Source organism: Leptosomus discolor, chromosome 1 (genome assembly GCF_034619465.1).
Source record: "Leptosomus discolor isolate bLepDis1 chromosome 1, bLepDis1.hap2, whole genome shotgun sequence".
Taxonomy (NCBI): domain Eukaryota; kingdom Metazoa; phylum Chordata; class Aves; order Leptosomiformes; family Leptosomidae; genus Leptosomus; species Leptosomus discolor.
This window is the reverse complement of record NC_141391.1, coordinates 163,210,269-163,281,027: the sequence shown is the minus strand read 5'-3', so window position 1 is coordinate 163,281,027 and position 70,759 is coordinate 163,210,269. Positions and strand designations below refer to the sequence as shown.

The following is a 70,759-nucleotide window of genomic DNA, read 5'->3' as shown; positions in this document are numbered from 1 at the left end:
AAAAACATAGTTTTGACTCAATTTATAGCACACAGAAGTCCTTGTTATTCCTCAAGACACCACATATTTTTTTAAATGGAACAGCTGAGATATTTTTTAAAAACATCTTGGATGTCCAAAGCAATTCTTTATCATGAGTTCAGAAGCTTACTAGAAAGCAGTGGCACATTCTTCTCACATACCTCCCAGACCCAATGTCTCCTTCCAACTTCAGAAACAAGGTAACTCCCATAGTCCCCTTTTTTGTGTAACAAATGAAAACATCTGCATTTCTATTCAAGATCCAGAGGCAAGGATGCAGCTCACATCCTCAATTCTGATGGAAAGGACAGTGCCCTGGAGAAAGGCCAATCCAGATGCCATTTTGTTAAGAGGAATTTCCATTAGTGAAGCAGTTCTTCTAGTAATCACCCCCCAAAGCAGCTGGGGTCAAAAACTAAAATCATCTCTAATGACCCCCTTGGCTGACTCCTGAACAATCTCCTCTGCAAAAAGGTTACCAGGCAATGACCTACCAGCAAGACTGTTTGAAATTTGAAAGTACTACCAAATTAATCTTTCAAAGACAAGGAATATCTCTGTCCCATGCTACCTCAGGGGAAGGGTTGGCTACAAATTTCCATGGCAATTTCAGAAAACGGATTCAGAATGAGGACTTTAAGTTAAGCTATGCAGAAAAACATAGTGCCTTTTTATTCCTCCCCACAAAAAAACATAAACAGTTCTTTTGTAAATTCACGGACTACGTGGGCTTGTCTTCAATATTCAAAGCAATCCAAAATCTACATTTACTACATAAGTAGTCCAGATACTTTGTTTCCCTCCATTTTTTCATATTTGATTGTATTGACCGTACTACAATAAATCTTCCCTGTTCCATTTACGTCTCAATGTTTCCATTGCTTCCCCTCAGTTCAGGATTCTGGAGGAGGAAAGCAGACTGCCAAATATTGATAAGCACTTCAATTTTTCAATAGTACTGGTATAAAAAGTCACCACAATACTACCAGATCTTTTAGGAAATGGGTTGGTAGCAATCTCATTTTTTCTCACCATCTTCCAACTTCAAGCCTAGCCAGCCTTCTGGACGAGGTACTCATCTCACAAGGACTTCATCCACACTTCAAGGCAATTAGGATAAAACTTCCCAGCACTTTACCTCTCCTACACTCTCAGGTACTTAATCTCTTGTCCCACCATAAGCTACTCTTACAACCCATGGACCTGTACTGAGCCACACATGCAACAAATGCGCCTTTGTACCTTGCTGGGGAGAAGGAATGCCAGTGACACATAAAAGATGCCGCCTCCTTCTCCTCTCACGTGCTATTATATCTGTCCCTGTTTCCAAAGAACAAGCAATCACGTCATCCAAACACCTTCTTCTGCACAGACCTGCAGCCTTGTCCAGAGCTAGGGGTTTCCATCATCACTGATAACAGCTGCATTTCAAACAAACAACACCTACAAGCAAGAACCACTGGAAATGTTTGCCGATATTCAGTCCGGGGATCATTTTTCCTCAAATTCTACCTTAGTACAAGCCCCCACAGCCTCCCTACTTCCGCTGCACCCTCCTGTAACAGGCTCGGACTATTGCCACCATCCAGCTGGCAGACAAACTGGCGGCACTGGACAGAAAAGCAATAGTACGGCTGGTTTGGGGAAGCAGACAAAGCCAGGGTGACAGGAGAGCATTTCCTGATTACACACACGTTGTTACGGCTTGATTTAAAGAAAACGAAAAAAAATCATTGACCAGCCACACAAATTTGCGCAAAGCGTCTTACGCAGCACACGGGGCAGCTCGGGCGGCTGGGCCAGGGCGGCCGGGGCCGAGAAGGAGGCGGCACTCCACCCCCGCTCCTCGGCCCCAGCTGCCCAGAGGCTCCGCGCAGCGGGGCCCGGCCGGGGAGGGCATGGAGCTACCGAGGCCGGGCACGGCGGGCAGCACCCGAAAGGGGCGGGTAGCGGAGCCCCCCAACAGGGGCAGCCCCCTCACGCCTCCCTCCTCCCGCTCGCGAGGCCTACGCCAGCTGCGCCCGCTGATTGGTCAGCCTCCGCTCCACGTGCGGCGGCCCGCCTCATCCATTGGCCCGGACGCATGCCAAGACTGCCCGCAGGTACCGCCCCGCCCCTCCCGCCCCGCCGGTGCGGAACCGGGCGCCCGGCTCCGTGAGGGGAGCGGGAACTCGCCCTCTCCCCGGCCCCGATCCCCGCCACCAGGCCAGCCTCCCCCTCCCTCTAGGGCCAGTTGGAGTAGCGCGCCGGCGGGCCTCACTTTCTTCACTTCGAAGCGCTTCTTGCCGGCGCCGCTGTTGGTGCCGCTAGGGGCGTCCACATCCATCGCGGCCGCCATTTTGGATGCGTGAATCGCCAGTCCTGCTCCGCGCGCATGCGCGGCGGGGAAGGGCGTGGGGACGGCGAGAGGAAGGGGTGGGCGGGTCTCCCTCCGGGTCCCGCCCCCTCTCTCGCCCCGCCCCGTCGCCAACAGGTGCGGGGAGGGCCGAGGGCGCGTCGCGGGGGGAGGCCGGGAGTGCGGTCACGTGGCGCGGGCTCTTCAAGGCGCCGGCCAGGGCGGGGCCGCGCGGCGTTACCTCATTCCCCTCCCCCCTCCCCCGCGGGGTTGCACAATCCGGGGCGGGGCGCGCGAGGAGCGGGTGGGGGAGGTGCGTTTAAAGGGGCACGCACCAGAAGCGGTGGGGCTGGCCGGGCCTTGTCGTCCGTCAGGTGAAGCGGTGGGAGGCGCCGCCGCCGCCATCATCGGTTCCGTGGCTCCCTCAGGCTCGGCGGCGAGCGCCGCTGTCGCTTCCCCACGGCCAGGGAGCAAGTGCTGCGGGCGGGCGGGCTGGCTGTACTGTACCGCACCGGGAGGGCTCGCCGGGCCGCTGCTGCCCGGCCTTCACCTCGCCTCGGGCAGCTGCAGGGGCCGAGCAGAGGCGGGAGGAAGGCGGGGAGCGGTGCGGGGCCGTGGCGGCAGAGGGGAACGGGGCGCGGCGGGGCTCGGGCGGCAGGGAAGGAGGGGACGTGGGGCAGGTGAGGGGCGCTGGGGGGGGGGAAACGGCCCCGCCTCACCGTTGTTCCTGCGTGGGAGCTTCCTCTCCCCGTCGGTACAGCTCAAAATACTTCTCCAAGAAGGTCAGTAGTAGTATTCCCCAAGGTACGGGATCTGAGGGGAAGATACTCCCCAGGGGGACAACAGCAGGTCTTGAAATGCCACCCAGCTTTGGCAGGTAGACGTGCTGTCTCTCTGCAGAGTCAACCCTTTTAAATCAATTTGTGCACCGTGTTGCTGCATGGATGCAGGAAGGAGGAGGTAGTGGAAGCACAGGAAGGGTATTCTTCTATAGGCATACAGGCAAGCAATATCGATACTGTACCCATCACAAACATTTGGGCCAAACAGCCTATTCCAGTCTGTCTCCATCTTGCTGTATGCAACCAGCTTTCACCTGAGATCCAGTGCCCACTGGGATGGGATGTCTACAAGTCTTCAAATAAACTGAAGTAGGGTCCTGCGGTAAGAACAAGATGGTGCTGCCAGTGGATGTTTTGGAATAATTTTCAATGGGATTTGTACTTGAAAGACATGTAACACTTGTGCCTTGAGTTAAGCACATACCTAAATGTTCATAGGGTCGGGCTGAACCTGAAAGTTAAACACACACAGAGTAAAGGTAAGTTTGAAGAAAAATGCCCCCTCTCATTTATACACCCTTTAACACCTCTAGTTATCTACACAGAAAGCTTCCGTTTCACTTAACTGCCCCTTTCCCCAGATGCTGCTCAGTTATGGTGCGTCTCTTATTGCTAAAAATAAAATGAAGCTGCACGGATTCAGGTTTTTGTCCTCTTGCTCCTTATTCAGGACTGTAGCGTGAAGGCTGCTGCAAAGCAGTGTTTTGAAAATGGGAGGTGAGTGCTTGAGAAAATTGATTTTTCACCTTCAAGAAAATAGCTCTTTTCCAAGCAGAATTTGCAATATTTTCTTTTTAATAGAAACATTCCTTTTAACCCTAAATCTGTATGGTAATGTCCCCAGTAGTCATTGCTCAGCAGGAGACCAGGACGTTGAGCAAACATGTACACCAGGGCACATGCATACCAGAGAAATGTTAACATTCATTTTCACTTTAAATGAGTACTGCAATATAAAATTATAGTCTTCCCACCTCAGCTGATGTCACCATGGGGAGATGGTTGCCAATGGGTAAAAGCCATGCAGCCAGCAATCATACGGTCTGGGTTTATCTTTCTGTATCTGGCAGCAAAAAGAATATAGCAATGCAGATCTTCAGTTAAGTCTTGCTAAAAAAGTGGTGGTGTTTTCAGAAAAAAGATAACAAACATGGTGCAGAGTAGAACATATATCTGCATGCTTATTTAAATAATACGTAACTGATGCATGTATGCAGATACATAATGACAACAATGCGAAGTGCATCGAGAGATCTCCAGCGTGCTTCGCAAAGTGAAATTAGCAATAGTATTCCCTAATAGTTCAGCACTTCATAAAAAGGTCTGAGCTACCCTCTTTACTGTATGTGAAATAGTCTGTTTCCTGTTGATTTTAGAGCCATCTCTAATTTCTTTCCTCCTAGGAAAAGTGCAGCCCCTCAGACCTGTTCTCCCCCTCCTAGGGCTATATGTTATAGGGAGGTGTCAGTAGCTGCTGCAGAAGAAACGGCACAGCTTTGAAAAGCATCAGCCTTGAAATACAACACTGTGGTCCAAATTACCAGGGATGCTTTGAAGAATGGATCATTTTTCAAATCACCAGGACATGTTGGGGGAAAAGGCAAGACTGGAAGCTGAAAAGGCAGGGAGACAGACAGACTAGGTGGCGTATGACAACTGCTCTGAACGTGGTTAGTCCCAATTAAAAAGAGAGACCCCCCCCCCCTCAGTTGTCAAAAACTGTTCCAACAGGCAAGGTACCAACAACCTGGTGGCTCCAGTGCAATTACTTTCCAAAACCAGTGTCTTTCATTTTGGTCATTGCCCTTCTTTACATTCATTCTGTTGGTGTGTTTTGTTTGGGGTTTTTTTTGTTGGTTTTTTTTTTTTCCTGCAGCAATGAACATTTTCATATGCGGGATTTATCCCCCAAATTATTCCCCCTCCGCCCCTGCCCCCCATACCTGCACCCTTTGAACGTGTGTGCCTGGCTGTGCTGCTGTGGAACTGCTAGTGGAGGGGCAGCAGCTTGCAGTCCTGGCTCTCCACAACTGCACCCACACAGGAACCGGGCAGAAGGCCTGGTAGTTGTGGTACTGACCAAACTTGTCCCTCCAAGGCAGCAGAACAGAGGGATCCACGCAGCAGCAGGAGGATCCCCCGGAACTGAGTCAGAAGGAAAATGCACACAGGAAAGGTCGCTTTGCTTTCCAGCCCTCGCTGCCTGAGCCTTTTGCATTCCGCTTCCCAGCCCCACAGACAAGACGAGCGGCACATCCTCTGTTACCACGACTCATCCTCAGCGTGCACACCAGGGCCGCAGGATCTCTCTGGGGCACTCGGGTCATTCTCAGGAACAAAACTGTTCTGAAAGAGAGGAGAGAATTGTAACACTTTCAAACACCCATCAGAGCAACAACTCTCCTTCGCTCTACAGTCGTGAGAGTAGGGACAGGCCTTCCAAGACTGCCAGGAGCAAAGCCCCTTTCTATGTGCATACAAACCTCCAGTTTTTTCTGTTGCCTTTCTGTGCTTCATCCTCTCAGCTCTGCCTGCTTAAGGTGTGGTTTCAGTGGTGCCCTAAGCAGTGTCAAGCAGGAATTACCTGGTATGTGAGACTAGTTCTCATTAGATGGTTGCAAACCAAGGAGTAAAAATCAGGTGCATTTTATTACTTTTTAAAGAACTGTAGGGCTGGCTGGCTGCCCTCCAGTTGCTGATGGTACTAAAACCATCTGAATCGACTGAGCTGATATTTCTAGCACCCTTTGCTTTTGGATGCCGAAACCCACAAACAACTTTCACAACTGACCACTGGGGCAAAAGTGAACCTACTGTCTTTCTGTGTTGCCACAAAACTTCTCGAAGTTCACAAAGCAAGCAAACAACTTCCCATCAAGACTCTGTATCATCCCCAGCTGATTCAGTGTGCTTGGCATAGAAAAGCTGAATTCACAGAGCTGCCGGAAGGGTAGATTAAGCAATATATCCCATAGATTTTTGGACCAGACTGTGCTTGGTTTCTGCAGAAACCTAAACCCCCTGCCTCTGTGCATGTTTTCCAGATGATGGTCACATTATACCCCAGTACCCCTGGATTTGCAGTCCATTACTAAAACCTCAGGAGAGAAATGGAGCCTTCAGCCACCAATAACCTAGCTAAAAAGAACATACGAGATTCTGAGAGAGGAGCAAGTTGTAGTATTTAATGGGATGGTGACTAATTGTTGCTCTTCTTTTCTCATGGCATTTAACCTAAAGCTTCTTGATAACTTGCAGATAAAATAACATACAACTATCATGGCAGCCTGCAGGTAAGTAAGTAGGCGCTTGCAAAAACCGCGATACATAATGACTGTGCCCAATCTCCTGCAGACAGCCTTTCCCCACATGTGAAAAAAAAAGCAGCTGAGGGTGTGGCTCTAGGCTCAACAAGTGGCACTGTCCCCACAGTGGGCATCTCAGCCCCACACCACGCCTGACAATCAGCTGCAGCTGATACAGAGAAACGGGATCAGGATAGACGGACCCCAGTGCAGTACAGTGAGGATGTTGGGCTGATTCCGCTCCACTCCAAGAAAGAGTTTGACGCTATCCCTCCTATGCATCGACACCCCCATGCTCCCCGTCCTAATCCTTGCCCCCGACTAAGGACCTCCACCTCAGAAGGAATCCAACACCAACCCCACCTCCTCCCTGCCACCCCTTTGCAGTTCTGGGCGCCAAGCTGCAGATGCTGATCGAATCTGGCTGTGCTGCCACCTCCCGAGAGAAACCAGCATCCCAGCTTCTGCTCAGAGGAGAGGACATGTTTTACAGCCAGGCTCGCAGCCTGCGCCAGAGGTCCCCAGGGGAGCCAGGGCTCTCCATGCTGCCCGTAGCCTGGGCAGACAAGACATGGGCCCAAAAGCCACCACCATAACTCTAGGTCAGCTGCAGCCTGGTCGCCTCGTTTAGTCACAAGGCTGAAGAAGAGGTGGGAGGGTGAGACTGCCTACAGCAACCAAGATAAAAAATGCACACACAGGAAAGAGTGAGGGCTTGAGAGAGTGAGAGTCCTGCTTTGACCTGATCTGGGATCCTGAAGAGATGACAGAGACAGAGGCTGTAATTCAGAGACAGGGCAAGTCTTTCAGAGGGTAACAGGAAAGCGGTAGCAGGGGAGTGGTTGTTTTTAACCGGAACATCCCAGCAGAACTGCATGAGGTGACAAGAGGCTATGGCATAGTCCAAGTGCAGGAGACAGCACCACTAACCACACTAGAGACATCATTTGAGTACCGGGTTACAGTCTGGATCCCCTTCGTTGCTTAGACAGGAGTTTTCCAAGTGCCTTTTATCCTTTTAAGGAGGATCCAAAAAAACGAGAATGTTATGATAGCCCCATACAAGTAGTTATATTCATCTACTACTGCATGTAAGCAGCATTGGAAGATCTGCCAAGCTAATTAACAGTAGCCAGGAAAAACCACGAGAGTAACCAAAGTAGTAACACAGGCTTGCCTGCATATAAATCAATGAACTCCTACTGATTCGGGAAATCCATGAACCTTCAGTAACAAGAGGAGAGGCAGTTCCAGACTGCTGTGTGGGAGACACTAAAACACTGTTTACAGATATTCTTATCTACACCTTCTCCCTGACAGTCTTGAATGTGGGGAGAGAGTCACAGAGAGGGAATAAGCACTAAAATCAGAAAAAAACATTATCAGCAAAGGGAGGTCTGGAAGCTACCTCCACTGAGTCAAAAGTTTTGATGCTGTTTGAAAGGAGATGAGAGCCATCCAGGTACAGCTTTGCATTTACTTTCCCCCATTAATTCTTTGCCCTTTTTCCAAAAAAATACAGTATCCCAAAATTCCTCCAAAGATCTCTTCTAACTGAATCAAGTTCCTAAATGCAGGTCCTGCTCAACGAGACAGAATTCATCAGCCTTTGCCACCCTTCTTTGTCACAATACGAGAGATGTTGCTATCAGTAAAAACATTTTGTTGATGCCCCTATTAGTCATAGCAAAGGCACCATTTGGCAAGTGAAAACCGTAAAAATCCAAATCCAACCTTTTTTTTTTGGGGGGGGGGGGGGTGGTGGGACTTGAAGGTGGCGTTCAGATATGATTTCAGGGGAAAAAAAAATAGCTAATTTTATACCACTTCTTGAAAAGACACAAAGGAATGGGGCAATGGGAAAAACAAATTGGGTGGCCCACATACATGGCAATTACTGGTACAAAAACTATACAGATATTACAAAAGAAGCCAAGAGTGAGGGAGCCAGCAGTCCCCTGCCTCCTATACCAGCATAAGCAGGAACAACAAATTGTGGTACCTAACTCACATAGTTCTCAGAAGGCAGGATTTCAAGTGTTTCTGGCATTCAACCGCTCTCTGTCGTGAATGCCTAGATAAAGACAATATACTGAGTTTAGCCTTACTTTGGACTCCACTGGAAAGTTCATTACTGCATCTAGGTCAGCGAATCCCACAAGAGATCATCTGCCTGCCAGTTCTATACTGAACAATAAAATAAATTAATAAACTCTCATACTTCTTTGCAGGTTCATATACCTTGAACACATCTTGCTGTGTCAAACATCCTTTCCTTTAAGTTCAAAGGTCAGCACGACTGTATCTCCAGAACCCAAATGGAAAGAAGGGCCAATTGAAGCAGCAAGCTTTCACTGATCAGAAAGCACAAGGCTCCCCAAACCTGACAGCTTCAGCAAATGCAGAAAATAGGAGCGAGCAGAGAAACAAGTGTAAGGTGAAAGGCCTAGTGCTTTGGTAATTTTTGCTTGCAGTAATTTACCACTGCAAAGTGATATATTCCCTTCTTCTCCTCACTTCAGTCACTGTGGGTTTTTTTTTTTTTTATTTCTCCCTCTGCACACCACATTCATAAATTGTATTCTCGACCCAGTTTAAGGACTCACTGATTCCTATCTCTGCTAGGAGAAAGAGGAAAGAGCCATATCCAGCATTAGGAACACCCTTCCACCCACCTCCAGTGTCAAGACTTAAAAAAAAAGAACAGAACAAGATGCAACAGCTTCAGAGAGGTTTTAGCAAGACACATAGAAAGTTCTATATTGGGTGAGAGTTCACTAGAACTCCCAAGGAGTTAACTCCTTTACCTCGATATATAGAAATACTCATGAGTTTATCATGGAAGATCCTTAAGTTCAAGTTCACTCACATCCCGTAACCTTCTTTCATGAGTCTCCAATCATCGAAGACAACCAGTTGCACAGGTTTGAATCGGAATATTACAACTAATTTTGAGGAACTAGGAAAGCTGGAAAAAGAAAGAGGCCAGAGATCTGGCAATACCACACACATTCAAACCATCAGCCGTTACCAGACCCTTTTCATTCCCTGGAGCAGAAAAAACAAAGCCTCATTCTTTTACCTTCCTTTGAGTGACAAAGCACCTACCTTTGCATTTAGAAACATTTCTCCTGCTGGGGGTTGGACTGGTAAAGGCAGCTTCTGCAAATGCCCATCAAACAGCAGCCTTTGGTTAGAAAGGGGCCTGCAGGTGAGGAAGAGCTCTTAAAACTCTTCTTTCATACAGCAAAACTGTCAACGAATTAAAACATTTTGGAGAGGATAAGGAAAACTGTTCACGTTCTCTTTCTTCAGTTCTAGGACAGGGGAAAACGGAGCAGGTGACAATTTATCTGGGTAAGAGTGGGGTGGGGGAGGTTGAGGGACCAATAGCCCCCAGAAGCTCACATGAGTGCAGCTTGCATTCCCATGTTATCTGATTAATAATTAAGGTAGTTGCTTATGCTAAACCCGTTTTCCCTCAATTTACCTTACTATTTCTTTCTATTTACTCCTTTCACCCCTGCTCCTCTCACAGTGTACTCTGTTGATTGATTCTATGATTGTATGTTTTTATTTCACTGTATTTTCAAACTCAATCATTACAACCCGAGTTGCAGGTTTGTTGGTGTGTAGAAACGATCAGATAAGCTTTCCCTTCTATAAATACCCATTTCATTCCATCTTATTGGCATTACAAATCAATATGGAGTACGGTTCATTTTGCATCTCCCATTTCTTTGCTGCAAGAGCAAAATCTCTGAAATTCCCCTTAGACTTATGGGTTGTGAAGATAAAGGGGCTTCTCTGCAGTCCTGCAAAGGTCTTGGGTGAGGTTTCAGGAGAGAGGAATAATCTACTCTGTGAAAACACCAGAGCTGCTGTCAAGGCAAGCTAAAGGTTGGAAACCTTAGGTGTCCCAATCCCTAGCAAACACAAACTAGAGGGGATTTCCTTTAAACTCACTTTGGATCTTTTTAACCTGTGGGATATGGAGGAGGCCTCCTTCTGCCAGAGTCTGGTGAGCGGTGGTATTCCTGACGCCACCCGTCTTGGTCACTGCAGTTACAGCTGCCGAGAGAGAAGAGTAAAAAAACATCCGTCATTTGACAGCAAACAGGTTGGCAAATGCAGCTTTCAGCTGAACCTTGGATTTATGTTTGGAAGCTTCTTACCACGGTTTATAGTTACCCCCTCTTTCCTGACAGGGATGAGCAGATTTCACTCCATCACTGTATCTCCCTCGGGTTCTCTGTTCAAGCTAAAAAGTAAGTTCTCAAAGAACTTGGAGGGCACATTTGGGACTTGCGTACAACACAACAGTGGTTTGTTTGCAATGGCTTAATTGAAATTGGATTTCACATCAATTCGTTGAACAGCTGAGGAACCCCGTGTGGACACACTTATATGCCTTAAGAGTTGGCTTAAAATCAGTTCCTAATCAATTTAAGCTCCGCTGATCAGATTTAAATATATATTTAAAAGGTCAACACAACCTTTTGCATTGATTTAATAAAATGATATTGAAAGCAACGCTCGAGTAAACTGGTGCAGCTCTGTGTGAAAGCTGTTCAAATTAGTGTAATATGGATTGTCAAAAGACGGAGAAACATTTCTCCCCCTCGAAGCTTGCAAATTCAATCTCTTGATTGAATGCTAGCAAGATAGAGGCTGATGGATCTCTCCTCTGATGTAGCCATGTATTGATTTTATCATTAGATATACAAAACAAATGCCTGATTCTGTAATAGGCACATTTTATGCCTTCCCTTGATGGTGTTGATCTTAGCCCTACATATATCTATTTTAGCTCAAAATCACATATATTCCCTCTTCAATACGAAAGTTCAAAATTCAGGCCTGGGAATGTTTTTCAAATTATCATCTTTAAAAGATTATAATCTGGAAAGATAGAACTTTTTCAAAAATTTAGATAAATAACAGCATGAAAGGATCACTTATGTCAGGAGCCTATTTCACTGTTTAACAGGTGCAGATATTCACCATAAATTCAGTCTCATTTGTGCTGAGTGGTTGAATTGCTGAGGAATCACTTTATTGGTATGCGAAATATTTACTATGTATAGCTGGACAGCTTCCCAGGAATTCTGATGAAACACATTAATGCACAAGTAAGAACATCCTTTCTTCATAAGACTTGTGAAAACATAAGCTTTGCTCGTCTCAGTATCTTATACTGAGTTTTTAAAAACTATCTGAATTGTCCATACAAATTTATCTGGAATAACTATCAAGAAAGATCTTTTTAGGTGGAAAATGCTCTCTTCGTTGAGTAAAGCTGCTGTTATAAACATGAGTATCAAAAATAAAATACGCTTTTATTTAAATTAAATTTTTCTTCACCCTATTTAGAATTGCCTTTTTCTTATAGAAGGGTGAGAAACCACATGTTGCTTTAAACATTTTCAGATGCCTGAAAGAGAAGAGTGATATTGGGATCACTTCAAAAAGCACACGAACTTAGAAGCCAATAACTAACATTTGGCTGGGAATTATTTGCATGTGTCCTTTGAATAAGAGGCATTATTTGCTAAGAATGATTTATTTACACAATTCAGCTATGGATTTCTATATCTGTGGAACAACCAAAATATGGTACAAAGGTAGGAGAGACTTCCAGTTACTACCTAAAAGTTCTGGGTTCCCACCTGTAATATGAGTTTGCTATGTAGAATAATTGATCTGCGTGACAAATACAGGCAAGTTTAGCTTTTAGAGAGTGCTAGAATATGCAAGAAAAAAGGACATCAATAGCAGGTTTACACAGACAAGAAAGGTCTCAGACAAGTGTAGGCCACATTCCTTGCAGCTGAGGATCCACATAAAAAAAACCCAACCTAAATTAAACAGCAATAAAAGCCCATATGAACTGTGTTATATTAAACAGCTAATACTAAGAGATATGAAAGCCCAAGAGTTTACATGAGCAGCCTATAAAACGCTAATGTAACTAACACCAGGGAATTCTGTAGAAACCATCCCTCTGCAAATCCAAAACTACATTAAAAAAAAAATTCCGACTATTTCCAGGACCAGGAATAACAGATGTATACAAATGTGCAAGATTAAAATTTATTCTCTGTTCCTGATTCACAGGTGTATGTCACCAAAATATACATATAATTTTCAAGGATACGTTTCCCTGAGATGAAAGGGAGTCCTCTGTCCCACCTGGTATAAACTGCCTCTGAGCTTAAGTTCAGGGAACCTGAACACAAGTAGCACAATTGCCTTTCCATCGTCTAAAAACTACGGCTATGCACTGCGCTGCTCATAATAGTCTGAAGAATTCCTTTAGGCTGGCTTTGAACAAGAGTATTTATATTATTTTTGCACAGATGCTTGTAACAGTATTTTGAATATTCATGATTTATTCAAATCGCATGGAAAAGACTAGGTGCACAAGGCAGCACATATATGTGTGTGTTGGCTCTGACTCTAGAGTGAGGACATTCCATTCTCTGAATGGACAGGGAAAGAGTGGGAAAAAGAGGTCACAAATTTTTATTTATTTACTACAATGCACAGAAAACTGCTGGAAAGCAGACAAGGGTCAAATCTTTCATGTCTCTTTTTCCCAAGAAGATACAAACTGCCCAAGCAATGAGTGGATGAAACGTTTCTCCATGAACAATGCGTACCTTAGGCTAAAACCACTGTGCTCCTTTATTTTGACTATAAAATTGCAGAGTAAGTGAAGAAACCATCTTTTTATTATAACATTGAGTATTTTAATTAAAAAGGGAATTGTGGCTTCTGTCATTAGTGCTACCACATTCATACAGATTTGCAACAAAGGACTTACTTTCTCACAGAATGGAAGTTTCTTTCTGGCCCCAAGTGCAAAAGCTTGTACAGCACTTGTAGTCCTGCTCTGTGCACCTGGTACTGCAGCAGTCACACGGAGAACGGTCCTTTGAGTAAAGGAGTGGCCAGATCAGGTGGGAGCCATGTTTTCCATCATTTGAATGCACCATTAATACTTAACATTTCAAATACTCGTTAGAGTATGTCAGAGAACATCGGTCACTGCCATAAAGACTGGAATTCATAGGAGCAAAAGTCCCATCCTAACTACTAAAACATTGCTGGGATAACATGGGAAACACTTGTTCCTGTTTCCACAGGCTCAGCAATACTTCAGCTGGCCTTTTTATGCAGATCAGCTGAGGGTATGATACAATAGCAGACCATACAGAAATCTTAATCCCAGTCAGAGACTGGAGTTCAAGAGCGGTCCAATATCGGCTATTTACTTAGGAGTTTCTACACCTGGGAGCAGTGAAAAGAATATTTTCAAATTTTTATATACTAAACAGTTACAAAATTTGTATTGCTAACTGTTCTAAATCAGTTCATCCTCTACTTAACATTTTCTTCCTTTTAGAAACGTATTTCTTGAATAAAAAAGCTAGAAATAAAGAATCAACTTCTATCTAGCCCAGATTTTTCTAACAAGAAAACGGTTTTAATCTTCTAATTTATGTAACGATTTCAAAGCTGGGGGAAGAAGATCTAACATCTGCAGCAAGCATAAATTTCAAGAATGCTTCTAGTTGCCATGGGGCAGTTAAATAATATCATTTTGAAAAAAATAATACACATAATAAAGGAGATAAAGCAAATTGTTGTTCCTTGACACTGGTGACCTCTAAAAAATTCCTGAAACAGATTAAATCTTATCATCAGTCCAGCCATCTCCAGATAAAATGAAACAATGATTGGTGTACAAGGAGCTAACAAGAGACTGAATGGAAGAGCCTGAGCAGAGCAAAAATCAAAATGGAGCAAGGCACACTGAGAGCAAAATACCGATACGAATGATCTGAAGTGACAGAGGAAATAATGAATCTAAATATAAGCAATAGAGACTGCCCATCACTGTGTGCTCAGTTTGCAACTGCTGCATGACATAGTCACTTCTCTTGGGTTAATTACTGAAGAGAGGAAAGCAGGTGTATATCTACTTCCCTCGATTTGAATTGAAAAGGAAGCATGCAGAAAAGCACATGGCTGGGTGTACACAGGCTTACACCCCTACTCCTCCAGGCGCGGAATAAAGCTCTTATGGAGACATCCTCCCAGTCAGTGCTTGGGGCTGGGGCAGGCTGCCTGGGCCAGTCTCCTCCAGACCTTCTCCAAACTTTTTTCAGGGCAAATCCAGGTTAAGGACCCTGTAAAAGGTCACCCCTCCTTGTAACTACACTCAATGGCATTCGGACCTTCCAGCATGCAATCTGGAGCAAGGTTTTCAAGGGAAACATTGTTCTGAAAACATCAGGTGACAGGATGGAAACATCTCCTGCCACAGTATGTTTGTTGCCTGTTAGACATATTATAGCTGGATCAATACAAGTTTACCAAGTGGGATGGAAAAAAATTGGAGGTACACAAAATTTGTATCACGCCTGTTAGATTTCAAATGGGAAGCAAGAACAACAAACAGGCATTGAAGATTTCAAGGGAAGACCTTTGCTGTTGAGGAGGTTAAAGTGATCAAATGTAACAGAACACAGGCAGTTTCAAGGACAGGCCTTTTCTAAAATTTATATGCCAAGTCCAGAATGTAACTAACAGGCAACATCGATTCACAGGATTACTCAGTTCTCTCCTTTGCACTTACTTCAGGATTTGGATTTTTTCTTTCACTTTGCAATGGCATGAGTAGTCTGAGATCTGCAAAGCCGGGTGATTCTGGGAACATATGTGAGACTTGGATAATGTCTGGACTATGCTCATGTCCTACACAATTGCTTATTTTATGGGAACACACATGACAGCAAAAAGAGGGGCGGGCCCCAGCGTAGTATGTATCCAAGTTCACAGGAGTCATTTTACAGGCCCTTTTGCAACTTTACTTTTAGTTTTTTTAACACACAATGCTTATGTAAAGTACTAGGGAAAAAAGAATAAAAAGGAGATGGCACTATTTACTGGAAGACTTGATTTTCTTTTGTGTGCATGTATGTGCCCAAGATCTTTTCTACCAGCTGGAGAGTCATGCAACATGTGTGTCTCTTCATTGCTTATTTTGTTCCTTTCCTCTCTGGTTCTTTGTCCTTCTGGGTTTCCTTTCCTTGCTAAACTGTGAACGGCCCTGTTATGCAGCTCTGGGGACTCTGAGAAACGCAACTGAAGGAGCACATGAAGTTCAGAGTCATAGACGTTTTTATACGTCTACATAGTCAAGGCTAAACTGAACCCAGAGCAGGTATCCAAGCTCTTCTTTAAACATCTAAAGTTGCTCCTTACCTCCCCTATAACACCTGTTGGGGGTGTAGGGGGCAGGCAAAAAAAGGTGCACAGCTTTTTAATGATGGGCTGGTTAACTGCTGGAGCAAATGACTGAAAGAAACAATTCTCCATCTCATCCTTCTCCCCGCCCCCCAGCCTTCAGATCAAGGCTTGATGCCTTCCTGAGGGATCTGCTGCTGTCACACCCGAGCTACCAGGCTTAGCACTAAATTGAGGAGGTGAAATGCAATGGCTGTAATAGGAAGGCGCTTGAACTACTTGATCAAAGGGTGCCTCCTACCCTTTCATTCATGACTCTATTAACCGAAGATAGCCAATATTCTAGAGGATTTTCAACAGTCCTCTGTTAGCTCGTGACTCATGAAACATGGAGTTCGTAAGAAAGGTAGCATTTGGTGTATTTCTTGTCTTAAATGAGCTTAGAGAAACAGCTTATCAGTTTTCTAATTTAACATTCACTAAAATGTCAGAGTTGCGCACTGGAGGATAATAGCTCTCATCTAATTGCTGAGATTAATTTGCAGTTATCACTATATTAGGAATTTAGGTTTACATACGATCCTCCTTTTCATTAATTGCTATACTTGTTCTACTTTATTTCTCTAAGAAACTAAGTTAGAATGATACATTTGGGTTCAAAATTCACATAGTTTAGTTTTGAATTGCAACAGTAATAATCACAACTTTCAGATAGCACATTCTCACCTTTTTTGAAAAGGCACTCCTCAGGTGAGAATTATAGAATGTAGTCTCCTCGAAAGCCTCATATTGCAGGGAAATTACATTATAAAACTGAAAAAAACCCAGAAGATGGAGGCAATGTAAGGCTACATGGCAGAGATTTACAGTAAAATATATTACAGAGATAATGCAATTATTCAAACCCCAAGAATTATAAACCCTGGAAATTCTATGGTAAAATTAAATTTAACAAGAAATCCAAATAAAGCATAAAGAAATTAGTCAAATATCAAAGCAATCTTAATTATGCTTGGAAAAAATCTCTTCTAAACCTCTAACTAGCTAGAATTCACAACATTTGTTTGCATAATATGTGTGTGTTTGTATACATATACTAATACACACATGCTTTTGAGGATTAATCATACCTTTCCACTTTATACTATGTAACTGAAAGTTCATTAGAAGCCCTTCTGTTCTGCAGGGAAAGACAAAAAGTACAGTATGCCTTTAAAAATCTCTTAATCATATCCAAGTCCACGAATGTAGAACGATCTCAATATGAACGATATGTTTTTGCCTGGTTACCACAGTAACACCCATGTAGCTGTTAAAAAGCTCATCTCCTGGAAAAAAAGAACAGGGTAAAGCATAAATTAGAAAGCAATATACATACCAGATATCTGCAATGCATCACAGGAACCTCAGCAGTACCTTATGGAATCTGACAACAAGTAACAGGTCAGTGCAATGAGCGCACCAGCTCTTTCAGCTGCAGACTGGTACTCTGCAAGCCTGGAGGGGGAACAGTTAGGACAGTTGGAGATTTAAGGCCTCCATGACAGGGAAAGCTGCGTGGGGATGTGAGGACTGGAGATTCCTGAGCCATCAGTAAGGCCGTGCCTCTCTGCCCCTCTGAGAAGGGGAAGACACACGCAACTGGGCTGAAGGAGCACATGCACGATGTGCGAGGAGTCAGCCAGACCCGGTTCCACAGCAGTTTCAGTCCTGTGATGGGAACTCTCCTAATCCCTACTGCCATATCAAAGCTTGCCTATCCAAGGAGCAACGTTAAAAATGTTTAGCGGTTACTAGATCAAAATGGGATCCTGATGGCACATTCGGACAACATCACAGGAATGCCAACATAAATGACAAGCTTCACAGAGGCCACTAACTAGAAATGATAGGTCTGCCAAAAGGAGGTAAGAAAGGGTGTTCACAGGCAGCGTCAGTTGTCTGGTTTTGCATCCTGGTAAGAGACCTGCACCAAGAAAGCTTAAACCCCCACCGCTTCTGTACCATTAACAGCTGCTCTTTCTGTGCATGCCTACAATGCTGGCTAACATGTCCACAACCGAGATGCGATACTATTAATTACAGAGGTATTGCTTGTAGCTCCCATAGGGAAAACTGATGTTATGTTTTGCCCTCTGTGTGCACATTTGACTAGAAAAACAAAGTATATTATTCCCAAACTTAAAGCACTACCTTTCTGAGTAAAAGATTCACATGATAAGAAGTTACCTGAGATCTGCTAACTATTTCCTGGTACAAGAGTCAGACTGCTTAATCGTAACTTGAATCACTGGCCAATCCCATTTTGCCTTAGTCTCTCAGAAGTGGACACAAAGGCAGAAGCCTTGTTCTGCCTAGGAATAAAAAGAAGCTGAGCCTCTCTCCCCTTCACACAACATTGTTCATATTGGCCCAATTTACTGACAAAAAAATGCAGCGAGACTATTTCCCTGGAAAGAATTGCATTTCAACCAGCTTTTGCTGGGCTGCCAACTTCTCCCAGTTGATCACTGAACCACAGGCTGAGCGTTCCCACCTTCTGCTGCCATGATATTCCTGCCCTAATCACAAAAAAAAAAAAAAAAAAAGAGATTCCTTTAAAAAGCCGCAGGCTCTTCATGCTCTTGAGAAAACCAACACAGAGCATCTACTGCTGTCAGTTCTGGGCCACCACAGCATGTCTGAGACCAGCATTCCCAAGAAGCTCCCAAACCAAGACTGCAGATCGCTCCTGCAGTGCTACTTGTTTCCCCAACATCCAAGGAGAAGGAACATACTGAACCCCACAGTAGCCATTCTCACTCCTGGGTCTACAACCAGCTTTCTTGTTAACCTTTTCTTTGCTCAAAGATTTGGTCATCAGGCTTACCCAGAGAGCAACTATTTTTTTCTTTGCCATTGTTAATGGATAACGCTGTCACGGTAGTTAAAAAGGCATACGTGGTATGAGTCAGCAAGAGAAGGTAACACGCATGGAGGTCCTGGAAATTCTTCCTTGTGTCTTTCTGTCCATCTTCTGAAGAGTCTGATTTTGGTTAGCCAAATATCAGCTGGTGCTTCAGAGAAACAACCAGGTGGGCTGAGGCATAACTTGGCCCAGAAGACAGGAGTGCATTGCTTTGCTTGCTGCTGGTGAGGAAGGCTCAGAGCTGGCAGCCAGTTAAGACAGCATGACAAACTCCAAGAAGGTGAAAAGGACCTGAGGGGAAAAATTGGGTGCCACCGTGCCTCACTACCCATTTTGATTATAAATTCTGCTTTAAAATGTAACTTATTGTTGCACGTCTGAAATATAATGAATTTTATAAGTCAGACCCACTCCTAGAGCCAGTGTTTTGAAAGTGTCCAAAGGATGATTTTTAACCAAGTAGAGGTTGAGCATGCATGTAGGGAGCACTTATAACAGAGATGCTGTAATGATTCAGTAAATGATAAACTTAAATGCAGTTTAGATCTGCATGGTAATGAAGAGAGACCTATACAGGCTTCTAGGCAAGAAATAAAAAAATGTCAATTTATTGCAGTGCAGAGTTTCATTATCCAATTACACAAAGTATTAAGTATCTCATCATAATTCAAGCATTTTTGTCATTTACCTCATGAAGATTTTTTCTGAGTTTAACCCTTTGCTTTATGGTAATTCTCCTGGGAGCAATTACTAAATTTCCACAGCAGTAATTTGCGTAGCGTAAGAGCATGTAAACTCCGCCTTGCTCACTCCTTCATAAAGATTTTGCCTAGAAACGTACTTTTCCCCCTTCACATTATTTAAGATATGACACACGATCAATAACATGAAACTGCAGAAAATTATATCATATGATCATTCTATTGATTTTTAAAAGAAATAATTAAACGAACTGTTAAGACCAAGTTCATCAATACAAACCGACTCCTTTGTCCCCCGCTCCCAAGCAGGACAAATCAATCAGGGTCTCCTGATTAGCAGAACCAGTTTCCTGGAGCTATTGCACCACTCTGACAATATACCGAACAGACATCTTATACCCTGCTGTTCTCTCCTTGCTCTCACACCCACCTGCACACATTCTCACCCTTCTCCTGAATGTCCTCTGTTGCATTGTACATTCCCAAACCCCTCCATCTCCATTCTCTTTTATGTGCTCCCTCAGTTTGCTTCCTCCTACACCATCAGGTTCCTTTGCAAAATAATGAATGCAGTTTTAGGAAAGACATATTCTATTTTTCACAGATAACAGAGATAGAATGCCAAATTGTGTTAAATGACAAATTTCTTTCCACTTTGATGACAGAAGCATATCTGCAAATTAGCACTTCTGCTCAGACTGTACTTTTAACAACAGGACTTAACTGCTAACTAGTTCTCTGCAAGGTCCCTGGTAGAAGGTGAAATGGGAAAGCCAAGAAAAGCCTCCTGGGCTTCCTCTGAAAGCAAAGGAGCTTCTCCACAGGGATGGCTGGCTCTCATTTGAAAATTTTCTCTCCTACTCTGATGCCCTTAAGTCCTGTGCCATAGTTGCAACAAAATCTCTCCCCAAGCGAACTTGCATGTACCTCCATTTCTCTTTCACTTCCAGTGATCCCACCAACGCCCTCATCAAGCAGCTGGCAACTTGTGCTGCCACCGAGGGCTGCTCCTGCACCCAAGTGGCTGCAGCGAGGAACCTCTTCTGTGGCAGAGACCGACCGTAAGTCTGGCAGTATGGGACAGGCCATTAGGGATCTACACCACGGGTATGTGCAGTTGGAGAAGGGATTCTTTAGAGTTTCTTGACGAAGGGGATGTAAAACGTTCATGGATTTGGTTGTATTCAAGGGACACCGCAGCATGTGTGTAGGTCCCAGATGATACTTTGATTATCCACCTCTGTAACAAGTGAGAAAAAGCCTTCAAAAATCTAGGTAGGTAGGACTCAGATTTAATACATCCTGCGAAATGCACTCTTCTTTACATGCAACAACAGATTCAAAACATTTGCAGCAGTTTATGCCGAAGAAACAGCTGAACGCTGTGCAAGAATTTACAGAATACGGAGCAATGCACAGCCTAAATCAGACACACTTAGCATGGTGGAGCACAGCAGCCCCAGCAGATCCATCACTGTCCACACTCAGCAGAGTCACAAACACTTCTTTACTGACAGAAACATTCATCTGCAACATTCTAAGATCTATTGGTGTTCGCAAGGTGCAGGGTTTTCCTGAGAGGAGTAGGAGTTAGTCTGTGCCTACATTTGGCAATGTTATTTCAAGTCCAAGACGGGTCACAGACAATTTATAAATCTCCCTGAAAAATAATGTTCTTTCTGGAGGTGCTTATACCTATTCAACAGTCACGTAACTCGACGGCCCGAGAAATGACTTTCCACAAATTGTTTTGTTTTAAAAATAACTTTTTTTAATATGTATTTCAAAGGCTTATTTACAGTAAGTACAACCATTAACTCTGTCAGGTACATGGGCAGATGTGCAGATCAGCACACACACACATGTAGCTCTCAGGTTAATGTTAAGCTGCTTACATAGTTTCAAAATCCAAGATTTGTCCCAGCTGACAAGGCTCTAACAGAGGTAACCGGAACAATTGTGTTACAGATTAGAACAACAAAAGTATTCATCAGTTCTGTGTCCACACTTAACAAGCCTTCCTCCTAACAACTTACACTGTACGTATCACTGTAACGCATGAGCATCTAACATAGGCTTCCACCAAAGATCAGCAGATTCTTGTCAAATAGGTGAAACTTGATTCACTGAACTCTGTAAAAGCATTTACTTTTCTCCATGTTTTAAAAAAAATAATCACGGCGTGTCTTGCCTGCCTTTCAAGTGCCAAACTCAAACCGCAGTGCATGCACTCAGCGCCCATTAAAAGCAACAGGAGATGCAAGACATTGTCCATTTGGCCTCCACTAAGTGAAATGAAACACAGAAAAGAAAAAAGGCAGGGAAAAAAAAAAAAAAGGCAGATTTCGCTAAAGGTTACACAGCAACAGAGCCAGAGGTTGAACTCGGTGAACTCTGACTACCTCCCCCACATGATTGTGACTATATCCACTGTGGGGAACTAGGGCAAACCGGAGAAGAGTGACATTGATTAGAAAGCAAAATGGATTAGGAAGCGGACACATTATAGTGGGTCAAAAATAGACAACATAGGAAGAGAAGAGGAAAAGAAAGAAAATTGAGAACAACAGATGAAAAATACTGAAAAGTACCATCAGAAAGGAAGTAAGATGATGTGATGCAACAGCAAGCCTAAATAAAAGGAGATGCACTGATGAGAGGCATTTTTCAGACATGTTACATAGCTGATTGTCAAAATATTTTCAGTAAATACACAGATGCCACGTTTGCCTCTAGTAGGTGTATTTACTATCCAATGGCCTGGGTGGCAGGTTGATGTTGAGGGAAGATAACTCTTCTCTTTACTCCTTATCCATCCTAGCCCCTAATCACATCTGCAGCTGCCTCAGAAACATTATCACAGAGCATTAGTTACTGACTGCACTTGGCAAAACCCAAAAGGCAGTTGTGATCATGCCCTCAAGAGTTTTGAAAAGGAGAATTACTTTCAATTCCTTACAAAAGACTTGAGACTCGCCATAGGGTAGACTCTTTAAAAATACACTGCTGAAGTTGCTGGTACTTAAAGCACAAACCAGAGCAGTGCTGTGACTGTCCTAGAATCAGACACCTCACATCTAGGTGACAATCAGCAGCTCACCAGTAGAGCACAGCCAACACAGTCCTGCTTCCCAGGGTAGAGGCAGGCTCAGAACAGTAGACTAGCATGGACATTTGGGACAAAAAGAAGGGAATGTGGAAGACAGCAAGAATGGGTATGTCCAACCTCCTGAGCCCTATCTGTCCTTTCTGAAATTGCCAAACACTCCATTAAGCTGAAAGACCAGACAAAATGTTTTTCCCTGCTGCTGGCCTATTTTGCATATGCCTGAACAAAGCTCAAACTCATTGTTATCCTTAAAATACTAAAAGCATTCTCCACAGGCTTCAGATAAAACTAACTCCCAACCAAACTCATCTTCCTGACTACCAAAACCCCTCCTTCCAGGGCTCTCTAAAAATCAAAGCTGTCTGACACACTGTTATTCCCCCAAAATAGCATTTATCAAAGCTTCATTTTTAAAGTTTGACTGGTGTGAAACTACTGCTAAACTGGAAAAAAACGGGGCCCTGGTCTCTGCAGTTGCACCTGTGCATCTGGAGTGGGAGTAGGCAGAAGCCCTGCTGGTGGCACTGACAAAATTCATCCCTCCAACGGCACCAGAACAGATGGATCCACACAGCACAGGGATGAACCCACCACCATGTCCTTCAACGGCTCAACATCAGCACTAATCAAATCAGAAGGAAAATGCATACAGAAAAGGTTGCTTTGCTTTTTCACCCCTCAGTACCCAAGCCTTTTGCATTCCACTTCCCAGCCCCAGTCCTGGAAACACCCATCAGCTGTCCACACCCTCCATCACTTGACAACTACAGCCAGCTACAGGCATCTGCATCCCTGGAGGGCTGTGTCTCCCGAGGAGGAAGAAAGAGGCAGAGAAGTGGCATCATGAGCTGCGGCCACAGATCTGCTCGATGTGGTAGATCTCCTTGGGACAGTCAGCAGACAAGATGAGAGGTGCATCCTCTGTTATCACAACATCATCCTCAATGCGCACACCAATGCCACGAAACCTCTCTGGGGCACTCATGTCATCCTCAGGGATATAAATGCCTGAAAGAAGAAAGGGAATTAAAAGACACAACACTCCCAGAACAACATCTTTCCCTTACTGCACCACCATGAGAGCAAGGTTGGATTTTCAGCCACATAAAACGAGTTTGATCCTGAAATTTTTTAATAAGAAAAGCTACTCTTTCCCCTTACTCATCACAGTTGGTGGGCAAAGAAAAGAAAGTGTCCCCCAAGTGCCTACAGACACTAGCACGTTAATAAAAACTTCCACAGCTACAGCTGCCCTTTCCGCACTTCTTCCTCTCAATGCTATGTTCACAATGATGATTTTAACAATGTTCTGAATAGAGAGAGAGAGAGGAGCCAAGCATTAAATATCAGTTTCCCGCTGACAGCTCCAAATCCAGTGACAAGCAGAAAGGAAGATTCATCGCGAAATGCCTAATTTGCAAAGCTAAGTTGTGAATGCCTGTAATTGCAGACTGCAATGCTTGAGACTTACGCTACCAGTGACTGGTAGTAGTTTAGTCTCAGTAACAAAGAACGCTGCACAAGTGAATTGACCTTGCTTCTCTGCAGTGTGATTGACCCGCGCTGATGTGGGTCAAACGCTAACAGCCCGAGGTCTACAGTACTCTGCTTCCTGCTGAGTAGACACTTGCTGAGAGTTTACCCCCACAATTTGTTACCCTGGCTATGTTTGGGAGGGAAATAGGGGTTTCTAATACTGTTACGGCTTTGGGAGGGGAATAACTCAAGGTTTTCCAATACTGTAATAATTTTCAACTTCCCAGAAAGGACCCGAACACTTTGGTGTGAGGGACCAGCTAACTAGTGAAAGTAATACTGTTATTCTCAGTGTTGCATGCTTTTGTCCACCACTGACTGTTATCTTTTTACCTGGTTCAATGGTTATCACCATGCCTGGCTGGAGGGGGAGCGATCGGGATATATCTGGGGTATCATGAACATCCATGCCCAAGTAATGGCCCACATGATGTGGGCAGTACTTTCGAACAGCCTAGCAGAAGACAAAACAAGACAAAACAGAGGCAGTTAAACACAGCCCAACCTCTTGTTTCAACGCAAAAGATGGGGAGAAGAGATAGAATAGTTATGTGCTTAACTATTGTTGCCATGACTAGGTCACCAGGGGCTGCCTTCCATTTACCCTCAAAACCCACCCGTACCAAGTGCGTATTACGAGCATATTGCAGACTGCCTTTCCCCCTCACTGAAAAGCCCATCAGCACCTCAGCATGTCAGGCAAGAATTCAGTTTTCAGCTCACTGAGCTTTGCTGCCCCAACCCTTTCCATCCCTTAAACATCCAAGCCCTGCCTTGCTCCCATCAGCAGACCCTGACAACAGGCAGCAGCTGATACAGCTCCTACGTGATGTGGCAAAGAGGTCTCCTATGCATGACAGAGCGAATGCTGTGCCGATTTCACTCAGTAGCTACAGCACGATTTTAATCCACCTCTACAGGGCACAGACACCGCCTTCCCCCCGCACCATCCTAATCCCCCTCTTTCCAGAGAGGAGCTCCTTGACAGCAGGAATCAAAGAGCTAATTCCTTCTCTGCCCCACGCTCCTCACATTCACTGGGGACTGAGCTGCAGACGCTGGTCTCATCTGGCTGTGCTGCCGCCTGCTGAGAGAAACCGGCATGATAGCCTGCGTTCACAGACAGAACTTGTGCTGCTCTTGCACTGACACTGTAGGACAATTAAATCTGACAGAAATATGTCCTGCTGCCAAAGGGGTAGTTCTGTCACCTGGTTCCAACGTCTTTCTTGTATCAGCATCGGCAGTCATGCAGGTTTGCAGTAAGTGGGACTGGATAAACTTCTCTTAGCTGCACACCAATCCTATTTTATCTGCAGGTTCAGCTCTAAGGCAGTTTCCCAACCTTGTTCACCAGGTAGCTCTGTGAATTCCAATACTGACACAAAATAGTGCAGAAGGGGCAGCAGGTGGAATGACTGAGAAGAATGGGCTGCACCTTTTGGTGGCACGGCAGGTTTCTGCTGCTAAACACATCACAAAACTATGACTAACTGCCTGCAGCCAGCCCTGGACCCAGAATTTTGTCTCTTTACGTCCCTTCAGACTGCCTGTACTCTAAAGCTGCATCTACGCTACCAAGCAGTGCAGACCGATGGGAATGATCTGCAGAGTGAAACAGCAAGTGCGGAGGAACAAATATTCACACTATGTGCGTATAAGACTGGGAGGCGTTACTTCAGATCAAATTGTGTGCTGAACGGTTAAAACGCATCTTCAAGTTGAGCCTTGTCTAAGAGAAATCCAGTCCTGTGCTGAGACCAGCTCACAACATGAATTAAAGCACAGCGTGTGGCAACAATTAGAAGATACTTCTCAAAAGCACATTCCTAAGCCAAACTAAAGCCACTAACATAACCCAATGAGAAAACAGTTGGGCCTAGCAGGGGGAAGCTGGAGTAAAACCACTTCAAGTACCTTGAAGAAGTGGCTCTCAGTGATGCTGCTCTTTAGGACCCCCAGCTCTTTCAGTTTCTGTCCAATAAGGCTCAGCATGAGGTTGTAGATATTTTCTAGACTCACACCTGGAGAGCAGAGGCTCAGGCAGGACTTCTGGATATCCAGGACAGCCTGGTATAGTTCTGCTTGGGGTTTGGTGAACCTGTAAACCATTGAGAAAAGGAACAAAGGACATTTCTCACAATTAAACCTCTACCCAGAAGCTATTTTGGGGACAGATTCAGTTCAATGCTGGAAGCAGTGAAAGTCAGAAAGGAAAGCAACTGGCTCCTTACATGAAATGCCAGACAAGGCATCACTGCAACATGCCCTTCAACACACTGAGTAGAGGCAGGGTTTCTCAGCTGACAACCTAACCCCAAAGCAAAGCAAGGCAAAGCTACTGCAGGAAAAAGAATGCACTTGAGCCAAAACATACAGGAATCAAACACAAAACCACAGGGACATCACATCAGCAAATTCACAAGTGACAGAGCCATGTAAAGGTCAACTAAACTCCTGTTTTCTTACACACAACTAGAGTCAGCCACAGCTGAACGCACAAGAGCCCTCCCTGCACTTTAAGCATGTTAGAATAGCTGAAAATAGCGGTAATCACACATATTCATGCAGTAATTAATGAGGCAGTGGGGAATACAGCTCCTCATGCTGAAAGATTAGTTTATATAATTTGATTACTCTGAAGAACCACAGAATGGGACACGTTAAAACTACTCACACAGAGATTAAACACACATACACTCAATCCATCAATTATTTAAGAGCTTGTTCCTCAAAACAGCCTTATCGCAGCCTACCTTCCATTCACGGGCCAGGTACGTGTGATGTCACTTACGTAGCAGGAAGACTCGCATCCACCATCTAGCAAGACCAGTTCACCATCCTGGAGCATAACAGGAAAAAACGCCCTGTGGGTCAGTCTGGCTGTTAACTGAATCGATTTTTCTGTCTGAGAGCAGGAAAGGAGATTATGTATTTATTTTTGCAAAGCAGCGGCAGACATGTGAATTCTTCTTGCAAAACAACACCTCAGGTGGTACTGTTTATAAATAGGCTATTCCAGTTGGATTGTTTCTCTGCAAGGTAGTGTCTGACTGTTACGCTTATCTACAGCCTGAACTCTTAATGTGCTGATTTTCAAACACTTTGGAGTAAAAAAAAGCCATTCTGAGACATCAGCCCATTCACACCTGGATTGCTTACTACAGCAAATTACACCAGTGACTCCTTTCACTAGAAGTTCTCTGCTAGTGACAGAGACAGAAGGGTTTTGCAACAAAAACACGAATTTCTGAGCTACCCACAAGACCACTAACAGCTGAAGATTTAGGCTTCTCACAATATGGGAGGACGCAGCAAAATCACTTCCCTGACAGTGTATCACTACTCTAAACGCACTATTGAATAGCTTACACCATCTTCCCTGTTCTCTTCTGGGACTTTCTTGACTGCTCTAAGATATACTTCCAAATCTATCTGGTGATGAAGAAAAAACTTTTGGAGATGTGAACCTCCAATTCACTTCAGCAAAACTGTTCACATCAAGTAAATCGCTGACTGCACATCTTCCAAAAAGCCATGCAAAAAAGACAAAGGGCCAGGAACAAAATCACTGCCTTACTTTCCCTCTCCAAAGGGGCCAACAACAAATAAAGCAGTGAGATCTGTAAAAAGTTTGGATTAAATTCTCTACGGATGTATACTACATGTAATCCATTGCCTGTTAAAGAGATTCACTCCACAGATCTGTGACTGTGCCAGCAGCCATGATGTGAAATGACAAGGAATAATTCTAGCACATTAAAGGAAAAAATAAGAAGGAGACTTTCATTGCTAGCACTACTTCCAGTGTTAGCTACTATCACTGTGTACAGTTAAGTGCCACAAACACTTACACAGCAGATAAACTAGGAGTGAGCAGATCTCGCTATCCCACTGAATAGACAAGCCATTAACTATCCATTTAAATTGTATTTTTAACTTTTTCAGAACAGCTGGTTCGATTCTTTAAGTAAAATATGAAATGATAGCACTTGCCTTCTTCCAAGCAATTAAACAAGCTAAGTAACAATTTATTGGCTAAGGGAATTCAGCCTGTGGTTTGACTGTTCAGCAAGTGCCTTATGTCATGCATCTTGTTGAGTCCACTAAGTGGTGGACTGAATGAAGTCCACATGAGGCCATAAGCAGCCTTCAGATACCTTCCAAATTAGACAATTTGTTAGCCTATCTGGCAACAAGATCGGTAGGAAGTAGCACACAAAGGAAAAGAAAGAGTCAAGTTTATGGGTTTAACCTCCTACTTAACAGTTTTGAAAAAAAACAAGTGACAGTCATTTAATTGAACAACTTTAACAGAAGCAACTGGAGTTACATGAGCGCGCCTGACCTTGGATGACAGTACAACAAAGGAGGCTTCTTTCTGCCAAAAGCAGCCTGTCATATCTTTTGTATGTCTGTCTCTGCAGATCATTTCAAGGTCTGCTAGCATGCCAGCTTCAAGAAAAAACAATGCTAGTGGGAAAGTTTCTTCCTGCATTAAGACAGAGGAAAAATATGCTCCTCTGAGAAGTGAATCGTGAGTAACGCGGTGGGGGAATATTAGTCCTGAAAATACTTGTATGAATCTAAAGATGTACTGTCAGGAAAGCTGGAGAGGATTCAATTCAATAATGTCAATCTTCAAAATAAGACAAGACATGTTAATTTACCTACAGCCAACTAATCCACCTCTCAACATTTAACGCTGATCCTTCTACTCTTTGTTCACCTACCCTGCTTTGCTGGCCTACATGGAGTCCAAAATGCTTTTCAGCTTTGCCAGAGCAGGAATGCACTATCGCACCTCATGTCGCAAAGCAAGGCCAAGCAATGCAAGTGACAGCAGAGGACCCCCACAGTGCCTTCACTGTGCCTTCTACAGCGGTCCCTCTCTCCTGTGACGTTAGCAACCCACCCAGCACTGCACACGCTGCTGCACACGGTGTGGGAGCAGACATGCTCACCAAATGAAGTTATTTGCAAGCTTGTTTGCAAGTCCTTCCACCAGAAGGTGGAAATTCCAGGAAATTCCAGAAAATACTGCAGCAAGTACAAAGAGGAGAGAAAAGGACTAGACCGAGTGAAGTTAATCTGTCACTGACAGTAAAACGAACAAGGATTCCTTTCCCTTGCTCACTTGAAAATACAGTTCAGTCAAAACAAAGAGCAGTTAGAGAACACATATGGGGACAGTGTGTCACAGCACTGCATTTTAAGTTACTGGACAGCATACGGTTTACCTTGATGAGCTGATTGTTCTTCACATAGTGCAAAGTGTTTGACCTGTTGCCACCAGCAACAACAGGGGGGTACGCCAAGATGTCAGCACCACGAGCCCGGCACTCAAATTCAAACTGGAACACCAATTCAGAGAGGAAAAGACCATTAGGGCTGATTCAGATGATTAACTGCCCTACAACGGTTTTCTTGATTTGTACAACATGAAGTGAAACTGGAAACTGAGTTCACTAAATGAAAGCAGCCTTTAAGGTTTTCCAAGAACACTGGAAAAAAAAAAATACAGAGCTATCCACTTTTCAAGAGAATGTTTTAAGCCTGCCTCTGGCCTCATGGAAGCTTTTTCTGGTGCAAGCTGTTCAACACTGTATCAAACATTCAATTCGTTGTCACAAATCCAGGTGAGGATTTGTTCTTATATAAAGTAATGCTCTCAGTTGCCATACGACTTTGCAAATTTTCAAAGATCCTAAACGTCAGCATGACAACAGTCATGTTTTGTTGTCTTTTAAAATCACAAAGTACCAGCATATTTACAGCAGTATCTATTTCCATGACTCTGTTGAACTAAGAAGGTTTGAAAGCATGCACTACCTTGATGCCTGGTGAAAGAAAAAACAAAGCACTGTAAGCCTCAAGATCTTTAGTTTTCTTGAGTGATGAAGCTGATGAAAGCATGAAAATGAATGAATTTATATCTATAAAGACCCTCTATATCCTCAATACATTAATAACATGCCTTTGCTATAATTACCGAAACAACATGGGATACTCCAGGATGCCTACATGTAGTAAAGTAGGTTTTACAATACTGATCTGGAGTGAAAAACTGATCTGTAAAATACACTTCAACTAAAGCACTCCTGCTCAGTGCCCTGTCAGTACAGGCCCATCTATGTCATAACAGAGGGTCAAATCCTGCTGATGTTTCTCAAACGGGCATCTCACTGCAATTCCTTACAAGATTCCTTACCAAACACAGGCCAATTAGTCCTTATTTTGTAACCAAGAGGCATTCACACTGCTTCAAGTTAGCTGTGGTAATCTGGTGTAGTAAGAGGCCAGAGTCAAGAGAAGCGGGCTTTACAAAGAGCTGTTATAACTACTTAAATTCTGTACAATAGAACCGTATTATAGAATAAGATAATAACTGTATCTCTGATTGTTTAGCAGGTTTTGTGTTTAAATACAGTAGAAAAAGACATCAATAGCAGACAAACTTGGAAAACCAGGATGTTCCTTCAACAAGGGTATGGGAGTACAGCTGAAGAATTCCTCACGATGACTCTTCCACATGTGCTAAGAACCACAAGAGTCGGGTGAAGTAGAAATGTGCTACAGTTGGAGGCACATTATAGAGAGATCTGACATTTCTAGTTTCCTGGAAGGATAAACAACTTCCATTCCTTCTATCTCACCTCCAGCCACAAAGTACTCACCTTTGCATACAGAAAGGCTTCATCCACTGGGGATTTGCTGGCAAACATTGTCTCTGTGAAAGCCTACGAAAAAGAAGGGCTTTTCAGTTAGCAAAGGAGCCTGAACTTGAGAGAACTTCTCGTTTTTTACTTGCTGTCTTTTGAGGAAGGCCTAACATCAGCTGGCCCAGAACACAGGAACCAGAGGCAGCTGAAAATGTAGAGTGCTGTCAAGACGAGAACCCATTAAGCTCTGTTCCCTATGAAACTGTATTTAGGGGCTGGCTGACCCTAGTTTTTCAAAAAGGCTTAGATGATTGAAGCTGATCCCATGGGTTGGCATTTTATGAGTTGCCTCACCTATCGATTCCCTCATGTATACCAGGAGTGCCATATGCAGCTTTCCCTTCAGAGAAGGGCATGCTATGCCTCTCTTTTCTATTTGGCTATCTATTTTAATCATATTTACAAAAACTTAATAGCATTTCAGGTATCTGCCAGATGAGTTTAAAACTGGCCAATGAGTTCAAAAGGTATTTGAGAGAGAAGCGGGAACACGGAGACATACACAGGCAATGTGTTCACAAAAATCCCATTTCCTCAAAATCAACAGGATAAATGGGCATGAAACTGGTGTGGGGATGGAGAGGGGAAGGTGAGAAGAGAGTGAAGAGGCTAGACCTGTTCCTGAACAAATACTGCTTTTAAACAAAGTCTAACAGCTGCTGGCTTGTCTTCACTGGGGTTACACTAACTGAGAGAAGCTGCTTGTCCAAGCAGTCTTCCTGTTTCTCCTGTCTTGTGCAGGGAGCTGAGCCCAGCCAATGGTTGAGACACAGCAGCTCAGTAACAGGTTAGACCAAAGCTCTCCTTCCAACCCATGTCACCCCATCAATAGCCCTCTCCCCTTTCTTCTTTAAAGGAATGCACTGGTTCATTTGGAGAGCACACCACCCCATACCTCTGCTGTCACCCGTCCAGCTATCTTCATCCTTTCAATCTCTGCAGGAGATTTGATCAGCCGAAGGTTTTGCACTAGATGTCGGATGCCCTGGATGTGGTTTTTGTTCTGAGCTTTTATTTCAGCCAGGGGCTGCATGTAGTCAGAGTGCAGCTCCGTATGCACTGGTTTTCTCAAGTCGTACCAAACAATGTTTGACTCACCTGGAATACAAAACAAAAGCTGACACAGATGAAAATAAATGTAGAAATGTCCTCCCCAAACTGTACAAACTCACCCCTCCTAAACTAGGCCTGTTTCTGTATTTGAGACATTAATTTCCTCTGAATCTGCAATCACAGACCATATAGAGACTTTCACAGGATACTAGCAATCTCAAAATCTGGAAGATTACCAATTCATTGCATGTAGATTTGACAAGTCCCCACTTCCACGCAAATATTGGGTTTTATGACCATCACTGAATATATGTATCTTGCACAGTTCCATTCAGAGTTCGCACATTTTAAGTTGCACTTGTGTAAGCTAAGTGGCCATTGCACTGCAGTGGTGCATGTTCTGAATCTTTCCCTCATTTAGCCTGTCCCCCCTGATGCTGTAAGGCAATTTACCTTTCGCCCATCGCATGGAATGAGGGTCATTATCAACTACGCTTCAGAGTCTCTTTGGGGAACAACTGCTTATTTCAGTCACTCAGAGAAGACGAACTTACCAAGGACAAACATATTTACCTAGGTGGAAATTTATTTAGAACATCAGGGTTGGCACCAACATTCTCCCCACAGGAACATTTTAAATGGCAATGAGTAGAAAAGCCATGCTGAGTCACAGCTAATGTCCACCTAGGCCCACCCTCCTTCTTTGGTGACAGTAGCCAGTAGCAGGTGCTTATAAGAAGTCTCTAAGAAACTGGGCATTTATGAAAGAGGATTTCCCTTAGCACATCCTCACCACTTCTGGTTTCTTCATTTCAAGGCTGCATCTTCATAGCAGTGACTTAACTGCTTTTCATGGACCTCTCCCTCCCTCGTGGAACTAAAAACCTTTGCCTCTATTTATACTTTTGCAATTCCAAACCTTCCCTGAATGATCTACAACTTAAAACTTAAAAGGTGTCAAAACCTGCTGTGTGATCGCACAATATTTGTAAATTATGAAAACCAGCAACTAATCATTCCTACTCATCCTCTCTGTGCTTTCCATATCCGTGCACATCTCTCACATCTTACCTTCTGTTTCTCTTTTTCGAACTGAGCAGGTTTGTCCAGCATGTATCTCACACACACTCCATATTTTTTGGATCATCCCTGTTGCCGTTTCTGTGACTTTTCTATTTTCAATATATGCTTTTTTGAAACAAAATAACTAGAACCCGAGATGGTATTTAAGACTCCAGAATTCACTCTATTTATTTGTGTAATCCCCTAAGCACTTGCCCTTTTCATACTGTCATAAGCCTTCAGCTTTGTTTTATAATGCATTTAAGTTCACCCTGGATTATAAGTATCGAGGCTATACAGTGATGTCAGATGCAGAAGAACAGGCCTAAAGGACAGCAACGCTTGCATTTCAAGAGTAAGTCAACAGCTAGCTAAAAAAAGGAGAGTGGACTAACAAGCCCCCCTGTGTGGATCATTTTCCAAGTCTATTATGAATAAAATACCTTCAAGTTTCCCACACTTCATCTGGTTCTGGCTCTGTCAGCAAAAAGATACGACTAGAATAGCAACACGGCTTGTGATGCTCTCTTGCTTATCCTGTTCCTCACGTTTCACAGATGTGCACACTGGCATTCACACGGGTATACAAGAAATTCAGAGGGAGGAAAACCTGTTATTTTCAAAATTACATTTCCATTGGTGATGTTCAAGAAGCTAACAAGAACTTCCAACTGTCTTTGTCATACTGTCACACCCCGTGCACCTCCCCAAGTTCATGACAGTCCTGAATTGGTGTCGCAGACCACCTTCAAACCCATACCATTCAGACCCTGCAAACCACATAACATTTTTGGTTACCTTTCAGCTTGGCCGCCAAGTGCCTGAACTCCTCGATGGTGTAAGCTTCATCTACTCCTGTAAGAGCAATTGCTCCATCTGTGCCTGATCTGGGCCCATCCCACAGCTCTCGGCTTGGATCTCTCCGGGGCACAAAAAGTATTGATTTGTGGGAGGGCAGTGCTTTGCCAGGAATGCTCTGCAGCACCAGGATGCTGTCAGGCTCCTGGAACCCACAGAGGTACAGGAAGTTAGTGTCCTGGTGGAAAACGTAGGGGATGTCATTGCTCATGTAGTACGTGGGGTTGGATAGCAGAATCACTGTGTGGTCCATTCCATCCCAGCCATGGGCTTCCTTCTGGATCGATGCCATCAGTTTGTGTCGGCGAAGAGCATATTCCACCTGTGACAACCCTGGGGTTACCTCCCCTACGAACACAAAACAAACCAGATTGAGAAATTCAAGGCACTCGTAACATTTTACCAGTAGCATGCCTGATTCCTGCCTGCTCCCTGGTGCCGTTCATACCCGTGGCTTCGCTGTGTCCCCCATTAGCCTCTCCATGGTGCTCTCATGCATCTCCAGCTTCCACCCCACCAGCACATCCTCACTCAATCTGCTCCTTCATCATGCAACGACAGAAATTTATTTTAACAAATCAGATTTTCTGTTACATATTTCTGTGCGAAAACAGAAATCACAAAACCTGCTAGATTTAGACGAACATCCAAAACAGATGGACGTGAAAAAAAGGGGAAGGGACAAGGCAAACTGGACTTTGACTGCTGAAAACCGATGGGTTTTACAGCATCTGGACGTTGAACAGAAGATTACCTCCTGAGGCTGAGCATTAATTTCCTCAGATAAAGCTAGGATGTCTATTCAAACACACACTAAGTCAACTCATAAAGTAACTAGTCCTAAACCATAAGGGGTGGATTGAGTGTTACAGATACTGGGAGATCAGGCAGAAACACAGAGGTTGCAGAGCCTAACCAGTCACAAGACTCCAGGCAGAAACAAACCACAAACTGCAGGCTGGCATCTGACTCCGATTAAGAGCAGGAATCGTCTCCAGGGCAGACGTAGCTTTTCTCACTAATTAACAATTCGGATTTTTCCAAAGTTAAACGCTACATTCCTAATGCCTCTAACTAAACAAATGATCTCTTAGATGAAAGTATGTTTTAAGCTGCTCCAGTCACAAAGGATACGAAGGAGAGCAATCAAGATAATCACCAAAACCAGATGGAAGTTGAAAGAACAACCGACAGCAGCTGAAGTATGTATTTTTAAAAATGTGAGACTCCTTAACCATGATTTAGATTAATACATAAGCCTTAATCAGTACTTTGGCTAACACCCTATTTTAACATAGATTCCACCTTCATACTGTTAACTTTCTACTTTCATAATCTTTTCTTCCTCTTTAATGTATTACACAGTGACAATTCTAGAATAAAAATTGAAATTTGACTCGTACTGTAAGTGGATTCCTGCCTGGGTGGGATGGGGAAGTTCTATCCAGAATGCTTTTTCTTGCCAAAAGACAGTTTAAGAAAATCACATATATTGTATTGGCATTAAACTTCACACCTTTTCAACACCATACATCCCCAACACTTGTTTGGTGTAAAAGTCTTTCTTTGTTTTAAGAAAAAACCCAAAACCACCAAATTTGTTTCACTCTGTAGATTCTAGAAATGACAGAGAACACAGAAACTGTTTTAATGCAATCTGACCCCACATTTCTGCAATGCTCTACTGCAAATATCCTATGCTCCGCTGCATTCCAGTCAACTTTCTAACTACCACAAACAGTTCAGTGGAGTTTAGAAGCTGAAGTAGGGTGTAACATGGGAAACCCATTTGTCTTCTAACTTCAAGGCCTGGAAATTCTCTTTGCCTTAAAGGCGCTTGCTTTTTAAAACAATAATTGCAACAAACCAAAGTTGTGTTAGTTTAAGGAAAACACCACTCCTTCATTAAATGGAAGATGACTATGGGCAGCCGGAAGTAACCACCAGTGTTTCAGCTGTGAGCACTTTTAAAGCGTCAGCCTCCTTTACTGTGAGCTGTTAACCAGTGCCCTGAGCAACCTGATCCACCAGTGAAGTTAGCTCAGCTGTCAGTAGAGGGTGGACCTAGTAACTTCCTGAGGTCACTTCTGACCTGAGTTATTCTACAGTTAAATATGTAAGTGCATGGCTATATATTCACCTGTTCTCTCTGCATACCTGCCTATGGAAAAAGAACACAGAACTAGAATGTTTTCCTGGACATATTCTTGAATATATTTTTACTTCAAACTTTTTTTTTAGATTTATTCATGGTCATCTCATACCCGCATGCTCATTTTCATTAATCTCATAAAACTGCACAACCTCAGCTTCTCTTTTATCGCTACCTTCTAACTTCGTAGCCACAAGTCTCTTTTCCTCACAGCTCGAACACTCTTCTGAATGAGGCATGTTCTTTAGACAAGTGGTGTCCAACTCTCAGTAAGTCTCTCCCTGATCTCCTTTTCTAAATGACGCCTTTATTTTGTGACCCACAAGACACTGGATAAGAAACATTCTAGCTGTTCAGCTGGCACAAAGGCCTCCACCTTAATATAAATTGTATCGTATTTGCAGGACAACGAGCTCCCAACATTCCGCTGTCACGAACGGTCTGCAGTACTGAAGTCAGTGACACCGTGAACTCCATAAGAAGGTAAAAAGCCAACATGTGAAGCTTATTTTTGGAATCAGTATCATCTCAGACAAGGAAATTAACTACTAAATATAATCACTGCCTAATGAATTTAATCATAAACATGGACACCTGTACGATGCAGCTAATCAATACTCTGTCCCAGACATCTCAGAAAAACAGAGGCAAGAAAGAATACCAATGCTCGGCTCATAGAGGGCCTGAACCTAACCTGGTTTGAGAAGGTGTGGGTGTGTGAAGGGGCTGGGCTGGCCCAAATACCGGTTTGGAATCTTCTTCTGCTGGGCAGGCTGGATGGAAAATCTTCGGAGAGCACTTAACTTGCAAACTAGAGAAAAAGAAATGCACTATGTTAAGGTAAAAGGCTTTTCCAGTTAGCAAACTGCGGAGTTATATTCCAGTCATCTGACTTTTAGTAGCATTCATTCACCTTACACGACATGAATATCCCTCCTTGACTTCTCAGTTTGTTGTGCACCATAATAGTTTACGAAACAAGGCGCACACAACTCAACTAATGATCACATGTTCATAAAACAGATTGGAAGAAATTAACATATGCTAAACCTGACAACCCAGCAAGAAAACCCAGAAAATTATGAAATTAGGTCTGCTTGCACATGCCCGATTTCTACATATGGTGCTCTCCCTCCCTTGCTTCCCTCAAGCACCACAGGGCTTGAAGCACAGCACCTCTACGTCATCTTGACTATGTCTTCAAAAATACCACTCATATAGAACAATTACAGAGTTTTCAAGGCCTTTCCAGTTCTTTTTTTTTTTACTAATAATGCCACAAAGAAGCCATCAAATACCACGGGTTTATACATCAATGTGATTTTTTTTTTCTGTATGAAAGATACGCAGGAGTCCCTGTTTATCTACTTAACGTGCTTGACAGTAGCATTAGCCAAATCGAAAACAGAAGCATACAGTTATGTATCCCTCTTCAAATCCACACACAGCCAAAGCAGACAAGTGTGTGCTTGGGAGCCGGGGGTGTGCACGGTAAGACAAAAGCTAAAATTAAATATCATCACAAACTGTACCAATTTTGGAATTCTCAGTCGCAGCGTTTTGCAGCTGAAGAGTTGCTCGTGCCTAGGTACAAATCACCAGACCCACGGCAGGAGATGGAAATCACTTTCCTAACTTCTGCAGGCTGAGGTTTGCGAAACTGGCTGCCTTTTATGTCACTTACCATTGTGCCTGCTACAAAATTAATTCATGGCACCAGCTGCTTAGAACAAACGATAATCAACTCTCTGCCAGCATAAGCAAGTACAACACAAGCAGAACAGCTGCCTGCCTTTCAGGGGGCTGAGGCTCAGAGAGCAGAACACACAGGCCGTCGATTTCCTGCGACAGCCAGTGTGATTAGCCATTAATTGAAGATTACTTATGGCATGAAAACTGATAGTCACAACAGAAAGCATTCACTGTGTGATGATTGACTGGAGTAAGAGTCTGGAGGCCCAGGCGGTGACACGCAATTACAGCTTTTTGCACAGCTTAAAAAGAGTGTTTTCACTGTTTCTCTCCACCAACGCAGAAGACAAGACAGCTTGCAGCGAGACAGGCGAACACGATAGGCATCAAATAAAGCAATGTTTTGAAGACCACAAGGAGCTTTCCACAGCGTTGCTTTATTTTTTTTTTTCAAATAATAAGCCGTTCTTTCCCTGGATTCAACCGTCACTGGGGCTACGACTTCGCTGCCCGAAGGAGCCGCCTTCCCGCGCCCCTCGCACCCACAGCGAAAGGGACGCGCGGGCGGCCTCACAGTGAGCTCGCTCGGCCCTGAGCGCTGCCGGAGGGAGAAAAAAGGGCTCTAACCGGCCCCCCGCTCAGCGTGCCCGGGGCAGTCAGTTCCCAGAGCCCCGTGGACGGGGGCAGCCACGGGCACGGACTGGGCCCAGGGGCACCGAGCGGGGCTGCACCGCAGAGGTGCGGGGGGGGGGGGGGGGGGGAGAGGAGAAGGAGTCTCTGACCTGAGAAGCCGCGCCAGCCCCTCACCGCCGCGACAAGCCTCCGGCCCGGAAGGCGCGACATGTCCGAGGGACACGGCTAACGAGGGGCTCGGCCGCCCGCCCGCACCCCCGCCACCCGCCAGGCCCCCCCGCGCCGGCTCGGCCCGCGCATGGCGGGGCCTTCCCCCGCCGCGGCGCCGCGTAGTGACAGCATCAACGCGCCGCGCCCCGCCCCGCCACCAATGAGCGGCGCCGCTCCGGCTTAGGCGCCCGCGGAGGCCGCCTGTCTCGGCCGCGGGGGAGCCGCTCGGAGGAACCCGGGACCCGAGCGGGGGGAGCGACAACGCCGACGCGGGAGCGATGCCGCGCCCGGCGGGACTCGGCCGCTTGGCTGCCACCTCCGCTTCTAGAACGTTCCCGCCGCTGCGCCGCGGTGGGGCGGGGCCAGGCCGTGGAGTGGGCGTGTCCCGGCGGGCGGGGGCGTGGTCCCGGTGTGGGGCGGGGTGGGCTGGAAGCTTCCACGGCGCCGCGCGGCGGTTGGGCAGGGAAGCGAGGGAGGGAGCGATCCAGCCAGGAGCCGCCGCCGCTCCGCCATGGACGCGCGCAAGCTGAGCGAGCTGCGGGCCTTCGTCAGGCTGTGCAAGCAGAACCCGGGCCTGCTGCACACCGAGGAGCTGGCCTTCCTCCGCGAGTGGCTGGAGAGGTCGGTCACAGGCCGCGCCGCCGGGAAGGCGGCCGTTGAGGGGAGGGGGCGGCAGCAGCAGCGGCGGCGGCGGCAGGGGGGGGAGGGGTGGTCTCGCGCGGGACGTGGTAGGGGTAGGGGGCGTGTCTCGCTAGGGGGGGAGGTGCGGCACGTGTCGGCGCGCGGCCCCGCCGCGTGGCCGGGGGGTCAGGGGAGGGGGGGGTCGTGGGTTGTCGCTGGTGCGGGTCCGGTCCGGCCCGGCCCGGCCCGGTTCTGTTCGGCGGGTCTTGGCCGGGGAGCGGCTCCGGTGCGCTGCTCCCCCCCCGCCCCTTCCCGCTGCGGGGCGCGCCGAGGTTACAACTGGAGCGTTAAAAAGACTTTTTGTTATTTTGTTTTGTTTTGGGTTTTTTTGTGTTCTGTTTTGTTGGGGTTTTTTGTTTAAACTCTGGCTATTCTCGTTGCAAAAGCCTGCCCCCCGGCCGTCTCGGTCGCTCAGCTTTCCAGGTTGGAAAGCCCCAGAGTAACACTTACCCAGCTAATTCTCGCATTATGCAGCAGAGTTGGCTAGCCTGTCTTAAAAGGAGCCGAGTTTGCGGGGAGGTGAGCGGCGTTGATTTACATCCCGGTACCCAAAAGCATAAAATACCTGACGGGCTGACACGCGGAACGGTTCCTGGCCAGAATGTGTTTTGCCCCTTGGAAGTTTTCACGTATCGAGGAGTGGAAATCTTGCTCCTCTGTGAGGTGCTGCACACTCCTGCTGTTCGACCCTGCACGTCGCCTTCTGCGCAGTGTGGCCTGTCGTAGCAGGTGCTTCGCGATAGAAAACCATCCCTGAGCGCCCAGGAACACTAGGCTGGAAAGGTTGGGGTGCTCCGCTGCTGGCAGGGAACCCGCAGAACCGCTGCGTTCAGCCAGGGCACCTCTGCTTGGCCTTCGCAGCTACAACCCTCGCTGCTCTAAAGAACTCTGAGAAGCGAGGAAAGGCCTTGCAGGTACACATTTTTATGAAAGAGGAAGGTAAAAGATTTTTGTCTAGTGTCGAGCTGGGATTTGTTTCAGAAAATTTGCTTTAAATTTTAATCTGAAAGTACTTTAATGTGTCCTTTCTGCTCCGCAGTACTTGCAGTTAGTTGAAAAAGTAGTGGGGCTTTGTGTGCGTATATGTATGTATATATAAGTAAATACTGGCATTTCACAGTGTGTGATATAATGAAAATGGCTACAATGAACTATTTCTTTGAGGTTTTTTTTACAGTGATGCTTAAACTTTTTTATGCATCTGAATATTAGCATGGTTGTAAAACCACTCCTAGTTAACTTCACGTGGTTTTGCAGTGCTGACAGCAGCTGCACGTACGCCTAGGAAGGAGATGCGTGTCTATTTTATCCTACTGCAGGTCTTTAGTTCTTTTTGCTACTGTGTAAAAGACTTTGGTGCCGCACCCTACGTTACATCCATTCTTCTGTTGTGTAATTCTGAAGGTGTGAACAGAGTATTTTTGGGAGGGAGATGAAGAACTCTTGACTTCTTTTGTCCGAAGAAAGTGTTAGGGAATGGAAAAGTGATCATCTGATTTCTAACTTTCTCCATGTTAATGGGGAGGGCTCTGACTTCCAGATTAATTTTTAGAGTTTGTATTTGGTTAATAGAAGGGTGCTTGTACTATAAGTATAAAAATCATGTTTTGAACTGTGGAATTTCTTCCATGTAAAATCTTTGCTGGCTATCTTTTATCTCGGAAGTTAAAAATTATTTCAAAGTAGAACCTCTTACAGCTCCCTTAAGTTTTTTGGTTTTCTTCATGTCTGTGGGTAAGTTATACACCTGCCTATTTGGAGTGGTAGCCAAATTACTTTTCATGTCAAACTCTCTGGAAATCTGATGGGTTTCTCTCTGCCCTTCCATAATAGTGCTGTTTGCAGTAGGACTGTTAAGGGCATTTATAGGGTCTTCTCATTCTTTGGAAACTTAGAAACTACTTGAAACTTAGCCTGGCCTGGCTTCAGGTGGAAATAAACTCGAGAAGTCTTATCTCTGCCAGGCTTACCTGTGTGAATCTGAAAGACATAGGTTTAGTCACCAAGGTAATGTTGTGCGTGATTACAGAATGACAACTAAACGTTACTGAAATCCATCATGAAATATTTCAACTAAAATTCTGATGATTGATTTTAATTTTTTTTTTTTCCTTAAAGCTAATTATTTAAACTTAAATGATGTTAACTGCTAGTAAAGCCGGAATGGAATGCTGTATTTCTGACTAGCTGTTAATATTGCATCAGAAGGCTTAACTCTTACCTGTTTTCATGCACTTGTTATCTTCTAACTTTTATTCTGTCTAGCTGTTGTATTTAATTTCTGTATAGATGCTCTCTGTATAGAAAGCATACAGTAGTATTTACAAAGTGTTTTGACATCCCTTTTAGTCATGCCTGCTTTTACATAATTTGCATTAAAATGCAAATATTTTGATGTGAATTGTTATTAAATGAGTCATTAAAGCGAACATGTTTCAAAAACCTGCAATTGAGCAAAGAAACAATAGCAGTCATTAAAAGTAAAGCACAGAATCCCTAATTGATGAACAGGGCTTTTTGCCTTTTTTTGTTGTTTTGCTTTGAATAGTTTTTGACCCTTTTGAATTCATGGTATTCTAGTTCATCTCTAAAGATAATTTTTCTGTCAGTGATGAAACGGGATGCAGAAATAACAGTTGCAGTTCTTCCAACAAGTCATAAAAGCAGCACTTCTCATCACCGTGATGAGTGGAAGCATGCAGTCGTCATTGCAGTGGAGTCCTGACGGCTTCCAAGAGTTCTCACTGCAATTGCACAACTGTTTTAGCACAAAGGTTTAATTTAAAGTCTTGTGTGTGTGTGTGTGTGCTATTTGTTCAGCTCAGTACCTGCCTTTTCCTGCAGGAGTGTCTCATATATCTGTATACTGTGAGGTTAAATACATTGCAAACTTTGCATATATCCTTGCTGTGCATTTAATCAGCGCAATCAAATACTGTTTTAAGGATTTTAGAGTAACTTGCTTTTAAATTGTTCTGGGATTGTAACTTTAGTATAAACAGGATAACTGGATAGTAAAAACGTTTTCAAGGACTAAGAGTAAAACTGTTTAGCCTTGGCACTTCATGAAATAGCATGTTATAAAACACATGTATATGTTAGTTAAACATATCTCATAGACTGTTCTAAGCTTGGTTAGTTTTCAGGGCAATGTGAAGAGGGCTGAGGAGACTGACCCAAGTTGTTTCAGCCTTGAAATGATTCAGTGTCAGACCTAAAACTAGCAGATCTTGAGGCTGATAATTTGGAATTGCTCAAGGATTTGATTCCTCTGTTTTTTTAGCTTGAGCTGTTCTTAAATACATGATTAGAAGCTGGGAACGTTATTGGCCTTTTTGAGTTAGAGGGTTTTCAGTCTTTTTCCAGCAAGACAGGCTTTGGAGGTGTCTTAGTGGTTTAAAAAAACCAAAAAACCCACAAAAAAACCCCACACCAAAACCAGTGTTGCCAACAAACGCTAGATGGATCTTAATTTGTGAGCATTATGTTACCCTGGATATTAGCTACTAGTGCTCCTAAAATGCTTTAGAATTTGTAGTTTCCTTTGTGCAGAAGAAGAGAAGTTCCAAGGGTTCCCTAGGCAGTCCCTATAGTCCTAGAGAAAACTCTTTAAAAATTTTTACAGACTGGTAGAGAATTATGTGCCCTGATGTCAGCCTATGTGGGTAAAAATGTAGGAGGAACAGTTACAACGGGTACTGTGTTTTTTGCCTAGCTCTGTAACGATTTATCAGACTGCAGTTGTTTAGTTCCTTGTAGTTTAACTTAGATTGAGTAATGTCAGCATTCCAGGGACACATCTGGATTTTTGCAATAGCTTCAGAAGATGTCGAGTTTTTTAACTTGTGGTATTTTTTTCTTGACAGTTTATCCTTGGAAACTAGAGGTAGAGTGGTGCTGTTTGCCTGCCTCTTGCTGCAGGGCCTTGTGCCAGGACCTGTCAATTCTGCCACCTCCTCTTCCCTCTTCTGCCCTCTCTTCCCCAATTCATCCCTGTCCTGTCCCCCCCATCCAGGTTTGTTTTCAGCCAGTTTAGGGCCTGACTGTGAGATGCTGCTTGTGACAGGAGGGAGGAAAGAGGGGAGAACAAGACTGCAGCAGCCTGGCTTAAGGAGCTGTAGGATCTCATCCTTAGGAGACAGTTGTATGTTGCACTAATTCCTGAAAGCAGGTAGTCCTGCACCCTTCCAGTTCCTCCTGCCCGCTCTTGCTTGCCCGCTTCCTTCTCTTCTCCCCTGCACCACATCTAACCAGTTGCGTGGGGCCTCAAGAAGTTGATAGAGCCTGTTAAATTGGTAGAAACGTGTTTTTTTTCCTCCGTTTGGAAAAGAAGAGAATGTATGGCCAGAGCAATTGAAAACTATGAGTGGGTGGGAATGGTAGTCCTTGTGGCAGCCTGCCAGTAGGTATGATTAGATGTTATATGAAACAGCTGGAGAATTCAGCCTATGCTTATTTCTGGTTGCTAACCAAAGTCGATATAATATAGAAGTTTATTCTATATTGAAAGAATGCTGTCTGTGCAGAGAGTGCTCCTTAACTTGTAGCTGAGGATAGGCGGGAATATTGCAATACATGAGAGAAATGAGATTAATTTTTTTTTCTAGGCAGCAATTTTTTGATTGCGTAAGCATTTTAGACCATTATAGTTCTCTTAACTTGTTTGATCTCTGTTCCAAAAACAATCCTAATTTTAGTAATATCTCTAATAATAACATTTAGTTTTGACTTAAAACATAAGTTGCATTTTAAGGAGAAAATCCATTTGAGCCAATGAGGCAGCTTTTCCTTGTGAGAAGGGGTGGGTGGGTGATGTGTGATGTGCACAAGTATGAGTCACAGTGGAGTTTTAGGTGAAAGAGCCAACAGACACAACGTGCATTATGTTACCCTGAGAAAAGCGTGGAGGATGTGTGCTTTCTGTTCGCTGGTTTTACAGTGAATTGGATCATCATGTTTTGTGTCACAACAAAAAGCTGGGATTATCATCAGGATTTGAATCAATAAAATACATGTCACTATTTTGATAATCTTACTGGTTTGTTTTTTTTTTTTTTTCTTCTCTATTTGCTGAAAAGTATGGGAGGCACAATACCACCTGCTCCAGCCAATGCCTCCACAGAGGCGACAAGTAAGGTGAGATATGAAGAATTTATAATTGAACACTGATGTTTGGACTCTGCAAAAATTACTGAGCAGGAGGAGGGAAAAAATTACTGTCAATTTTCACTCAGATAGGGTGGGTTAATATGCTAGGGTGAGTGAGTGTGACAGTTCAGTCTGAAGCCTGCCCATTGCCTGTCGTAGATGACTTGTTACAGATGGCTTCCTAGTTTATTACAAGTGTTATCATGCTCCATTTCCCTAATCCTGAATGCCTGATGTTCTGTGCAATGCAAATGCCAAACAAAGTCTTGATTTCGTTTTTTATGTTCTCACTCTCTGTTTGTACACCTCTTCTGTAGTCATTAGTGGATTAAATTATAGTCTTTGTAGGAGAAGAAACATTAGGGACCGTGGTGGGTAATGAAGTGAAGAGTTAAACTATCAACTTTCTAGGGCAGTATTGTGGAAGAGTTTTTCATTACTTTCTGTTCTTTTTTTTTTTTTTTTTTAAGCGAAGTAATAAATTTGGCTTGTAGATATTTACAGTAGGATTTTCCCAAGTTTGAAATTATTTTGGAAAAAGTAGAACTATTTTTTTGGATTTAACAAGACAGTGGATGCTGGAATTACTGGCTGGTTAGAACTGTATGTAGGGATTGTGGATATGTAGTGAATATAGTCTGTGACACTGAATGTGAAGACAAGCAGCTTGTGCCTGATAAAGCAGGGTGTGCTAAGTTATGGAATTCAGAGGAAGTTAGTAATGTAGTGAGAAGTTGATAGGAAAACATTTGAACAAGCATTTTAAGTAAGTATGAGTGGCAAGGATCTCTGACCTTGCCAAATGGAAACAATATTTTAATCGTTGGCACGAGCTTATTGTTCACTGCTAAAGGACCTTAGCTTAATAGTATTAGATTGAGAGAATTCTTGATCCAGAGACTCTGTGAGGGAAGGCAGCAAGATTGGAGGGGTTGGTTAGTGTTCATTGCAAAACTGGTACTAAATTGGCTATTATCTGGATTATTTGGTTTTGATTATTGAATTACACAATTTGAGGGACACTCTTTACCAATAATACAAGTTCATGCCTCAAAATTTGGGCTCTGAATTATTTGCATGCATGATAGACTTAATCTGAGAGGAGGAAAAAAGGAGATTTGTATCTTAAAAATTGAACAGTTCAGTTGTAGAGCAATCTGATGCTTTGAAGATTAATTTTGGATTTTCTGATGCATTGTTATTTATTGGAGTGGGAATAGAATGTCAGTCAGAAATGATGTATGCTTACAAATACATTTCTCTTTCAGGGCAAAGAAGAGGAACAGCCAGAGGAGCCGGTTAAATCCCCTGAACCAGAAAGTGAAGAGAGTGACTTAGGTGTGGAAAATAGATGACTTTATCACATTTCACCAGTTTGAACATGATTCTGGAAATACTTTCTCTCTTTGTAGATGCAGCTTAGTCTTGCTTTTTGTTTTTCCCCCAGAAATTGACAATGAGGGAGTGATTGAACCAGACAATGATGATCCTCAGGAAATGGGGGATGAAAATGTGGAGGTAAGCACAATATTTTCAATGTCTGTGGGAGCAGGAAAGATAGGGAGAGGTTTTGAGTTTAGTCAAGAATAGCAGCTGGGGGGGAATGAGTACTATATTAGCTAAGTAGCCAGCTCTTGCTTTGGCTCTTTTTCTCCTAAATAGAAAACTTACTGGCTTAAAACGACAGTCTTTCCTTATTCAAGGTTAGAGTCTCATCAAAAAGTTCAATGAGGAAAATAAAGTCAGAAAACACCAAAAAAAATTTATCAAAACACGCATGAAAACCAGATATGTAGAAATCTGCCATTGTTCAGCTTATCTTTTGAGCATTTTCTAGCTAAAAGTAATGGTGGCTAATGTCTCCAAGCTGAAAGCAAAGTTGTTTGGTTTTTGAACTATTATTTCAGTGCAAATTAAAACCAAGATTCTGGAATCAGAAAACTGGAGCTCCCTTATTTGGCCCTGTCTTAGTGTGGTAATTCTGGCCTGGACTCTACAGCTTTTGGGTTTTGTGTGTGTCTTTCAATTTCTTTATTTTCTTAGGTAACTGAGGAGATGATGGACCAAGCTAATGAGAAGAAGATTGAAGCAATAAATGCTCTAAGTGAAGGTGATAAATTGGTTTTTAATACATATTCAAGGACATTGGGTTTGGTTCTCCTTTTTTTAAAAGGAAGTAAATATCTTGGACCATTTTGAATGCTTTCAAGGAAGAGAAAACCCACTTCCTGATGGATACCCAAAACTATCTAAAACATGAAAGCTTCTTTTAAGTACTGTCTTCCCAGTGTAGCTATAGTTTTGGGCAGGGTTGGGGGGACTGAGATGCTGCAGCATCTTAATTGCAAAGTGATCGTTACAGTACTTCCCTAGATATTATGATTAGTGTCTCTAGTGGTTTGTTCTTAATGCAGTGAAAAGCTGTGTAATAAAAATGTGGCTTCCTATTTGATTGCATACAAAGTTAAATGTACAAATGTAAGTGGGAAAAGTTTCTCCTCTCCTCCAGCATTAATTTTGGAGTTAGTACTTCAGTAGCATAGCAGGAGGGAGAAATTGATTTTCCGTTGTGGATAATGTTCCTTTTGAGAAGTGCCTAGGGACAAAACACCCTGTAAGGCAGGTTTGTCAATTTGGATGTAATTTCATTGCGTAATGATTGGAACTTTACTGGTACTCATATTTAGGTGAACTTCAGAAGGCTGTTGACTTGTTCACAGATGCTATCAAGCTGAATCCTTGTTTGGCCATCTTGTATGCCAAGAGGGCAAGGTGAGTCATTATAAACCAGTGATTTATGTTTCTGCCTGCTCTCTTATTTTCCTTAAGGAACCTAAATGTAATGGCAATTTGAGGATCTACATAAGCTTAAACCACATAAGGGAAAGAGAATAGTACAGTTCATGCATTTCCTTTTATATGTGACTAACCAGATCTGCTGAAGCAGCCATATAAAGAATCCTAATAACAGTAACAGAATGATGGTCCAAAATGCATTGTGGTAATATGGCTTTTGGTATGTTGAGTTAAAATAATGCTGAACAACAAATACTTGTAAAATCTTAAGTTTATTCTGGGATTAAGATGATGATTGAAATCATGTCCTGTTTGGATGCCAAGTTAATTGTGGATCATGCGAATTCTTTCCCTGTTGTACCTGCTAAATGAATTTGTTCACTGTGAAGTAGGTGTGTTTCTGTTCAACAACTGTTCGTTTGAACAGGACACACCTGTTTTTCAGCCCATTCAATACCCACCTTACTGTTAATTACATCTACCAGACTGCGCGTAATGCAGTGGGAACATTATGAGGCTTAATATGTGGTAGCCCTAACTTTATAATGCACAAATATATTTATCTTCCTAATTCTTATGGAAGAACTGAGCAAGTATGGGTTGCAGAAGTTCCCACAGATCTCTTTTTTTTTTTTTTTTTTTTTTTTTTTTTTTTTAGTGACAAATAAGCACTACCCATGGATGATTTGATAGTTTAGTGGATCTTTTTCCATAGTAAGGTATAATTCAAAGAAATGTTCAACTTCTGATGGCTTTCATGTGATTAGTGTCCATTCTAGTACATCTTAACTGGTACATGCCTTGCTGTGTTTTCCTTTCCGTATCAAAGTTTTTGCATGGAACACCACATGTGTACTTTAGTACACTGTTGTTGCCAGCGTAGTATTTTTAAAACCTCTTACAGTGTCATATCATCTCAGTACTGGGATTAGCAATGAAAAATTAGAGTGTTAGGGGAAGTTTGGAGTTACCTCAATTTAGTCTATAGTAGAAATAAGTAAATAACGTATCAGGATATTGTAAAACCGGCAGCGTAACAGCAGTGCTGATCAAGTGCTGTGAGTAATCTACCTCTTTAGTGGACTTGGGTTTTGGTTCTGGGGGTTTGTGTGTTTGGGAGACTAGGGGTTTTGTGCAGCCAGCAGCATTGGAATATATAGCTTTGAGACAGTCTCCTGACATGCTGTCCACCTGTTTGTTTCTAGAAGAGAATGTGTGACTTTGTGCTTGCTTTATAAGAAGCCTTAATGATGAAGTTACTTACAGGTGCTCTTAATCGCTGATAAATTGTTTTCAAGTAGATGTAAAAGGGCAGAAGTTCTGACTTGGAGTATCTTGAATATCAAATACTTTTGTCAATTCAGGGATGTTTTTTAGTGTTTTCTTCAGAGTTTTAATTTGAAATGCCTGAACCTCCTAAAGTACTGCCCTACTAGTTAATGTGAAATACTTGTGTTTTGTAAAATTTGCAGTTATTTCACTTAACTGACAAGGTATCGGGGCTGCTTTCTGGGTTTGTGTTTTGTTTTGCCTCTCTTAATTTTGATGACTCATCTCCTGTCTCATTTCGTAGTTCCTGATGCTTCTAGCCATTGATTCGTGTAGCCTGTATGATAACTTATGCTCTCTTTGTTTTACTGTTTTAAGGACTATGTAGTATGGCATGCATAATATTATTGTTGTTTTGTTCAAATTACTAGTTGCCATTGGCTATAGACTCCAAACACCATGGAACTGAACTAGCCTTTGCATTTACGTATCCTTAGCTTGTGCAGTAAGGTTCTTCTCGCTGGCAAGGCTTGAGTCTGAACAATGAATGCTTTTGCTTCTTGCTAATGATTCACCTACAGTGGCGGGGGGGGACAACTAATTTCAGTGACTTCATTATCACTACAAAATCTTTTTGAACTCAGCTCTTCAGATGTATTATCTCATTAGCTTGCCTGTTAGTCATCCAAAATTATTTCCAGCTTAAGTTAGTAACTTGGTATTTCAATATGTACAATAAATGTTCTTGTTCCCACAGTGTTTTTGTGAAACTACAGAAGCCAAATGCTGCCATTAGAGACTGTGACAGAGCCATCAAGATTAATCCTGACTCGGCACAGACCTACAAATGGAGGGGGAAAGCACATAGGTAATGAACTGCACCTGTACGTGATATTTGCTTTACTTACAGGGGGGAGCAGTTTTGTTTGTGTTCTCTCCTTCTCTATGTCTCCAAACTATTAGTCTCATACCTGAGAGCAGTAGCCATGCACCAAGAAACCATTGTGCTGAGTGTATGGCTTCCAGGAAAGAAAGGATTATGGTGGTTTATTGATGGCCATTTATGAGTAGTCCTTCTGGCACTGCCTTTTTTACTCTTTTATGTTTATTATTTTTTTAAGAACATGTCTTCTAGTGGCTTACTGCTGTTCTGAATAGCATTTCCCAATCATTTGCTAAAGATTGAGTTCTAGGACCGCGAGTTTTATTTGTTTGGAGATCTTTTGTTTTCTCTTGGTTCAGTTTTTATTTAGTAACCTATAATTCTTAAACATTTCTCTACTGCCCTTATTCCATTAGATCCTAGAGCATTTTTACATAGTAAATTAAACTGCCTAGTTATTAAGAGAACCATTTGTTGTGATTGAAGAGTGGTATTAAGCAAACAGTGTAATTATTTAAAATGGCATTAGGCCAGCATGCATTCCCCCAGCTATAGTTAGACTTTTTTTTAAAATGACATTAAATCAGAGAAAAAAAGGTGACGCTTCTTGCAATGTGTATAAAAGTGGAAGAAGTAAATGTTAATAGAACTTATGAAACAAAGGCATTTTAACCAGTGTTCAGAGAGCAATTTGTTAATGTCTACAGTTCTAATAAACGGCACTGAGCCTAAGAGTGAGAAGACTGGAGCATAGTTTGCATTAACACTTTTATCTGTAAGCGGAAGTGCTTTGACCATTTAGGAATACTACCATTTGCTTAAATTTTTTATTATCAAGAGTTTGTATAAATAGTCAAAAAGTGTGCACAGTAGCTTTATGGCCTCTTCAACTAAGACTTGGTGCAACCAGTTAGCTAGGATGTTTGGAGTGCTGAGTAAAGAGAGTCCACTAAAGTTTGAGGTAGTAGTGGTGTAGACTTGTACAGAACACTGAATGTGTGGTTTTGCACTGAACAAGTGCCTAGTGCTGCAGAGTATTTTTGTTGGTGTGCTTCAGGTGTTTAGGTAGGGTATCTTCTCCCTGTTAGACACTTCTTGTTTATAGCAAACCACAATATTAGCTGATTGAGGGGTTTTATTCCTCATTGTGACTTCAAGCAAAAGCTGTTGTAAGGGTATGAAGCAGGCAAGTATCCTGTAATGGCATTGAAGTGTGCAGGTTACAGGAAATACCATGATTATTAAACTTTAAACTTCTGTGAGTCTATATAGCTGCAGGTAAAAATACTGAATGCTGCATGGTTGTAAAATATTTTAAAGAACAGTAAGAGTTAAGTTTGCTTTTTCCTTCTGAATGTTGGTGTCTTTTGAATTCCAGACTTCTGGGTCACTGGGAGGAGGCTGCTCATGATCTTGCATTAGCTTGTAAACTGGATTATGATGAAGATGCTAGCGCCATGCTGAAGGAGGTGCAACCAAGAGTAAGTGGGGAGGCATAATGGAGGTCCCTCCTCTTTGTTTGAGTGACATTGCTGCCTTCACATTCTTCCAATATGCATTGTCTTGCAGCAACCTGTTCACATGCCATCTGACACTTCAAACTGAGTTTATAAATACTTCTGTCTTCAATCCCAGCTGTTCAGGGCTGTGTGTAGACAAATTGAGTTTCTAGGGCTGGGCATGTAACTGAACTGTGTAATAATATGTTCCTTTTGAAAATCTTAACAGAAGAATCTGAAGCACTTGAAGTTTGCCAGGCATTTTAGAATCTAGACTAAAAACATTCAAACGAGCAAGAGAAGACTGATCAAAGCTTCGTTCTAAACATGTTTTACAAAGGAAGCTTCCTTTGCTGTGATTTGTACTTTCAGTAGTCTACCCCATGAGGGCAGCGTAATCTCTGCAAGACTGGTTTTCAGCTTTTCTCAAGTGGTTGACCCCAGCATTCTTCTAAGGAAGAATTTTTGTGTAACAAACGTAAAACTGTTGATAGCAGGCTTTCTTTTTCACCCGTTTTGCATATTCCCCTAAAGTGGTTGACTGAGCACAGACTGCAGCTGTTGCATTGTATTGGGTTTACATGGCAAGGCTGAGGGGAGGTGGAGACTGCAATGCTGGCCCCTTCTAAGGAGAAACGTGGGACAGCCCACGTCAGACAGAGATGGTTCCGCTGCCACCAAAGCTGAGCCAGGTGGCAACTCCGGTGGTACTTCTGTAATAACGTATTTAAGAAAGGAGTAAAAACTGCAGCGCGACAGCTGTGAGAGAGAGGGGAGTAAAGAAAAAAAGATATGAGAAGCAACTCTGCAGACACCAAGGTCAATGAAGAAGGAGAGGGAGGAGGTGTGCCAGGCATGGGAGCAGAGATTCCTCTGCAGCCCATGGAGAAGACCCATGGTTAAGGTTGTCCCCCTTGAACCCATGGAGGTCCACGGTAGAGCAAATATCCACCCTGCAGCCCATGGAGGACCCCATGCCAGAGCAAGTGGATGTGTCTTGAAGGAAGCTGCACCCGTGGAGAGTCCACACTGGAGCAGGCTCCTGGCAGAAACTGCAGCCTGCAGAGTGGAGGCCGTGCAGAGGCTGCCTTTCTGGCAGGAGCTGCAGCCCATGGGAGACCCATGCTGGAACACTCCGTTGCTGAAGGACCATACCTGGTGGGGAGGACCCAAGCTGGAGCAGTTTGCAAAGGACTGTATCCTGGGGTGAGGACCCCACACTGGAGCAGGAAAACAAGTGTGAGGAGGATGGAATGGCAGAGATGCAGTGTTATGAACTGACCACAGCCCCCATCCTCCTGTGCCATTCAGGGTCAGGGAAGGAGGTGGAAGAGTGGGGAACGAAGGAATGAAGTTGAGCTTTGGGAAGAAGCGGAACAGGCGGGAGGTGGTTTTAGTTTTGTCTTTGTTTCTCATCATCCTGCTCTGTTTTTAATTGGCAATAAATTAAATTAATCTTCCCCATGTTAAGTCTGATTTGCCCATGATGGCAGTGGATGAATGATCTCCCTGTCTTTATCTCAAGCCAGGAGCTTCTCCATCTAATTTTCTCTCTCTCTTGTTGAGGATGGGGAGTGAGAGAGCATCTTGGTGAGCATCCGGCAGCCAGCCAGGCTTAACCCACCACAGGCGTAAACATTCCTGTGCCTTATAACTTCAGCTTTCCGTTTTCCTACTGTGGCTTTTTAGAAGACACTGTCTCCAGCAAAGCAACAATGGAAACGATCTTACAACCTATTAGTCTTCTGTGTTGGAGACTGTGGTAAATGTAATTAGGTCTTAGGTGTCAACCTTTTTTAGAAGAGGTATACTTAATGCTTGGCTGAGGGGGAACTTTTATTTCCCAGTTAATCTGCCCATGCACAGAAACAGCACAGTATGTCTGTGATACATTGATGTGTAGTTGCCAACTGTATGGGAATTTGTGTTTTGTAGCTCAAGGAAAAATGTATGATCTTTTCCTTGGTGATTGGTTTTTTTTTTTGTCTTTGGTAAGTGAAGATGATGCGTTCACCTAATTTATTCACTTCCAGCTTTCCTAGCACTTTTAGTGTAGCACTTGCAGCTGAAAGTCTGAGTCAAATTCTAAAAATGCTTAGTTCGGTTTGAGAAATACTTGGAAACAATGAAACTCAAAACTTTAGATACTCTTTGTTTCATTTTTTTTTTTAAAAAAAAAAAAAAAGAAAATCAATAGTGAAAATCTCACTTACCTCTCTGCTAATGAACTACTGAATGGCCATGACATCAGGTTCTGATAACATGTGCTGTGTTCAGTATCAGTCAGTCCTGCTGATTACAGTGTGCTCTCTTTGGCAGATGTACTTCAAGAATGATGTAGTATAGAATGAATATCTCCTAGCAAAAATAAGTTGTATTGAAACTGCAAGAGTATCCATTGTAGTAGTAGTTAGAATCTCTGTTCTTGAACCTTGATTTTGCTGTGTTTTTTAGTTACAGAAGTGTTACAAGGTAACCATCATACACAATTTGTGAAATCATGAACCATTTTTTGCAGTACTGGATAAGGATACATTCTGTTTTCAGGAAAGCAGTGCTGCAGTCAGGTGTTCTGTTGTTAACAGGAAGCCCTGAGTGAGGAGCCTTGGAGTTCATTGCTAACTGCTCTTTTCTGCTGGGGCTGTAGATTTGATAGACTTGAGAAAAACCTAATAGTAGGAAGGAAACCTTCTCCCACCAGCCCTTTCTTGGTTTTGTTTGGGAATTTTTTTGTCTGCTTATGTCTCACTGTATATACTGCAAAGGCATCTAGAATAGCAATAACTCTATCTAAAAAGTGTATGTGCACAGGGGGAATTATACTTCTTGTTGTTTTACCAGTGAAAATTCCCTTTTTGGGGGCAGTTGCTGGTTTTAGCCCTGGAGAAATTAGTATTTCATCATAAGAGCATGAAGGGACGTGGAATGATAACGTGTTTAAGTTCTAACTGTGGTGCAAGTCCCAGAGCTCTATAGCAAAAAAGTGCACTAGAGTGGATGTTCTTGTGAATCGCGTTACGGCTGAGTAGACAGGAATAACTGATTGCCATAGAGAGGAAGTAGCAAATGGCTCCTGAAGCAAAGGGTCTTTTAGGATGTGAAGTCAGATCTTATTTTTAAGAACTGGTAAAAGCAGATGGTTACGCTTACATCTGTTTTGTATTGAAACATGTTGTGTGATATGCTAGAAATGTATAAGAAATCTCGATATTCTATTGTAACAGGCTCAGAAAATTGCAGAACATCGCCGAAAATATGAGCGGAAGCGTGAAGAAAAGGAAATCAAGGAAAGAATGGAAAGAGTGAAGAAGGCACGGGAGGAGCATGAGAGAGCACAAAGGGTGAATACTTAGGCTTTAATATTTCTTAATAATTTGGAGAGTGTCATAGTTATTTTGGCTAAAGTGAATTACAGAGAATTATTTCCGGTTTAATTCTTAGAATTAAATTTTAGAGAGCTGATCTCTGTCTTGGTTACTTGACCAATATTGAAGCCTGGAGAAGAGGGCATTGGACTGCATCTGCTTTTATTGCTTATGACAAAAACAGGTTCTGGAATCTATACTAATCCTGTATTTCAAGAAATCAGTTATTGTATGACTATTAACAGAATAGTTTTCACTTAAAATACTTACGTCTCCCAAAGAGGGAGGTTTTAAATTCAGGATAATACTTCTGTTCCTCACTTCCTGACATAGTTTGCTTGCTTTTTCTTCATGCTTTACTGATGTATTTTAATATGTTGTGGGTAGGAGTTGGTTCTAAAAATGTAAGTTGAGGCGCTGAAACAAATCATACAGTTCATATTCAGTAAAAACATGCTCTGCATAACTTATCTGCAAAAACATACTAAAGTAATAGTAGACGTTATTTTTTGTGGGTGCTTTTGTACATAGTGAAGTGTTTTGTTTGTTGTGATGGCTTACCTGCCTGAAACAGTCTCGGCTATTTTTTTTCCTCCTAAAACCTGCTGAGCAGTAGAAAACAGGCTGCAGTTCCATTGCTTTTTGTGGAATGATGTGCTTTCCTTTGCAGGAGGAAGAAGCAAGACGACAGGCAGGAGGAGCTCAGTTTGGTGGTTTCCCAGGTGGCTTCCCAGGTATTTTTTTGTTAGTAATGAGCACCAATACTCGAGGTAGAGGTGACTGTTGTTTCTATATGGAGTATTATAATCACAGTTTTTGTAGCATTTTTTCTCAAGACAGGAAAATTTTTTAAATGAAATTTAGAACTTGTCTACAAATAACTCTTTGAGCACTAGTGGGAAGAGGGATGGGATTCTTTCTCTTAAAGAGGATTGATGCTGGGTAGCAAGAAAATCAATAGTGAAAACCTCAGAAATCAGTAGTGATGGATAACAGAATGAAAGGATTTAAGTCTGAGAAAACACAGGTGCAGTATTTGCTTAATGATATGTGCTGAAAAACTAGTATAAAAATATTTTCTGAATTATCCAGGTTGCCTTGGACCTATTCTGCTTAAGAACAAAGTTTTAAAGTTGAAAATTTGCATTGAATATTAGGGAAATCTGTGCTAGTTGCAAGCTATTGTTGAACAGAGTAGTTTCTCAAAGGAGGTAGTGCAGTTTACCTTATAGAAAAACTGTCCTTGTACCACAAAAAAGAGGCTTTCCATGTTATTTCTGAGTACAATAAATTGGGGAGAAACAAGAGTAAGTACTGATGCTTTAGGAAGATTGGGATGTAGTTGAGGTAGGCTGCGTGCATTCTCCAAGTGGAACAGCTTGTCAGGGGAACCAAATAGAGACCATGTCTGCCCTGCTCAGCGCAGCTGGTATGGCTGCTGCTGAAGGATTAAAAACCAACCTCAATCATTTTGCTTCATGGATGATTTTTTTTTTTTCATTGGTGGTACAATTTTTTCAAACCTAAAGTTCCAGCTAAACATGGAATGTGCCTGGGACACACTACTACTGATCTGCTTTTGCCCTGAATTGTTCACCCCAGGCATTCAAACTCCTTATGTTCCTGGGCTTGAGACCTACCTGATTTAAGTTAACCAGAAAAATAACTGCATCTGTGTACAAGGTGCTAAAACCTGATGCTCATTACAAGCCTCCACGCTGCTTTCCATTCAGTGGATCAGCTGTAGCCTTATGGAAGACATGGCTTTAGAGCTGTGGCAAAGGAAGTATGTCTTGGTCTCTCTGTGAGCCTCCTGTATAGATGTGTTACATGTTTTTCATCATGCCTTCTTGTCTTGGGTTTTCAGGTGGATTTCCTGGGGCTATGCCTGGAGGTATGCCAGGAATGGCAGGTATGCCAGGTCTCAATGAGATTCTCAGTGATCCAGAAGTCCTTGCAGCCATGCAGGTGAGTGGTTGTTAAAATCAAAGCTAAATGTGCTGAACGGGGGAAGAACAGCTCCTGTGAGCTAAGGGAAGGAAGAAAGGTGTGACCTTCTGGGTACCAGTGGGACACTTGCTTATTTCTGTTACGATAATTCTCTCCTTGTGTGTGGCACCAGGCCGTCTGGAATCAGTGTTAGCTATTTTTCAAACTGATGGAAGCTTAATTAAAGATGACCTCTACGCACACCTACTCACCTATGATAGTTAAAACTATGTGCTATATAGAGTTCTTCATCTCTTTTGAGTGTCCTTAATGATTATTTTCCACATGTTATAATTCACTTGCTCCTTTTTTGAATGCACACACATTTAGGCAAGATAATTATGCACAAACAAAAAATGTTTGTTAATATTATTTCAACACAATATATTACAATAATATTGAAATGAGAATTGCCTTTCTCTTAGGGGATTAAGTGTTTGGTTTTTGCCAGAGGCAGGGTAGCATCAGAATAGTTCTGCATCTGGCATTTTCTAAATTCATGTTCAGAAGGCTTACTTCCCCAGTGGGCTTAATTAATTGCCCAATTAATGAATTGCTCAATGTCATGACTACTTTTTCACCAGAAAAGCATTCCAGCAGATTAAATAGAACATATGTGAGAACATCTGTTTTAGGGGCAGGTGGGCTAGGAAAAATCTGAGCTATATACTTATATTTACATACTAATATGATCTGAATTGCTGTGGTTAAACTAGAGTTACATGGTCTTCTCTGCTCATTGAACAGCTATGATGCTCATCTAAAAGCATCACAAGGGACCCTTATTTGATATGCCCTGAAATCGCAAAAAAAAAGCATCACTTTCCATCCAAAAGTTCATGGGTTCCCTTAATGGTTGCTGGTGTTTGGAAACACACCTTTACGTAGGCTGCCACAGTCAGCAAAGTTGACTTGCGTACAAGCCATGCAAAAAAAGCCCACGACTTGCAGTTGTATTTATTCCTGGCTAATTTATGCTGTAATACAGGAGTTTGAAATTAGGGTTGCTGAAAACAGAGCTTTGAAGTGAGTGAGGATGAGGAAAGACGAGGAAATACTAAGCGCTTGCCACACGCCTTTCAGAAGACTGCATTTCGTGCTGATAACATATACCCCAACATGTTGTAGGACTCTTGCAAGAACGTGCGTTGATGGTGTTTTTGAATAATTCAGGCAGGCCTTAACACGTAGAACCTGTCAGCAAAGCCTTGAGTCTTTTGCTGACCTCTTTGTACAAGCTTTACATCTAGATATGATTTATTCAGCCTCTCACCTATGTCTGCCCTGCTGACTTTTCCTAAAATGTCCAACTGACTACGTTCTGGTCCTCTCTGAATTGGCAGTGTAAGCTCTAGTCTTAAAAGACAGTAGTTTCTACTGCTTGTCTTCTGCTCAGTGCAGCTATGGAATATATTGATGGATAACGGTAGCTGGCAGCTATTACATTGGTTATCTGAGGTGTTACGAAAAAGTCTGAAGATACTCAATCACACGAATTGCCAATCTTAAGATACTCTTTTAACTGACAGCATGTAGAGGCTTTTCATAGTGAGGAGTTACTGCTGAAACTGGAGTATTCTCAGAGTAAAGACCTTCTTCTCAGTCTCCTTAGACTTAGTGACTATCAGCTTATCGTCTTTGAGACTGTTCTCCATGAGCTAACACTGAAATATGCCTGAGTCTGTTAACATCTTGGTAAACCTTAAAACTGTGCGCCTGAACGTGAGCTAGATTAAACCGGTTACACTGTCAACTTCAGCTTGTCATCTGTAGAAGCAACGAGAAAACCTGATATGGCTGCCTATGGACATGTTATAGAAGTTATTGCTCATCATTAACAATAAGCATCTCTGCAAACTAGTATAAAAACTTCTTTCTTGATGGAGATTTTATGTTCCATTACCTGAAGATTTATTGTCTTCAGGTTGGTTTTCCCTTTTTTTTAATTGTGGCTGATGTTAGTCTTTTACACACAAAAGATGCAAACTGGCAAAAATTCTATTGCATTTCTTTTCATAGCTTCTTAATGGTAGTAGTTGTAACCTTTTGCAATGACTTCTAATGCACGTTATTTTCAGCTCATTTGCCCCTGAGCTTTCTAATCCAGAGAATTGGCTGAAATGTTTGTATGTGTGTTTCTTATTTGACTATTTTGGCTGTCTGGAGGGTTCTGTAGTATCTTGCATGTGCAACTGCTTTCTCTGGACACAACAAGACATTTGTGTTTTGGAAAGCTGTCACAGGTCAAATGTAAGTTCTTTTTAAAGGGACTGATGTGTAAGATGAACCTATGTATTCCTTATTTGACATGTAGTCATATGTTAGACCCAGACTCCCACCAAAATGTGTAAGTTGGAACAAAGAATAGTGATAACTTTTTCCTTTAGGAGTATTTTTCATCCTTCTGCAGCTAAAGACTAGAGCGTTAGAAAACTGATTGTTTCACTACTGCCCTTTATACAATGGTTCCTATGCCACCTTATGTGCTAAATATTTCCTTATGGAAACACTGATATCTGCAGTCTTAAACTTCATTCTGATAATATTGTTCATCGATGTGTTAAACATTTTTATAAACGTGGTCTAAGATTGAGGGCTTCCAGGGAGCTGCACAAGTACAGAATAACTTATTTGCTGTGAATTTATAGGACCATAATACATGTAGCATAAAATTGGATATTTAACATTCATTCAGGTGTGCTTTGAAACAAACTCCTGACTAAGCTTACTCAGCTTTTTGTTCCGGATTCATATACAGGTGAAACCAGATTTAACAACATGACACAATCTTTATAAGTCGTATACCCTGTTTTGAAATTGGAAATTCAAGAAGTTATGGGGTTGTGAAACTCCCTCTTTTTTTCTTTGCGTAGGAATTCTGTAAAGTGGAGAAAATGCATCTAGTGTCTGTTTTCTGAACTTCAGCATCCTATTTTTCATAGACTTTGCAGATTCCCTTTTGTGAGGGAGACAAAACACTTGTAAACCCTTCTAACAAAAGATAAGACTTGACTCTTGGTTCCCAACGTGTATAAAACATGACTGAACCATGTGGGTGATTTCGGCAGAGCCCACACCTACCAAATGCAGTTTTGGATCAGACTTGTTAAACAGCTTTTGTCTGTGTCTGATGACAGAATAAATACAGGATGGTGTTGCTGTAGCACAGACAGCTCTGAGGACACCAGTTGGTTTTTGATGGTTTCCAAAGAATACATCTGCGGTAGCAATGGGCAAGAAGTCTAGGGAAGATGGGATCTTTCAGTGAAACTACTTAAATGTGCTAGAAAGAACAGCAGATGAAATTCCAGCTAGTGCAGATGGTTTGTGTTTGACTTAATAAACTGCTTGCACTTTAGCTGAATTAAAATTTGAAACTTGAAACTTTGTAGAAGTTGCCTATAATGGAAATGCTTTTTCCAGGCTAAGATGTAAAATCGGTCTATGCAGATTTGTTAGAGGGCACTGTTCAAAACATACACATCTAAAATGAGTAAAACCAATTCTAGTTCAATGGAGGCCAAAGTGTATGGGCGGTACAGAAAAAAAACAAACTAATGCTTCCCTTCCTAAATAGAGAAGATGAAGTTTTTATTTTTTGACTGCTGACTTTAATGTATACGCGAATATATTTGTAAGCTGCAACACAGTAGTCTGACGAGAGATAACAAGGTTCTCTTCCAAGTGTGATTTATCAGAGGAGGTGGGGAATGGATAAGAATTAGATGCATTTTTAAAAGCCAGACATTGCCACATCATCTGCTCACAGTCCAGCAGATTAAAGTTTCTTCTGCTAGAAGGAAAAGGGGTGAAAGGGACAAGTAGCAGTTGTTGCTCAGAGGAGGGTTATCCTATCATGCATGCTACACACACAGAGCTCTTGAAATTATCCAGTAGGTGTGGCTGTGTTTGGCTCTTGTTTTGGGGGAAAAAGAACTCTTTATCTTATCCCCCATCTCACACATTGAGCTATTACTATAACAAGTTTAGAAATGACTCTGGTGTTTACTGGGTTCTCTTCAGAAACCTCTTGCCCAAAACTCTACTCTTGGCATGTCATGTTAAAAGCTGAGCAAGACTAGATTCGTGTTGGAACCATATAACCACTAACTTTTGTAGACTTGTTTTATAAATGCCCTGATTTTATAATTTTTTGCTTTCTGTTCTGCAGGATCCAGAAGTTATGGTTGCGTTCCAAGATGTTGCCCAGAACCCAGCAAATATGTCCAAATACCAGAACAATCCCAAGGTCATGAATCTCATCAGTAAATTGTCTGCCAAATTTGGCAGTAAACCATAAAATCCCTGGTTCTTAAAAATCATATCTGAATGGGAAGGATTGGATTTGGCTAACCAGTGTTGCAATAAAACAAACCATTGTACCTCTGATCTTCTTAAGAAGAGAAATGGGGTGTTTGAAGGAGAACTGCTCTCTAGCCCCAAGCGTTGACTTTATTCAGTGATTGGTTTATAGCACTCAAATTATGTTCAGACAACCTAGTTTCAACCATCCCTCCTTCTCCAAATGTTGCAGCCTTTTATATGAGTATTACAGACAGTTTGCTTTGAATGAACACTCCTGTAAGAAATTGTAATATTCCAGGAGTGTAAGATAAAAACTTGCTGTTGTGTTTTGGATTTTTTTTTAATTACTCTCAGTGAGCAAAGAGGAAGGAACTTTAACAGTTGAAGTCAGTCTTAATCCCCCTAGGACAGAAAAGTTGGCCTAGTCACAAATAGCAAAGGTGGGACAAGTTTGAAGAATTAACTGGATAAAGGAATTGTCTGCAAATACAAGTCCTTTTTTCTTGTTGTTTTGTAAATGGGTGACTGACTTCATATAGCTATTAAAATTATCCGTATAACCATGCTAGCTAGTTACACACTGGAACTTCTGGCAGTACTTCAATTTATGTAATATTTTGATCACCACAACTGTGCAGCAAAGGTACAGTCCTATCCTTTGCACAACCTGGCATGAAGTACATCTTGCAGAGGCCGCAGAGGTTTTGTTACTTGCTCAATTGTTGTCCAGCACCTTTACATCACATTTTATTTATCAGTCTGGGTATGGGAGAGCAGCTTCTTGTCTGTGCTTGTGCTCTTGTCCTTTCCCAGTTGGCAGGTCCTCTGCTGGTTGCACTCGTCCTTCCTTGGGGTCATGCTTACCAGGTTTTGTCTATTTGGAAACTTCAGAGAAGGAATCTTGTTCCCATCACTACCTCTGTCCCACTGAATGCAAGCCATCCAGAACATGTAAATGCAGAGTTACAAATCGGTGAAGGGGAGAATACCCAACGAAATTGCAGCTCTGGGTTCTGAGTCGGTTTGAGTCCTTTCATGCTTACTGATTAAAATTTCTCGGCCAAAGTCCTGCTGTCTTTTTAGAGGTGATGACTCTTCCTTCACCGCATACTGTAGTCTTCCATCTTTTCTTGTATCCTTTTCTTTAAAAAAACAAAACAAAACAAACCTGCTGCTGTTGTGATTTCTTACTTCCATGTTTTTGAGGCTTGTGATACAGAGGAAAAGGTGAAGTAATTGGAGCAGACAGAACATTGTTCTAACCCTTGGGGATGAGCAGCATGGCTATCCCTGAGGCAGTGTCTATGCTGATGATGTTCAGTTGATTTGCCTACCAATAAAGACAGTTGTTGCTTCTGTTTGTCTTAGCTAGAACATTATCCTTCTGTGGAAAAATGACCATAGTTACCAGTTCACCACTTGAGTCTCAACATTTGTGTTACTCTTCTGTAATTCTCTATCTTAAGCCATAACTGATGTTACCATTTTAAAATAAATCTGGATTGGTGTAGGAACTCAACAACGGTTGCAAAAAATAAATCCCCAAATGCTTTTTCTCATACTAATGACCCTGCAGAATGAAATGTGAATCTCTGCTTAAGAAAATATAGTTCAGAATACTTCTCTTAGCCTTTAAAAATAAAGTATGGTTTTGAAAAATAAAGCTTTTTGGGTTTGTGTAACTTTCTGATAAAACCTATTTTGCTTAAATTGAATGTGGAAGTGCTTCAATTAAACTGTATATATAACTTGTGGTTTAAATTGGAACTAAATGCTTAAGGGCTTGTCTTCATGACCAAATGAACTCAAGTAATGATTGAGTGTTGCTGTGCGCCTGGCTTGTGGTCATGCTCTTGATCTCCTGTTCCCAAGAGGCGATACTTGCAGTAGGTCACCTCTCAGTATTTCAGGCTGAAATGCAACTTCTTCATTCAGGCTGGTGCATATGTGCTGTGCATGAATTAAAGTATCTTGAGTATAGATTTATTCCCTACAGTTTCCTGTTACTCCATCTTAGCAGTTTGTGTCTGTCTATCCATGACTAGTCAAATGTAGGAAGTTACCCCTAGCTAGTAGAAATGGTCACGTCTGCATCATGCCTGCTTGCTTACACATCAGTTACCCTTACTCAGCGCTGATTGACTCAAGAAAAACCTTTCCCTAATTTTGGTGTTAGCATTAGCGATTTAGCTGGATTTGTGTTCTTTGGTAATGCATTTTCTGTGACTCCCTTGGTGTGTGGGGTTTTTTTTTGTTTGTTTTTAGTCTTATCCAGTAAGTTAATTGAGGAGATGTCTGAACCTCATCTCAGTTCCCCAGGTTGGCATGTGACCATCGAAGCAGCTAAACTGGTTTGAAGAGGAGTGCAAATGCAGAAAGTTAACTGTACAGGAGATGAGCAAAGATGATAGAAGCTGTATGGGAAAGTTACTGTTTTCAGTGCTTGCTACAGTATTTACTGGCACCTCCTTCAAGTTATTTGCTTCCATTGCGGCACAGAGTAGTGGTGGTTCATACCAGTACAGTGGCAGTAACCAACTCGGCTGACAATTTGACTCAAAGCTGCCAGCGCGTGTGAATGGTGCGGCATCAGGGGTGCTGACCCATGGTCAGGTCTGCATTCCTGCCATTTGAAGAAAGTCCTCTACTGCGCTGTTTGGCCAGTCTGGTGCCATAGATCACATGACCTGGTCTGCCAGAGAGTATGATGGTGTACCTGCAGCTGACTGGTAGTAGAGGGTCATAGCCTTGTTACCGCGTGCGTGAGTCCAAGTGACTTGTCTGTCCTCTAGTGTTCAAACCACTGTCCCAAGGGAAAAGAAATGTCAAGTCAGATGCCACTTCCAGACTGTACTACTGCACAGTGAGCCCTATTGCATGTGGAGAATGCAAGGCTGGGTGCCTTTACCAGATTTTTTTTTTTTAATTTCTTTCACTTCAGTGTTGGGTTGTGAATAAAATCTATTTGTCAAGTGGCTTAGTTTGTCTGTGGAAAGCAATGATCAGATGGGCAAGAGCCAGACTGTCTCAAAGTTGGATGAACGCAGGTGGGAGAAGACTGGGTAGAGCAGTCATAGGCCAGAGGCAGAATGGGTCAATAAATGACTATTGAAAAGCCATGTAAAGGTAAAACCATGTCATAGAAAGAGCTTGTTGCAAGTGGCCAGCACAAGTATCTGTAGTTTAAAATATCTGTCTTTAAATGCCACTTCGTTTTTCTTGTTTGTTACCTTCAGGGCCTTTGCGTAAAGCTCATACAAGCCACACTCCTGCATATGCCTCTTCTGTGAGATGTAAGAACAAACAATATTGTTAGGGGAGTTGGTAGCAACTGCTGTCCATGCAGAATCCTTCACCCAAAGGGATGGAAGGTTGTGGACCTAGCCAGGGTGAGTTGGAGACAAGTCAGCTTTGGCATCTACCTTCCTGTGGATCGTGGCGTGTTCCTGACTGGAAGTGTTCAGAGCCCCTTTGAAATCCCACAGGGCATCTAGGCTGAGGGATACTGCAGTGCTTTCAGGGTTTAGGGCAAGCAGGTTGTTGGACAGCGGTAGAGGCTAGAGGGCTGATTCCTTTTTTTGGCTGCAGGGTAGTCTGCTGGTGGGTGGATTGGCATCCTTGAGCAGGAGGGTGATTCACTAGGAAAATGGTAGTGGTATTTTCTTCTGGTATCTAGAGAAATATGTCTCATCAACCTGATTCGGAGCTTTGCAGAGGCAGGCCTCAACCTTACTTCATACGTGATGGAGTATGGAGGGCAGCATTGTAGAAAAGTAATTCTGGATTACCAAAGAGCCGAAATGGAGTTAAAAATGGCAGCTTCCACTTGGATGCAGAGACCACTATGTTGAATACTACGGGACAAGTTATAGGAGGTCAGTAGTGTGACATAAGCAAATGCAAATACAGAGGAAGCGGGAACAGTTTTAACATGACAAAGAAATGAAGCAGGTGAGGTGGTGGCCGGTGGATCTGTGCTATGGAGCAACAAAAAATTTCAAGTGACTTTGGGCTGCAAGTCGTTGATCACCTTGTGAATCAGAGCTTAGGTAAGTCATGTTCTTCTGGTGTGGTCCTCCCAAACAGGAACTTTATGCGAGACAAACCTTCCTTCACCCCCACTGACTGGAGGTCCTACTGAAAGTAGATACCAAGGACTTTCCTGTAAATCTGAATCTTGATGACTAACCAAATCAAGATGTTAACTTGTAGTCTTGCTAACCAAGTGTTACTACTGTACTTGTCTTTGATGTACAAATACGCTTTTGAAATGTGTATTCTAGATGGATGGTCTCGGGCAAGCTTGGGATCTTGTCAATAAATAAATGTATTTGCAGAATGTGTTACAACTCCTTCTGTTAAGTAAGTGGGTAACAAACTTTGGCACCTTTGCTGTTGCACACATTTACTGAAACCAGATTTTTTTTTTAGTGCATGAATATTTCAGTGGCTACAAGGAATACAAGCTGCTACTATGTGTAAAGAAATTAAATGTGAAAGATTACGGGATTGGGGGTAGCAGTCTATCTTGGAATTTCTTCCTGAAGTACAGCAGCTGACACAGTCAGCATAATTTGTATAGAACAAAGGTATTCAGAGAGAAAAGGTACTTGTTACTCAACTGTAAAGTAAGTGATAAGGAGGTGACATCTAAATCAGTTAATAGTAAAAGGAATTCCATTATTGAAATCTTTCGTTTCCTTAATCTAGTGTTCTCAGTCTGGAGGGTAAGAGTTTCTAGAAATGAGTTAGTTTGCATTTCAGAAAGAAGAGTATCATAGTAGAAAATCAGAGCAGTCATGTAACAACCAGTCCAGTGTTTGATAAAATTACCTTTTAAAATAGGCTGAAGGTACAAGTTATTAGGAAGTAATCAGAATTAGATGGGAAAATATCAAGGTATTACACCAAGAACGAAGTGGCTGAGCTGCTGCAACTGCACTGTCTCTCAGTAAATTCATCCTGAAGCTCAGCCGCTAGTGTCTAGTTCTCATCTGGAAAAGAGAAGCACCAAGTGCCACCTGTGCTTTCTTATTTCAGATTTTTAAAAATTGATCTAAAAAATGGCTTATTGCTAACAGCTTATAAGGAAAAATGAACACAACTGTTCTAAAAGATTTGCTCTAGCTTTTTTTGTGTGTTACCCTTCAATAAGGAAAAGGGCTTGAGAAAAATAGATTTTCAGAAGCCATTTTGTAATCCATGATATTTTTTATTTAGTCTCTTGTGTGAAAACTTTCCAAACCAGAAGAAATAAAAATCAAAACTAGAATGAATTACTAGCATTTTTGGAAAAAATACAGAAGACCACAAAAATGTGCAATTAGAACAGATGGTAGACATTTATCAAGTGCCTGGGGAAAAAAAATGAACACCAAGGCACCAAAATTTGTCTTTGGCAATTATTTAGTTTATGTAAAACTAAAGGTGGCTAAGGAACGTTTGGTCTGAACTAGTAAGGCTGTTGAACAAGTAGCATAATAGGAGATTAAATTTAAGAATGGCAAATGCAAGTGACTTAAAACTGAAAAGCATTTCATTTTCTCTGATGTCCCTGAGCCTAGATGAAGTGCATAGGGAAAACTCAGCAGCATTCCAGAGGCTCAGTCTGTATCTGTTCAGGCAAAACGCTCACACACAGCTACTTAGGAAATGAGCTTTCTAATACATTTGTGATTACAATGCTTGCTCCTGGAATAGGCTGGTCTTGCATAGTCTTATACTTAAGCCTGATCTTGACAAGTTTATGCCGTCAAATGTTGCACTATTTAATGAATTCAAATTCTCAGTACATGCAGTCTCATTTGTTACTCTCTAGTTGCTTTAATATATGATAGACTGGGAGTATGATCCAGTTTATTAACCTTTTCTGAAAGATAAAGTTTTGCAACAGATTCAGAAAGTCCTTTTGAAAGTAGTAATTAAATCTGTCTTGACATGTTTTCACTCTAATGAATTGAATTTCGAAGAAAAAAAAAAAAGGAGATGTGCATTTTAAATTTTTTTTAAACTAATGTTAGAATAAGGAGAGCAGTAGGTAAAATTGGTTTAAGTTCAGAGTTCATCCTTTATTTGCTAAGGTAAGACACAATGCAGGTTTATGTTCAGAGTTCATCCTTTACTTGCTAAGGTAATACACAGTGCAGAGGCAGTAAATTTGACCTCTGGAGTCATTAACAGTGTCCTCTTCTTTATCATGAATCAGAAACAAAGGTGTGGGCCTGCCAAAGAAAATCTGTCAAGGTTAAAGTTTCTCAAGATCTTTTACTCCTTGTACAGGAATCTACAGAATTAAAATTACACAAACAAGAAATTACTAAGATGCAGTTCATGTACAGAGAATGTGTTTGTATTTGTAGTTGCTTAACTTGGTTCACTTCTAGGCTTTGTAGTAGAATTGACAGATTTGAGGAAAAGGAGGTAAGCTGGGCCTTCTGGCCTTCAGTAAGCTCTGTTTGCACGTATTACGTGTTTGCCTGGAAACCAGTTGAATTTGCAGTGTTTCTGTGAAAACCTAAGGCCACATCTTCATGAAACTTTTTATAGGTAGGTTCCACTTCTGTCATGTTTCCATTGGTTTTTTTGGACAGCTTGACTAGGTCCGTATGTTCCAACAATAAAGTAAGTTGGTTTTGGAATATCACTATTGTGTTACCTGTTAATATTCTGTTTTGCAATATATACAGGGCATAGTGCTGTATTAAAAATGTTGCTCAATAGAATAGCAATAGTATAGAATTATTTGGGTGCATATTTATGATGGAAATCCAATCTGCAGTACAAACTGACTCTTAGTGAAAGCTTCCCTTTGCACAAGAGGAACAGAATGACAAAGAAGAGCAGTAATGCGAATTTGCGTCCCGCTTGAGGTGTTTCATTCAAAAGCACATGTACCTGATTGTGCAGTCACTTTGCGTAATTGTTGCTGGTTTTGTAAAACCTAAGCTGCTCCTGGCTGCTTTAGTGACTTAATTCTAAATTAAGGTTTGAGTCTTTTGCGTGTAGGAGGGTGTCACAGGTGAATTATTAAGAGAACTCATCAATGTGGGTTAACTAAAAGGGTTTTATTAATGATTAAACAATGATCAAATGAAAATTAATTGATGACTGAATGAAAATTGAACAGTAATTGACTGGTTATTAAGCAAGAATTGAATGGTAATTAAACAGTGATTTGACAATGATTTAAATTACGATTTAAACAATAATTGAGATGGCGGTCAAACTCTCTACTATGTACTACACTTCTAATAATTAAGCTATAGCTGGATATATATATAAAAATGCTCCTGGCACACAATATACTTTTAGGCCTAATGTAAAATGCTGCCTACCTCATTATAGATATCAGATGCCAGGTAAGGGGGTCTTCTCAAGGAGTAACCTTGAGAGGCTTCCCTGGTCAAGAGGGGATCATCGCCGAGCAGCCCGCTGCCCCACAGGAGAGCTCAATGGGCTCGTGGGGGCTACAGCTATTTATAAGTGTAAAGTGATTGACTTGTAGTCAACCCCCCTTTTGGCGTTATGTGTAGTTGTGCAGCTGCAGCAGTTTCAGTTTAGTCTAGCCCCAGCTCGGGCTGGTAGGTAGCTCCTGGTAAGGCGTGGCCTAAACCCCTTGGTTCCTGAGAAGATACGGCCTAGCAAAATTCTCAGGGTTTGCACTGTAGGCCTGATTTCAGCGAGGCCTACGGGGTGGTGATGCCTGAACCAAAGTACTGTTCACTCAGAGTGGGTGCATCCATCCCAGGGGATCTTATCTAAAAAAAAATAAAAATATTGTGACTACCAGCAGTATTTGGAATTGACAGTTGTGGCCTCTTAGGTTGCTGGTGCCTCTAACGTTGGAGCACAGCGATGCTGGAACACCGCACTGGAAGAATGTTTTTCTCAAACTGAAATGCTGGCCTTAGGCAGAGTAGCCTGCGTTCTTTACAGGCCCTCACAGAAGACCATGGGATTTTCCTCACAGAAGGGAAAAGATGAATGGTCTGTTATTAGGCCACCTGATGAAGGACTGTCTTCCCAAAAGGAAATGGCTTATCAGGCTGTGTGGTAGTGAAACTCTTGGGAAGTGTGTAATGTGCTGACTGCCCTGTCCTTGTTTAGATAATGGACTGTACGGTGATTCCTACCACAGGTCTAAGTGCTAGGAGCTCTTGCAGCTCAAGCAAGAGGCAGCTGGAGAGTTGTGGCCAAAGTACTAAGAGCTGCAAACATGAAGAACAAGTTATGAAGTTACCTTTTCTGTTCAGAAAGAGAAAACGAAAGATGATGGAGTAACAACAGAAACAAAAGAGCCCATGAGTAACATGATACAAAGCTAAGGAGAATATTCATTCTTATCTTTAATTGCATTTTTTTCAGAAGCATAGGTGAAGCTAAGAAGAGGATCGTTAACACAGACAAAACCTTGAAGCTATCTGGAAGCCAATACATGACATGAGAATGGGAAAAAAAAAACAACAGGATAGGAACAGACATAGGTATCATCCCAAGTGATTTGACGAATTGTGGCATGTCCAACCTCATTCCCTCAGCTCCTTCCTATCTTGCAGAACCTCTTCTACATAAAAGGTTAAGAGGAGGCTATAGGATTCTTGACATTTTCCAAACTCTGTATTTAATAGTCTTGTCACTGTGTGCCCTAACCAACTGCTATGAGCCATGGCTTCCCAGTCCTTTGGCCAGCTACCCATGTCTAGTCCTATCTTTGTAGCCCTTCTCGTTCCATCCCCAGCCCGCACAGGGAGCGACAACCCTGTTTGTAATGGTGTGCTCTGGCTGCAGGCACTGGACAGTCTCTCAGCTGTGAAGGCAGAGGAGGAGTAAGGGCTTACAGACCAGGAAAAGGAGCAAACAAGAGTTGGGAAAAGCAACAGGCTTGATTGGCCCACATAGAATAGAAGTAAGAAATAATCAGCCTGAAAAAGTGTTAAAAGACATTGGACTTTAGGTAGAAGGTAAGGGGCTGAAGGCAGAAAAAGTAGAAACAGAATGTTAAATATTGTCTCCTCTTTGTAATTAAATGCTTATATTAAATGTTTGGGAAAGGGAAGCTGGAGAGAAAAGGTATTGTAGTTTCAGAGGAAGGAACAATGGATTTCCTCAGAATTCCCAGGATCTACCCTCATTCCATATTTGTCTTAAAGCCACAGGAATTTTTCTAAGCCTCCATGAAGTAAGGTCTACTCAGTGTAGAGAAAAAAACCTGACGTACAAAACTGGATACACGAAAAGCGCTTCCTATCTTCCAATCGAACTGCTTTTTAGAGCCAGCGTTTCCAGTGACGCACCGCCCCCAACTTGCTCTCTTACAGCCGGGTGCCAAAACTCCCGGCCTAACGCTGCCCCGAGCTGCCCCTCCGCCCCTTCTCGTGTGTGTTCACGAGCGGCCTGCGGGACCACCCCGCTCCCCCTCGCCCGGTGAGCTCCGGGCGCGGCCAAACCCGCCCCGCCGGCCGCGGCGACGCCGCTCCCGCTCAGCCCTGACGAGTGAGGCTCGGCAGCGCGCATGCGCCGGGCCCGCCGGAGGGAGGGGCCGTTGGCGGCGGAGGGGCGGGGCGGGGCGCCATGGCGCGAGCGGGGGCGGCCGCCGGTAGCCTGGATCTCGCCGGTAACGCGGTGCAGCCGGGCCGGCTGGCGGCGGAGCCCGCGGGAGCCGCGGCCATGTCGTCGATCGCCTCTTATGAGAGCCTCGTGCACGCCGTGTCCGGGGCTGTGGTGAGCAGAGCGGGTCGGGGCTCGCGCCGCGGAGCCGTTGCGGGCGGCGCCGGGTGGGTGGGGGGGAGGGGGCGTCTCCTCGGCGGCGGCCGTCGGCGGCGACGGGGCCGAGAGGTCGGGCGGGGCGGCCGTGCCAGCCTGGTGGGGGGCGCTGGGGAGGTCGTGGGCCGCCTTAAGCCTTTGTTTGACTGAGGGGCCACCGCGGGGGGCCGCGCCTGAGGGGGCGGCTTCGGTGGGGTGTGGAGGCGGGGAGGGTAAGGCCGTGCGGAGCGGCGGGGCGGGCGTAAGCGGGCTGTGGCGCCGAGGTGTGAGCCCTGCGGGGTGCTGTACAGGCCCCTTCACGGTCACAAGAAGAAGGTTTGGGGTGAGGGGTCCCCGACACCGAGTCTCGGCTCCGCCACCCATCCCGTGCGAGCACCTTTGCAAAGCCCGTGTTCTGCTTGCCGCTGGTGTTGGATGTGGGGTTTGTCCAGCCTTGGGGCTGGCTGTTCTCCTGGGAGCTTCCTCTGAGCTGCTGCAGGTGTGCTCCCTGGGAAAGCGAGCCTCTGAAGTTGGGCGTCAAATTAACCATGAAAATTTAAGCCTCACAGAAGTTTAGGCAGAGGGACAACACTTCAGCTGCGTAATATAAGAACCCCGTTCTGCGATTGTTTCATAAATACTTAGAAGTTGTGAGGGGTGAAGCAACGCATAGGTGTTAATCAAAACAT

The 70,759-nt window shown here is 43.0% G+C and overlaps 4 protein-coding genes across 7 annotated transcripts in view; 2 read left to right on the top strand and 2 right to left on the bottom strand.

Moving 5' to 3' along the window:
• RBX1 (ring-box 1) overlaps positions 1-2,380 on the bottom strand; it is a 12,211-nt gene extending 9,831 nt beyond the window's left edge. The window contains exon 1 of the mRNA XM_086469454.1: positions 2,282-2,380. Coding sequence (XP_086325580.1) covers positions 2,282-2,359 — 78 coding nt within the window. The 5' untranslated portion in view covers positions 2,360-2,380. The remainder of the gene's footprint in view (positions 1-2,281) is intronic.
• Positions 2,381-21,034: 18,654 nt separating this feature from the next.
• XPNPEP3 (X-prolyl aminopeptidase 3) lies at positions 21,035-38,409 on the bottom strand. The gene is made up of 10 exons (XM_086469443.1): positions 38,334-38,409; positions 36,554-36,670; positions 33,648-34,055; positions 31,630-31,832; positions 30,690-30,752; positions 29,253-29,366; positions 26,769-26,854; positions 25,930-26,113; positions 24,346-24,466; positions 21,035-23,484 (listed from the first exon to the last, which is right to left on the bottom strand). The coding sequence occupies exons 1-10, from the start codon at positions 38,392-38,394 to the stop codon at positions 23,318-23,320; spliced, it is 1,524 nt and encodes a 507-aa protein (XP_086325569.1). The 5' UTR covers positions 38,395-38,409; the 3' UTR covers positions 21,035-23,317.
• Positions 38,410-38,896: 487 nt separating this feature from the next.
• Positions 38,897-62,077, top strand: ST13 (ST13 Hsp70 interacting protein). 4 transcript variants are annotated; one of them, XM_086479866.1, is made up of 12 exons: positions 38,897-39,015; positions 44,154-44,211; positions 45,492-45,561; positions 45,671-45,741; positions 46,267-46,333; positions 46,944-46,995; positions 49,046-49,156; positions 50,550-50,652; positions 53,895-54,011; positions 54,706-54,769; positions 55,903-56,003; positions 60,196-62,077. In XM_086479866.1, the coding sequence occupies exons 1-12, from the start codon at positions 38,906-38,908 to the stop codon at positions 60,322-60,324; spliced, it is 1,053 nt and encodes a 350-aa protein (XP_086335992.1). In that variant the 5' UTR covers positions 38,897-38,905; the 3' UTR covers positions 60,325-62,077. The 4 variants fall into 4 exon arrangements, with proteins under 4 accessions (XP_086335992.1, XP_086335984.1, XP_086335977.1 ...); XM_086479858.1 differs by having other exon boundaries at positions 46,911-46,995; positions 54,706-54,757; XM_086479851.1 differs by having other exon boundaries at positions 46,911-46,995.
• Positions 62,078-69,899: 7,822 nt separating this feature from the next.
• The window catches only part of SLC25A17 (solute carrier family 25 member 17), a 20,229-nt gene continuing 19,369 nt past the window's right edge, over positions 69,900-70,759 (top strand). Inside the window, exon 1 of the mRNA XM_086469434.1 lies at positions 69,900-70,049. Within this exon, the coding sequence (XP_086325560.1) occupies positions 69,900-70,049 (150 nt within the window). The remainder of the gene's footprint in view (positions 70,050-70,759) is intronic.

Excerpts from the sequence above, each read along its gene's own strand:
- XPNPEP3 (XM_086469443.1), bottom strand. The coding sequence starts at position 38,394 with ATGTCGCGCCTTCCGGGCCGGAGGCTTGTCGCGGCGGTGAGGGGCTGG. Across the intron at positions 36,671-38,333 it reads GGGCTGGCGCGGCTTCTCAG|TTTGCAAGTTAAGTGCTCTC; the intron begins GTCAGAGACTCC and ends CTTTTTCTCTAG. Across the intron at positions 30,753-31,629 it reads CTGGACGGGTGACAGCAGAG|GCTTTCACAGAGACAATGTT; the intron begins GTATGGGGTGGT and ends TCTTTTTCGTAG.
- ST13 (XM_086479851.1), top strand. The coding sequence starts at position 38,906 with ATGGACGCGCGCAAGCTGAGCGAGCTGCGGGCCTTCGTCAGGCTGTGC. Across the intron at positions 49,157-50,549 it reads TGGAGGGGGAAAGCACATAG|ACTTCTGGGTCACTGGGAGG; the intron begins GTAATGAACTGC and ends TTTGAATTCCAG. Across the intron at positions 50,653-53,894 it reads TGAAGGAGGTGCAACCAAGA|GCTCAGAAAATTGCAGAACA; the intron begins GTAAGTGGGGAG and ends CTATTGTAACAG.